Source organism: Dipodomys merriami, unplaced genomic scaffold (genome assembly GCF_024711535.1).
Source record: "Dipodomys merriami isolate MVZ:Mamm:240054 unplaced genomic scaffold, mDipMer1.0.p SCAF_1178, whole genome shotgun sequence".
NCBI lineage: Eukaryota > Metazoa > Chordata > Mammalia > Rodentia > Heteromyidae > Dipodomys > Dipodomys merriami.
Window position 1 is genome coordinate 18066 of NW_027202469.1, and position 72089 is coordinate 90154.

Consider the following 72089-nt stretch of genomic DNA (forward strand, 5'->3'; position numbering starts at 1 on the left):
TTATTTAAGTTATGGCTTCTTTGCTGCATATATTCTCTTTTTTAAAAATTGTCAAATATTACCTTTATAATAAACTTCATCTAATATTTCTTGGTTCAAAAGAGAAGTCCATACAGTTGATGTGACTTGACTTTCTTACTGTCTTAATTCAAAGACAACTCAGGAAGGAGAGTCTTTCAAACTCTTATCTGTAATTAAACACCAAAGAAGCCAGATATTGAGTTTTGGCTCAAGCAGTAGAGTACTACTTTTGGGGCAGGTGGGCATGAAAGACAACTGTTAAGGGACAGGGTCCAGCCTCTGAGTTCAAGCCCCAGAAGCAGAACAAACTAAACAAACAAGCAAACAAAAAAAACCCCACATATTTCTTGGGCCCATCCTTAAAGCACTGCTTTGAAAAGAGGCTCCTTTTGCTGATCATACTCACTGAATCCTGCTTTTTGGAATCCTTACTGATATGGCGAACTCAGGACCAGAATAAAGGAATGGATATGTGACTTTTGCATCAAGACAATCATCTCAGGAGTTAATATCCATGCATAAGACATTTTAAAACCTCCGTGTCTTTGTTTCTTTGTAGTAGTACATTGTAAAACAATGTTATTTCCTTTTTTTTCTATGCTTGCCTTCAAATGGCATATTGTTTCCTTTTGTAATACTCTCAACTAGAAGTTTACAGAAAAGTTTTATGACTAAAAGTTAGGGACAGAGTTTCCTTCAAACCTTGGACTATTTTCTTGTACAGTAAAAACGAGAGCACAAATTAACTTGAACTTTGTCATTTCTCTATGTTCAATTTCTCTCCTGGATTGTTTCTACTTCCTGTAAAGGTTCCTTCCACTTACTTCCAGTAAGAATCTACGGTATTGCTCCAGGCAAAATGAATGATTTTTGGCTTCATTGAAATAACACAAAGACATCTTTGGACACAAGGTAACACGTGTTTCAGAGACAACATAGTAATGAAAAAATATGGAATTTACATGGCTTATAAAACATTATCCACGGGCTGGGAAGGTGGCTCAGTGATAGAGCGCTTGCCTTGCATGCCTGAGGCCATGGGTTCGATTCCTCAGCACCACATAAGCAAAAAGAAAAAAGCTGGAAGTGGCGCTGTGGCTCAAGTGGTAGAGCACTAGCCTTGAGCTGAAGAGCTGAGGGACAGTGCTCAGGCGCAGAGTTCAGGCCCCACAACTGGACCAAAAATAAATAAATAAATAAATAAAACATTATCCACGTAAATATGGCCGTATAAGACAATGTGAACTGAAATGAACCTCCAAATACGGACACAACTTGTTTTTTCTTTCTTAGTATTGTTTCTAATGTATCTATCATGTATTATGTGATTTTTTTTTTGTTTCACTTCTATTTTCTTCCTCCATGGTATAACCCGTTTCCACTATATTTGAGGTCGGTGAGCTGCAACTTGCATATACATTTTTCTAATGTGGGGAGGGGAAGGGAAATAAAATGCTGAAAGAAGTATAGAGTATGACCCATTGTTACAATGAGATGAACAAGACACTATGTTGAAAATGAACTTAGAAGTTGGGGATGGGAGGGGAGAGTTGAGGCGGTGGGGAGAAAAGGGATGGCAGGGGAAACACAAAAGAGGTAACAATGTTCATTAGATAATGTACTCATTAACTTACTCATGTAACTCTAACACCTCTGTCCACCATTTTCACAATAACATAAAAAACATTATCCTGGAGTACATTAAGTTCAAATTTCCTAAGTGCTCTGTAAATTAAGACCAATTTTAAGTGGGAAGAAGGTTCTCAGAAACATTGTTTTGCCAGTGTTTGTGTTGTGCATTATTAACCAAGTGTACATAAGTTAACAGAAGGAGAAACAACAGGAATAGGAGAAAGAGAAGTTCTGTGTTTAAGTATAATGGTTCAATAAACTATAGAAGACTCTGCAAATAAGACAACTTTGAAACAATAAAGCCAAGGCCAGTATGTAGACCTATGGGAGTGATATAGAAAAGGCATTACTCCTAAGTAGAACATGAAGAATGAGGCCACTCTCTTTCTTCTACTAGCTCTAAATCATGGTAGCTAATCATGCAAATTTGTAAAAAGTAGAATGGAAGAATAATTCTGGTTCCAAGCCAGTCAGATATAAGACCATGGACTTAACTGATAAAAAAAAGGCCATGTTGAGAGAACAGGAATTATACTAGCAATGAACTGGTGGCTAAGATCACATTTCTTTTTCTTTTTCTTTTCTTTTTTTTTGATGGTAGTGGGGGCTGAACTCTGGGCTTGGGCACTGTCCCTCTACATTTCAGCTCAAAGCTTGTGCTCTACCTCTTGAGCCACAGCACCACTTCCAGTTTTCTGGTGGGTAATTAGAGATAAGTGCCTCAGAAACGGTCCTACTCATGCTGGATTTGAACTGCAATCCTCAGATCTCAGCTTCCTGATTAGCTAGGATTACAGGTGTGAGCCACTGGCACTCTGCTTAGGATCACATTTCAAAGAGTGTACACTCAGCATATGTAATGTGTATGTTCATCTATCTTTATATGAACTCGAGTCAAAAATCTGGGCCACAGCTACAAAAACGTTTGTTGTTCAAAAATAGATACTCCTGGAGAAATAAAACTTAAGAATGTAAAGGAGTCTGGGAAGTTCAGTTTGCATCCCGCCTGGGCTGAACAGTTTTGAGACACTATCTATAATTAACCAGCCAAAAGACGCACTGGAAGAATGACGCAAGTGATGGAATACTAGTAATTAGCAAGATTGCTGAATAAGAGCTTGAGGTTTTTGCATACATATATACATACAAACACGCACATACACACAGAGGCACTTATATGTATTCAAACACACATATGAAAAATTCTCAGCTTGTGTAGAGAAGTTAGAAAATAATAGAAAATATGTCCTATAAGACTACAATCAAGTGATAATTTTTAATATTAGAAAATACTCAAGTGAAATTTCTCCCAAAAAAGGTTGAGAATATTACATAGGTGAGAACAGAGATAGTAAGAAAGTCAAGGCATCATTAATAAAGGGATAGGATCCAGGGAGAAATAAATCAGAGACCCCTTCAGGTGCATCTGAAAATGTTCATATACTGTGTCAAATGTTAGAACATCTTTGAAAATAGTACATGAACAGTCTGAGCCATCAGTCTAGTGGAAAATATTAATGGAGAAGTACAGAATTGCTTGTCTGTATCTAGATTAAATAAAAAAAAACAAACTATTGTAGGACAATATGATACAAGCCAGGAATTCTAGCACTCAGACTAAGACAGGTGATTAGAGAGTGCAATTACATAGTGATTCATTCACTGGACTAGGTAGTATAATTTTGTCTCAATAAAACAAACCAAGAAAGGAATAATAAATAAACAAAAAAGGAATACACAGTTGGAAGTTTGGGCTAATTTTGTCATTATGTTGTTTTGTTTTCTTTTTTTTTTGTTCCGGTAGTGGGGCCTGAACTCTAGGCCTGGGCGCTATCCCTCAGCTCTTCAGCTCAAGGCTAGCGCTCTACCACGTGAGCCACAGCACCATTTCCAGTATTTTTCTTTTTGCTTATGTGGTGCTGAGGAATCGAACCCAGGGCCTCAGGCATGCAAGGCTAGCACTCTACTACTGAGCCACCTTCCCAGCCCTGTCATTATGTTTTGAGAAGTCAAGTTTCCTATTGAAATGCAACTCATATATAATCCTCAGTTGTGTTCTAAAAGTTCTCTTCAAAACAGAAGATTACTAGATGCAAAAGAGCTCATGATTCCCACCAAAAACTTGAAAAAGTATGGGTCATTCTGTTAGAGTCCAAGGAAATGATGAAGTATTAAAGCCTAGAGAAATAAGAAAGTTCATTTAATGTAGGAGTTTGTAGACCTGGCTAAATTAGAATTTAGATTTCAAATAAATATTTTTGTTTGTATTTTAATATTCTATAGGTTACTACAAAATTCTTTTTATGTAGAAGATTTAATTTACAAATTCACAAATGAATCTGGCATTCTATTTGCCTAAAATATTCTTTCAAGTGAGGTATTATTAGTTAATAGGTATAATAGTTAATAGTTAATTCCAACAGTTCATGATAATGTGAATAATCTAGACAAATTTCCCAACAAATTGATGCTATTAATTTATAAATTTAGATGAAGAGCAATTTTTGAGATTCTAGTGTAACATGGTATGAAGAGACTAAATGTGTGACATCTTTTTTCTTCTACCTATACATAACACAGGAAGAAATTTCCTTAATTATATAACTCTGTACACAATGAGAAAAATGCTAGGCTTAGGGTTTGTTTTTATTTTGTTTTTCTTGTTTGGTTTGTCCCAGGGCTTAACTTGTAGGCTTGGCCACTGTCCCTGAGCCTGTTTTTGCTCAAGGCTGTTACTTTACCACTTGAACCTCAGTGCCACTTGCGTCAGGCTTTTTGTGAGCAGTTTATTGGAGATAAGAATCTAAGGAACCTTCCTGCCTAGGTGGGCTTTGAACCATAATCTTCAGATCTTAATATTCAGACATTCAGATCTCCTGAATATCTATGATAGATAAAATATGTAACTATAAATATTATTTGCAAGTGTTCTGATCTCAAGAATAACACTGGGTGGAAAATGTTGCAGCAAAGTTTAGTGTAGTGTTCTTTCCAGAATACGAAGGGCATCACATTAGCAGAAGTGTAGTATTTTTTTTTTTACAAAAGTTATACACTTGTCATGATGTGAATTTAAGGAATTTTAAGGTGCATCTTACAAGTTGGAAATTGTTGGGCTAGGATGACTTTATGGCATAAAAATTTTTGATTGATGGTCATAGAAATAATCGCTTACATTGATGAACAAATATTTACTCTTGAGGAATTATTATAGATACTTCATAATTTTACCTTCTACCAGATTGTGGCTATCTTTTCTGTTGAATTTAAATATGTAACACCCCATTGAAAACTGCACTAATTGCAGAATTAAATAAAATGCAAACAGGTACTGTTTTGAATGTCTCTAGTATGGCATGTTCAGAATTTGAAAATGAGTAGTTAGTAGTCATAGGAATGTTGAAGAATACATATACTCTGTCCTCTTAACAATTATTCCGTTTTAAAAGTTAGGAGTTTCAACAGAATTGAACTATTTTTGTTTTAGTATGAGACAATACTAAAATATTTTTTTTTCAAAATAATGGCAAGTATATTCTGTAAATATTGTATAGTTTGATAATATTCAAGTTGATGACCCTCTGATAAAGAAAGGGGTAATTAATTCAAATTAGCAGCCAAAATGTTCATTTTTTAAAAAAGGTTATACACATAGTATAATATTTATTATACCAATAAAGTGAAATTATATTTTATGCAGCTCATTTTTATTTTAATTTTATTGTCAAGGTGATATGTAGAAGGTGTTGCAGTAATTTTAAGGTAGTAAATACATAACATGTTGAACTTTTTACCCGCTCCCTCATTTTTTCTCACATTTTTCCTTCACTCCAATACCCCTCACAAGTTGTAATGTAAATTTCCAATATGTTGTCTTGTGAGTATTGCTATTGCTTTGGTTTGCCCTTTGTTCTTTGTCTCGCCATTTCGTTGTTCCTCTTCCCTTCCAAATTAAGATAAATGTATATAAAATACCCAGGATACTGAAATCAAATATAACAGGGGATAAACAAAAGGGAAAACACAAAAGAAAAAAGAAATCACATAGTACATTAAAAACAACAACCACAAAATAAAACTCTGTTTCCATATACAGAAGTTAATTTTGCTCATAATCATCTAATATCATCATACATACATAGTTATTGAGCAATTCTGCTCAACTGCTAGTACTATCCTACACATTTCCTACTTATTACAAATGAGGAAACCACGGAATCTGTTTCTTTGGGTCTTGTTTATTTTACTTAGTTTGATTTTTCCAAGACTTTCCATTTCCATATGAATTGGAAGCATAAAATTCCACTGTGCATACATAAACCACATTTTGTCAATTCGTTCATCTACTGAGTGGCATGTTGATTTAAAACATGACTGCTTGTAATTATCACTTAGGGTCATTCAAAAATGAGAAATTCTATTTCCCCAGACATTCTAAAAGCATGATTTCTAAGTAAGATAAGATGTTATGGTGGTACGAATGTTGAGATATCTGGATAACTAATGTATATCTCGCACTGAATTAGGCAGGAAGATACCCAATATCATAGAGGATAAAAATGGTAGTGACATAAATATTTCCCTTGAGAAAGATATAGGAGGCTGCCAGAAGTATGAAGTAGTTCAGATAATTTTGAAGTATTTAGAAATGAAAGGTCAAGTATGCCTCTTTATATAATAATTATGTAAGTGGAAGGGCAAAAGAAGAGGAAGAGAAAATAATAACTGACAGCAAATCATTGTCCCGATAGAATATAAAAAGACATAATCTATAACTTTCAAGTTAAAGAGAGACCAATAGAATACATCCCACTTAATTTAGGTACATGCAAAATATTTACTTGGCTTTTACCTACTTTAATGCTCCGAAATAAATGAAGACTTATAAGAAAAGTCGTGTGATTGCTATTGCTTCAACCTGAACACTAACTGAAATGAGCCCTCTTTTTCTCACTTTTCTCTTGGAAAATAGTCCCTCAGTTGATGATGTTGTGGTTGATTGGAGTCAGCGTTAGGGGCTTCTACTTAGACAATTATCCCAGAATAGTTTAAAGCAGTTTTTCTCCCAAGATATCCAAGTACATCGTCTGAAGCTGTACTTTGAACACACCCTCACACCTGTGCGCATAATTTGAAATTATATTGCAGAATTTCTTGGCACATTCTACTTTGTGCCTTTGTCTTCTTTGCACATTCCTTTTGAGTTCATAGTTGCCTTACTTCAATTTCATCTGTAAAAACTGCTATGAAAATTGTTCAACTACCACTTATTCTTTGCGCAAGCCCAGTCTATGTATGAAGGTACATTGTCCATATTAAGCAATAGGGTAGTACTCACTCTCTGAGGAGAAAAGTTCCACTATATGACCCTATGCCCACATGAGAGTGTGTAGAATTTGAAGCATTTTGAAACAAACAGTGATATTAGAATTGAAAGGCTCCTTAGGGACATTTCCTTGGAGCTCGTTAGTTTTCCCAGGAGAAATATAAATATCCACAAAATTTGGAGCTAATTTGTAAGTATCTGATTTAACACTAGATCCTACATGTTGTGTTAATACAAGTCACCATTGTATTATTGTTACATCAGAATCCTTCACTATTTGACAACATGTATGAGAAAATGAAAGAAAGGTATTAAGGCACAATATATTATCTTTTTAGGCATTTAACCCTAGTGGTCAGGTTAATGTCTGAACTCTTCCATTTAATAAAAGCTTGAAGTTTATAAGAGCCCTTCCCACATATAAGAATTTATGGCAGGTTGATTGACAGGGTTATTTCAGCATGGAGATATCCCTAACTAGAACTAGACTTAAAAATAGTATATGGCAGTTAGGATGTGTCAATGACTATTGAGGAATTTTCTTTTTCTTTTTTTTAATTGTGAAAATACTGTGCAGAGGAGTTACAATTACATGGGCAAGGTAATGAATACATTTCTTATCAAGCATTGTAGCATCCTCCTTTGTTTCCCCTTCCCATCCTTCCCTCATCCCCCCACCCAATCCTCCCCGCCCCCCCCACCAAAGATGTAAAATTCGTTTTCGACATAACGACTTGAACTTCTCATTGTTGCAATGGGTCCACCTGTATCCCTATTTAAACGACTTGCTTTTCCCCTTCCCCTCCACAAATTATACCGACATCAAATACAGTGAAAGCACGGGTTATACTGTGGGGGAGGGACATACCAAGCCACAAGGAAATAATCTATGCATTTATAAGGCATTTTATATTCTAAAGAAGAATCAATTTGAGGAATCTTCAGTCCATCCATAAAGCTGTATGTTCAATCTAATACTTGGTGTTACTTGTCCTACATTTATAATGAGTAGGAGTTAAGGTATTCAAACATATCTAAAGGTATTTCAATAAAATCCAAAACTGATATAGATACATTGGTCACTCATTGGAACTGCAGGATAAATTAGGCTTGTCTGTGCTGTAATTCGATCTATAATCTCCTGGCTAAACAAATCTTCAAAAATATTCACAGAATACCTCTAAGTAAAGTTCATGATAGTTATATCTGTATAGTTCTTCTAAGGTTGGGATAAAAGCATTTGGTCCCAACATTTAAAATCAACAGGATCTGTTGAATTTATTGATCCAGAATTTTATGGCTTCATATTCATATCTCAAAATTTTATCAGTATGGCTTTCTCCAAAACACTGTTTTTATTGAACTTGTCTATGTCCTTTTAGTTTTTAAATCTAGATAATATATTTCCTACAATATTTTCCTGAAAATTTTTTCCTTCCTTTACTCCTGTTAATCTGTGTTTATTACATTTTTGTTTCCTTATTTCTCTCTTTCTTCCAATCTTGTCCACACTTTTGTTCACATTGCTCACATTTGTGTCAGAACTTTACTTTTCCTCTTCCCTTTAATAATGCCTCCAATTTTATTATTCTTTTTCACATTAATGGTCGTGGATATTTTGATGATGTCTAAACAGACCTATCTTTGCATGTGTTTAACATAAATTTTAGAACTATCAGAGAATTTTTACCTCTAAATCCATCTTTTCCACCTGTAATCCTTATCATAAGAATATCATTAACACAGTTTCCAGCCAGAGAGGTTGAAGTACTTCAGATTTCTTCTTAACCTTCTACTCCTGCCCATTAGATAAGATGAATGATCAAGATTTTCTCAGTTTCTGTCACGAATATGATTTCTATTTACCCCTTTTTTGCACTTGACACCAGCCTGTTTCAAATACTCACCACTGGTCACCTAGTCCTCAAACAACCATTTACAAAGTATGCTTTTTCCCCATAGTCTTTTCATATTGGTCCTCTCCATCACCAAATTATTCTCCTTGTAAGCACACAGAGTGAAGTGCTCAGACACAAATTATAGTATCATTATTTACTCACTCTATTGACTGTTGGCCTTACATTTCTCATCTGTAAATGGATGTAACTTACCAGAAATATTGAAGAATATATTTGTTGAATTCTAGAGCAGGAAAAAGGAGAATGAAGAGTCCTCATGTTTTTCAACTTAGCTTGCAAATAAGGAAAGAGTCAATTTCAGTTTGTTGATAATAAGTCACAAATTGTTTCATGCATAAATAAAAAAATATTACCTCTTGGCACTGAAGCCTGTGTCCCTTTAAGACAACTACACGTATGTAAGTGGTATTATGTAAATTTTGTCATGTGTTCACAGATGTGTTGAAGCACATAGTCTTCATATATCATTGGAAAACATTGGTTATTGAATAGTAGCTATATGAGAATGTTATTTGAACTAATCACCATAAGTTGAAAACTATATCTTAGTCCATCAAAATGTGGAAATAAATGATTTTATTTATTAAAAAACAATACCACTAAGCCAGGCGCTGCTGGCTCACACTGAAGTGTACAGTTTTCAGATGCTCCCTCTCAGACCACCAGGGTCCATGATCAATGCAAACAGCAAACAGTTGTCTATGCAAGCTTGAGCTTGGTCTTCTGTGCACTCAGTAACCGGTGATGTTAAGAGGCCCCGAGCTCAAAATTAGCACAGATTTTATAGTTTTAAACAAACAAGTGTAAGGGGTTTCCACACAAGCAAGTTCACAAGTTCAGGGGGTTTCCACACAAGCAAGTTCACAAGTTCAGGGGTTTTAAGTCCTCCCTGATCACACTTCTCTTTTTTTTTTTTCTGCTGGATCACCTGTGCAACTGTTCTCTTCCTTAAGCGTGGGCAGGGTTGGTGGCAACCAGTGGTTTCTCTGAGAACTATTTTTCTCTTTGGCATCACAGCTTTCTTTCGGGGTTACTCTGAGGGCAGCACAGTTCAGGGGGATTGATCTTAAAATGGAGTTAGCTCTTCACACACCTGTAATCCTAGCTATTCAGGAGGCTGAGATCTGAGTATCGTGGTTCAAAGCCAGGCTGGGCAGGAAAGACCATGTCAATCCTATCTACAATAAACCACCAGAAAACCGGAGGTGGCGCTGTAGCTCAAGTGGTCGAGAACTCCCCTTCAGCTGAAGGGTTGAGGGAGAGCACCTAGGCCCAGAGCTCAAGTCGCACAGCAGACTGAAAAAAAAAAAACCCAAAACAATAAAAAATACCACCAAGAAAAGTGAGTATACTTTAGAGGACTACAGGAATAACATTAGGGTTTTTACTGTCTCTACCTGTTTATGTGATTGTATTTCTTGATATTGAATCTCTCCTCTTGTTATTCTTATTGTATGTAATCCAACGCCATTTATTACTATGAATTCAATGTGGGAATCTAGCTTCAAAGATGTCTGAAGTTTTTTCCTTTCAATCACAACATTGTCATTATCATGCTACACTCTGGTCATCATCATCGTCATCAAAATTATTATTAGCATCATATGTGCTAATTATTGAAAGTCTGTTTTGTATCTATGATTTTGTTATTATTTGTCTTTTTATTAATAATTTTAATGTTACCACGGTGCATGCATCCATATTAAAATTAACTAAGCCATATCAGATAGCTTGAGTATGTGCTTATAACAAATTATGGAATGGATTTTTGAAGCATTGCAAATTCCTAACCAATATGAATTAACTTCCTCTCTCCCTTTCACTACACAGAAATATTTAAGAGTTTGAACAGAACTTTTTCAAGTGAATAAATGTAACAACAATATCATATGCATATCTAAAATTTCCTTGAAAGTAATAAACTCTACTTTATATTGAAATATTCATTATTTTATTCTAGGAAACTTTTAGAAAAATAGACTATATATTTTTGAAATGAAAAAGGTCAAAAATAGTAGCATAAAATTCTGTCCTCAATATATGTATATATATTCATATATATATATAATATATATATATATATAATGTATAGATAGATATATTTTAGGGGTTATTTGTCATCAGAAATATATACACATATCTTTCTAAATTTATGTGTAGAATGATATACATTATAGTGAAACAAACATCTTAGAACATAATTACAACTTTTTAAAATTCATCAAACCAAGTGTTAGTAACTCACACTTATAATTCGAGCTATTCTGGGTGCTGATATCTTAGAATTGTGTTCAAAACTAGCCCAGACAGAAAAGTATTGTTAGATTCTTATCTCCAATTAATCACTAAAATCAGGAATTAGCTCTGTGCCTCACGTTGTAGAGTGCTTTCCTTGAGCATAAAAAGGCCTAGGGACAACGCCCAGGCCTTGAAAACAATATCCACAACAACAAAATATATCACATTAATTTCACAAAAGCATCTTTTAACTGCTGTGAACATTTCTTAGAAACATGAATACATGCCCTTGGAAAATTTTAAGTAAAAAGTATAGAATATTTACATCTATGTTAAAGACATAGATAAAGATTAAGATATTTAGGTAATGATTAAGAATAATGATAGGTAGGTAACATATTGGGACTGGTCTTTTATTCTACTTTATGATAGTATTAAAATGATATTTGTAGTGATTATATAAAATTACTCTTGCTTGGTATTTGAATTATAATAAGAGATAAAAAATTTTAAATGATATCCAAAGCAAAGATGTATCAATTCTTTTGTAATTTCAAAACAATTAAGAAAATTATTGCAAGGCTGGTTCACTCTAAGACTATATTTGTTTTGTTGTTCTAGTTTTTATATGTTCGTAGAAATTCCAAAAATTCAATGGATGTTGGCATTCAGGAACAGCTTCATAGATACTAATATTGGAGCCCCTTAAGTGGAATTCTTTTATTTCATTTGTTATTTTCATTTGTTTCTGTTCACTGCTTTTGGCTCTTATCTTGAGAATACATTTTTTCCTAGCAAAGTAGAGGAAAGCAACTGGATTGAGAAAGTAAGGTATGGCTTTCATAAAATGCAGATGCATAGATTTGTGTGTTCTGTCATTTGCTAAATGTTTCTTCCAGAAAAGTTTATCAATTACTTATAAGTGATGCATAATTCCTAGGTATTCCAGTTATCACATAGACTTTTTGATTGAGTTATCTCTGTTTAAACTCAAAATAACAGACAAAAAACCTCAGAATAAACAGAAATCACATCTTTGTTTTAAACGCTGTAGTCTACAGAGTTTTAGCCATCACCAAAAACATCTCTTTAGGTATTCTGCATTTTGTGTGATGAATTTTTATTTTTCTGACATGTAATTCACTTGCAATATATAACCTCCTTTTATTGTATACACTTTAGTGCTTTGGAAGTGAATTGTACCTTCATAGGTTTTCAAAGCCTAATTTTCACAAACTTACATTTCTTCAAATAGAAATCTATAAATTTTAGAACAGACATTAAAATAGATATAAAATTCTGTTACAGGAATTTATCCAGCATACATCCTCTATAGTGTGTCTTTTCAAAATTTGATTTTGTGGATTTTTTCCAGGGTCTCATACATACTATTCAAGTGCACTGTCAATGAACTACAATTCGCTGTCCAAACACGTTTTTTTTTTTTTTGCTTCTCTTTAATACATTTATAGAAGTGTAATGAATGGATCCTATACAATTCTTTTTGAACTCTAAGACTTGAAAACTTGCTTGCTAAAATGATTGCAGTATTATACAAATCGATCATTATGAGGAATTTATCAATTTCTCCACAAATGCATTACTATATTTTGTGTCATCTTCTTATATTAGAGTCATACTAGTGAGTTTTCTTTTTCTTTTTTCTTAGATACTAAAGAGGAACTTATATCACATGCTCCTCCTATTAACTATTAATTTACAAATATTCTTTAAAGAAATATCCTATTCAGGAAAAAATTATATAGAATTAGAAGATATAAAAATACTTAACATTCAGAATCATTGTAACATTCATATTGTAGCATTAACAAATATATTCCGTCTATCTGTTTGATATGCTTTCACTTCGGCTATAGTGTCCTTTGAAATATGAAAGGCTATCAGTTGATATAATCCACTATATTCTTGCTTTCTTTTTAGCCACTAGTGCTTTCCATTTTAAAACCTTTACTGGTACAATGCCATGAATTTTTACGTTTATGTCTTATAGGTTTTTACATCTCACATTTAGTTTGATAATCATTTTTATTTTAAATTTTTGTACAAGGATTGAGGTAGGTCACACCTGTAATCCTAGCTACTCAGGAGTCTGAGATCTGAGGATAACGGCTTAAAGCCAACCCGGGCAGGAAATTCCATGAGACTCTTATCTCTAATAGACCACTAGAAAGCCAGTAGTGGTGCGGAGGCTCAAGTTGTAGGATGCTCCCATTGAGCTGAAGAGCACACTGACAGCGCCTAAGCCCAGAGTTCAAGCCCCATGAGTGACAAAAAAACAAACAAAAAAAAAAGGATTGAGGTAGTAGTCTAAGATCATTCTTTAAATCTCAACAGACAATAGTGCCAATACACCCATTTAAGATATTATTTTTATTTCATAAAGTCATAGGATAGTTTTCAAAATCTATTGACCATAAAACTGAGAATTTATTTCTGACAAATCTGTTACGTTCTTCTATGTGTCTGCTTTTGTAGTAGAACTATGTTGTCTTCACTACTAAACATGCTAATAAGATTCGAAGCTAGTATTAATGCTGGAGCTAAACCATTTTACAAGCTTGTTCTGACTGACCTGTATTCCTTGAATTTACATACGAGTTTATTGAGCAGGTGGACCAATATTCTACAGAGATATCTAGATTTTTGATAGTTAGTCATATTTTGTACCTTGTAAAAACACAAGACCCCAGATATTATATATAGAAAAATGTATTTAGAGAGTAGTGGAAACAACTAAAATTAATTCAGGAATAAGTTAAGATTTAGATAACACTGTAGCATAATGAAACTGAATGATAACAACTTGAGCTGTACAACAGAGGAGAGTGAGAGGGGAAAGAATGATGGACCACATAGGAGCTATATGTCATTGCTATTGTGTTTCAAAAAACAAAAAGAGTTCAGAGAAGAGAAGGAGAAAAATAAAGTGTCCTGAGACAAGTTTCTTTTTAATCCATCTAATAGTTTGGACTAAGAGTCAGTGAAAAATGGGAAAAAATAAAACAGAAAATAAAGCATTGTATATACCTGTTACAATGTAAAGAAATTGTAATAGGAATATGATAATTAATTTGCAAAGAAATAAGAGAAAGAATAGTGAAACTCTAAAGGCAAAAAGAATGAAGAAAGAAAAGAAGCAAACTAAAACCTTTATCAATAACAAGCAGAAGAGATTGGAAGTGGAAATGCATTGGAAATATTCTAAATAACAATAAAATTGGCTAGTGTGGATAGAAAATGGATCACATATTATCATATGTAAGTTTGAAAAAGCATAATAAGAATGTGAAGCAATGGTGTCATCTCCCAAGCATTACAAAGTACACACACAAAAAAAACACAGAAACACACACACACACACACACACACACACCACATACACACATTTGGAATATTGATATTATCATATTAAACGGAGGAAATTATCACAAATAGTAAAATATGTTAATATATGAAATCATAATATTGCTAATACTATTTAAAAGTATAGTAGAAATAATATAGTCACAATATACTTGGATTTTAATAGATTAAGTAAATTGAAACTTAATAGAAGACATGAGAACCTTTGCAAATAAGTTTTAAATAGTAAACATTTTGAAACATGTGTCATTGTATTTTGACAAAAGATTGATGTTACTGGTGTTTTAACTCAAGATTTAGAATATGATAGAGAGGTGCTGTATATAATGCTAGGGATGGCTATATCTATGATCATTTCACTCTGAATAGTTTTATAATAAGGTCTCATAATTTCCCTGCCATAGCTAGAAAATGGATGCAACAAATCACCATGCTGAGCTCAAACTTTATTTTAAATTCAAGTGCAAATATTTCCATAAAGTGATCTGGTAATGAACTCTTTCTTAATAAACTATGTGCTTCATGAAAAAACAGTAAGTATTTGTTACCTGGACAAATATGTTTATAACTATAAGAAAATAAACGTATTTAAATTCACTAACCATATAAAAATTAAGAAAACTATTTTTAAATAGCCACATGTTAAATATTTTAAAAGCAAAATATATGTTTCTGAATAATTTACATGTGTAAAATCATGCAAAATTAAATTAAATGATCTAACAACTCTGACAATAGAATTACCCTAAAGAAACAAAAGGAAACATTATATCTCAAAATTTGAAATTTATAAAATAAAATCAAGTAGGTGATGGGAAGGTAGCTCAGTGGTAAAGCACTTGCCTTGCACGCTTGAAGCCCTGGGTTCGATACCTCAGCACCACATAAGCACAAAGAAAAAAGACAGAAGTGGCGCTGTGGCTCAAGTCGTAGTGCGCTAGCCTTGAGCTAAAGAGCTCAGGGACAGGGCCCAGGCCCAGAGTTCAGGCCCCACAACCAGACTCCCTCCCCCCCAAAAAAAAGAAAAGAAAATGAAGTGTACTCTTTAGTTGACTTAATTAAGTGTAAACGCTCTGTATATAAATTTTATAATAAAAAATGCATGAACAAAATAAGCAAAAGTACCCATTGATCAATAGCAACAGCAAAAGCATCAGTAGTTCTTGTTTTGAGTGTAGACATATCCATGGAAGATATAACAATGTTCCTTCCCTAAGAAATGTACTCATTACCACATTTATGTAACTGTAACCCCTGTGTACATTACCATTACAATAAAATTAACTTGAAATTAAAAATAAACCAAATAATATATCAATTAAGAATTCATACAAGCCCCACAACCGACAAAAAAAGTTAAAAGAATTCTTAGAAGCCATTGGTTAAAAACTTTGTAAAAAACTGCCCTAAATACCCAAGGAATATACTTTGATGATACTATTTAAATAATTCAACTTCAGCAGAAAAGCAAAAAGTTTAAAAACTGTTACAAAGTGAAGTAATAAATCAGAATATATTACTATTAATAATAATCATAAGATAAATTTATAGTGGTAGTCAAATATGTAAGAAATGAGGCAATTTGCCATTCATTTGTACTTAATAAGTGAGAAAGAATTTTCTAGGTCTTTTTAAATTATCATGTTTAATGAAGAAATTATTCTGTCACATCATATGAGAATCAGATAAAGCTGATATTAGAAGAAAAAACAAATTGTATTAAGTTTTTGGATGTTAATGTATATACTTATTTTGGTTGTGGGAAAATGTGGGGATTTCAACTTGGGGTATATTGTTCTTGCAGGCCTGCATCATATCAGTGGTTAATTTTAGGATAGGGGTTCCCTTTCCACAAGAACATGCCCCTGATCTGTCCTTTTAGCCTACCCATCATCAGTGGCATCAGTTGCACACCAACTTGTCTAGCTTGCTACCTTGACTGGCCTGGATCTGCAGGGAATTTTTCCTCGAATTTGTAGACTAGTGCTGGTATTTTAGTCATAAAATAGAATTAGGTTAATTGATATAGTCGGAGATGGACCTCAGGCTAACACTTACCATGTGTGCAATGTTGTACTAGTAATTACAACTCTGAAGACTTCAATATCATAATCTGAGGATTAAAAACGTAAGTAGTTCCACTTTATACAATTATTGTGAGGATAAATTAGATGCCACAGGTAAAGTCTTGGAAAAAAATCAATTAGCATTTGGCAAATTCTACCTGTTATTTTATCATGTGATGAATTCTAACATTTTTACTCTGATTTTATATTGTGTCTCTTTATGATGTAGTATATGATGTATTGATATTCATTGCATTGATCATTTTTCTGTCACTATAAGGGAAATACTTGAAAAGAAAATTTCAGAGGAGGAAACTATTATATTGTTTCATGGTTTAAGAGAACACAGTTTAAGATCTCCATTGTTTTTAATTATATTTATATTATCTTAACTAGTTGTACAAGGGAATTTCCATTCAATAAATCATGTTTTTATGTATAATGGATCATTATATAACTTTTCCCTACCCTTTAAAACCTCACCACACGTTATTTTTTTCTAGTTTCATACTATCTGTATTGAATATTATGTCTTCACTTTCTTCCTCCATAACTCTTTATTCCTTCACTTTGACTTCCCCTAACTTCTTCCAAGTGATAGTTTCCCAGTATTCATTTTGTTGGATTAAAAGTTCAATTTCATATAGAAATGACATCATTTAAATACTCCTCTGCAAATAGCATGATTTGGTTAATATTGCTGTGTAAACTTGTATAAAGTTCTAGCTTCAATATGAGAAAGAACATGGGTCCTTTGTGTGTCTGGCTCTGATTTAGTTTACTTAACATATTTTTAGATCTATCCATTTCATTGCAAATAATGTAACAGTCTTCATAATGGATAGGTACAATTCTCTTATGTATATATGACACACTTTTGCCAACCATCGCTCCGCCAAAGGGCATCTGGGCTGTTTCTATAACTTGGCTACGGTGAATAGTGCAATAGTGAACATGGTTGTGAAAGTGATTTTACTGTAATCTTTTGGAAGAATTCATAAATATCTTTCTGGGAGCAATCCTCTTACCTGTTGTCCAGAATAAGCACATCCTTCCCTTCATCTCCATCACAACGTTTTGCAAGTCCTCAAAAACACACTACCCCATATAGGTCTCAATAAGCTAAAACCACAAAGTGTCCATATTCTTTCAATACATTTTTAATAATTGTACATATAATTTAGTGAGAACCTTCTATGTATTTTCCTATTGTGGGAATGAGAGACATAACAGAGTGAAATTAAGAAATATGCATTTTAATTAGCTATTAGCGTATTTAAAATCATTTTCAGCTCTAATTCATAGCCTCGCTTACTATTATTTTAATCTTTATCTGATTACTTCATTTACCGCCTAAATTATAACAAGTGAGTTAAATACAAAGGCAAAAAGTATGGTTTGATTTTGACACTCATGTGTGAGGATGCACAATATGGGCAAAGAGATGGATTGGAATTAATATCAGTTATTCCTTTTGCTAAAGTAGAGATGGTTTTCCCAAACTGATTCTCACAATTCATATTGCATTCAACAAAAAGAAACGTGTAACAATTCTCTTTCTTTTGGTCCTTATTAACTTTTGATTCCATTTTATTTTATAATGAAGGATGATTTCGTAAATCTACTGTAGATGCAGAAATATGTTGAAATATTTCTATCTATGCAATGATCTAAACATACACACATATATTACATAGGTTACAATGATAATTTATAACTTCTGTAACTATACAATTTACTAAATTATTAAAAACATCGACAGCTCATGCCTGGAATCCTGGTTACTCAGGAGGCTGAGATCTGACGATCGTGGTTTGAAGCCATCCTGGGCAGGAAAGTCCATGAGCCTCTTATCTCCAAGTAACCAACAGAAAATCAGAATTGGAACTGTGGGTCAAAGTATTAGAGTGGTATTCTTGAGAGAAAAAGCTCAGGGACATCACCCAGGCTCTTAGTTCAAGAACTACATTCTACCCCCAAAAATCTATTTAATTTACACCTGTGTAAGTAGAGTATTTCCATCACCCAAATGTACATCCATGCTCATTTGCAATGTAACTCTGTTTTGTCTGAAGTACCACTAAACATTATCACTAAAGTAGAAACATTGGAACGTAGGTTCATTCTATCTCTCTCATAGTTTTTTCTCCACTCAAATACTCAAGTGTTACAATCGTTCTAATTATTTAAAATCATAGTTTTTTTTCTTTATTACCCCTAATATTAGAGTTTGAATTGAGTGTTTTGTGCCACTTAAATGGGTGTTCTTACCACTTTGTCATGACCCAGCCCTAAGTTATCCTGATTATTTTTCAGCTAGAAACTGACTTCCTACTTGTGTATGATCTTGGCCTCCGTCTACTTGATGTTATTCTTCCTGGAATTAAGAATAACAGGTGCATGACATTGTGTACAGAACTTTCTGTTCAGTATGGGCTTTAGCCACTATCCTCACAACAGTGCACTCCCATGTAGTCAGGATTTTGTAAGCTTGTCATAGCTGATTTTTTTTTAATCTTTCATTTCCTGCAGGTTCTTGAGTACTGAATTAATTAGTGTTTTCTTGGGTTGTTTTGTTTCATTTGAATCTATTTGTTGAGTTGTTCTTCACTTTTCCTTTTGTTTCTTTCCCTCAAGTTCTTACCTAAAGTGCTGAGAAACCAATTCTTCTTTCTCAAGATAGTCAGGGTGAACATTATTTATTCCAAAGCAATTTCAGTAACATTTAAACACCTTCATATCAATGAATGGTAAACACATGCTAAGTGCTGAGAAGGGTGTTTTTATTTTCACGTCAGCCTTTGGCATACACAGACAGATCATGAAATATATGAATAAAATTAAACTACAGATGAATGCCAGGAGGAGAAAAAGCTATTATTAATTGTTTGAGAGAGGTTTCTCTTCTAGGGCAAGAAATATGTTCCTTGATGTAGGATTTCACAAAATCATATTGCTAGGAGTAACGTAAACTATCATCTAATACTACAGACTTAATAGTGATGAATTGACTTCCTGGATAACTTACTTTTGGGTCAAACAAAAACAGGCTTCCAAAAAGCGAGCAGATTTTAGAGAAACATGATGAGTTTTATGTAAATAGTTCCTTAGCTGTTTATGTTAATCTGTGAACTAATAGAGGGAAATAAAGTATAGCAAGGTAAAAAAAATAAAGAACTTCACATTGAAAAACTCATTTGTGTTTGTGTATGTGTGCATGCATGTGTGATTATGCACAAGCACATGTGCATGTACTCATGTATGCATTCATCATTCTTGAGGCTTGTTAGTCCCTGGGAACTATTCCTAAGCTTCTGTGCCCAAGGATAGTGGTCTACCACTTTCAGCAACTACTACACTTCTGTGTTTTTTTTGTTTGTTTGTTTGTTTTTTTTAGATAATGACTTGTATTTTCATGATGGGACTGGCTTTGAACAGTGGTCTTCAGATCTCAGACTCGCGAGTAGCTAGCTAAGCTTATTCAGCTTCTGAGTAGCTAGTTAAAGTCTGCTGTTCTCTATAGTTCACTGCTCTTTTATTCTTTTCCTGAGGTATTCACAAGCCTAAGTCATATTTATGTCTAGTTGCTTTAAAAAACATACTCTTTCTGCTTGACACTAGGGGATCCCATACATACTACTTAGGAGGCTTGAGAACAGAACCCAAGCCAAAAGTTTAGTGGACTTATTTCTCAATCTATAGCTGGGTGAATTAGATCATTTCCACCATCTAGCACTATCTAGAGACTAAAATATAACATTCTTGATTTCTAGGTCAAAATAGCAGAAATCATATTCTATCCCTTCACTCAACACTGCACTGCCTGGGGACCCTATCTCTGTTTAACACTGTCTTATTGAAAGAATGACCTTCCTAATTCCTGATGGCAACAGTCTGCAGGTCTTATATACCAATCATTTCCACATTGTAGCACACCTAAATTGTTTACTATTAGAAGTTTTTTGATTGCTTTTTATACCCAACATTTTGCGAGAAAGGTACTACTTTAAAATGCTATTAAAGCAAGACTGATATAAAAATCACCTTTGACCCCAGATAAATATTTTACCTTTCACATACCCAAAAATGCAGACTGTCCTATCATTAGTTAGGAATGAGAGGATAAAAAATCATAAACACCAAGACCTAAGCATGAATTAAAGCTTTTCCAACTTCTGAATAGAATTGGTTTAAAAAGACATAAAGGGTTGGAAGGTGGCTCAGTGGTAGAGCGCTTGCCGTGCATGCATGAGGCACTGGGTTTGATTCCTCAGCACCACATAAGCAATAAGAAAAAAGCTGGAAGTGACGCTGTGGCTTAAGTGGAAGAGAGCTAGCCTTGAGCTGAAAAGGTTTTTTTTTATAATATTATTTTATTTTATTTGAGAACATACTGTACAGAGGGGCTACAATTACATGGGCAGGATAATGCATACATTTCTTACCAAGCATTGCAGCCTCCTCCTTTGTTTACCCTTCACCTCCCTTCCCAGCCTCCCCCCTCCCCCCACCCAATTATACCCCCCTCTCCCCCCACCGACATTGCAAAGCTGGTTTTGACATGACATTTTGTACTTCTCATTGTTGCAACAGGTCCACCTGAATCCTTAAACGACTTATTTGCCCCCATCTCCTCCACATGTTATACTGACATCAAATATAGTGAGAGCGGGGGTTACACTTTGGGGGAGGGACATACAAAGCAACAAAGAAATAATCTTATAATTGCGTTAGAAACATATGCATGAAAGAAACGAAAACATTAAAATACATATTTAAGGGTTCATTTTCCTAACATCACATTATCTGACCTTTTCTGCTTGACTCATACCTATACTAGATATTGCAAATAAGGGAAACCATGGGACCTATGCTTCTTTGGGCCTGGCTTACTTCACTTAATATTATTTTTTCCAAGCCTTTCCATTTCCTAACAAATGGGGAAATGTCATTCTTTCTGATGGAGGCATAGAATTCCATTGTGTATATATACCACATTTTCTTGATCCATTCATCTACTGAGGGGCATCTGGGTTGGTTCCATATCTTAGCTATGGTAAATAATGCTGCAATAAACATAGTTGTGCTGGTAGCTTTAGTGTGGTCTTGTTTGTAAACATTTGGGTAAATGCCCAAAAGTGGGATTGCTGGATCATAGGGGAGATCTATGTGAAGTCTTTTGAGGAACCTCCATACTGTTTTCCAAAGTGGTTGAACAAGTTTTCATTCCCACCAACAATGAAGTAAGGTTCCTTTCTGTCCACATCCCCTCCAGCATCTGTTGTTGTTAGAGTTCTTGATTTTTGCTGTTCTAACTGGAGTGAGGTGATATCTCAATGTTGTTTTGATTTGCATTTCTTTTATGGCTAGGGATGTTGAACATTTCTTCATGTGTCTATTGGCCATCCTTCTTCTTCAGAGAAGCTTCTCTTTAAGTCTTTCACCCATTTATTTATTGGGCAGTTGTTTCTTTGAGGATTTGTTGTTGGGTGGTTTAATTTTTTGAGTTCCAAGTATATTTTAGATATGAGACCCTTGTCCGTTGTATGGCTAGTAAAAATCTTCTCCCAATCGGTGGGCTTTCTATTGATCTTGCTAGCTAGCGCCCAGGCCCAGAGTTCAGGCCCCACTACCAGACTCCACTCCCTAAAAAAGACATCAATACTACTACATTTTTTCAAAATTTCTTTTTTTTTAATATTTATATATTTATTTATTTATTGTATTTTCCCAGGAAAAGAAAGGTAAAGGAAGAGTCAGTATGTGGTAAAAAAAAAAAATGATTAGAAAGGGGGAAAGGAAGTACTCGGGTACAGCACAAATCAATCATGAAATAAAACACCCCAGTACTGGTATCATAAAAGCCCAAGGGAGATTTAGTCTTCAGGGATCAGAGAAAGGACAGACAGGTACACACTTTCCCATCCTCCCTCCCCATAAATTCAAGTTTTCTCACAAAGCTTTGGTTTCTAGCAGTAAACATGGCGTTACATTCGTCCGTCTTCCATTAAACAATCTTGTGGTCACTTTGACATAACTTTTCTTGCACCTGTTTACAAGTTCCTGAGTGACTTGAACACATATTCATATTCCCTTTCCTGGTCTCCTGACCCCACTTTCTACATGGAAAGCCACATTGATTTTCTCTAGTATTACAGAACAAACAGGTTTGGTCACAAATGTCATATTTGATGAGAATTACGTATAAAAAACATGGCTTCAGGTTGGGAACAAGGTGGGTGTGTGTGGGGGGGTGGAGAGTTTGGAGCCCTAGCGTCTTCAGAATCTTTGCATAAGTCACATAAAAGTTGAAGAGACATTCCAAGAGTCATCTGTGTACGGGCATGTAGGTTTTCTTTTGAGGGAGAAAAGGGTAGAGGATAGGGACTTATTATTATTTTTACCAATGAAGTTCTTGTCCAAAATGGGAAATAGGGGAAGTGAGGGAACAAAAGAATAACTGGTTCAAGATCCTCACTTTAGAAGGTCCGCCAACTTAGCTTCAGATCCTTTTGTCTAGTGCAGAACCTTCTGTCAAAGATGCTTTGGTTAATTTTCTCAATTCTAAAAGAAGTTTGTAAACAATAAAACCCCCAAAAGAACATGGAGAAAAGACCCACACATTATTATTTACACAAACTAGGCCACCTAGCCAATGACCAACTCAGAAACTCTGTAAAGTCCTACAGAGCCTAGACAAATACAATTAACTAGAGGGGGGCAGCATTTGTGGGGAGACAAGAAACTAGGATCAGACACACATCACCCAATGCATTCTATTGCATTTGTCCCGTTTCAACACATGAGGTAGGTTTGCGGTGACTCACAGCATGTAAACGAAACCTCCTTTTTCTCCTTTAGCTAACACAACACTATGAACAATTATGCAGCAGGGCAGGACACGGGCTCCAGAGAGAGGCCTTCACTTATGGGTTTCCCTGGAAGCCAAGACTGAGGATTTTGGTCCTTGCTTTTTATAGATCCATCCCTGCATGGCTAGTACAAGGTGGACACAAATCTGTGGTCTTAAAAGCCAAACATATCAATTCCCATTTCTTAGAGGAAAAAAAATTCATATACAGTTACTTGCACAGTAATCCCAGGCTAACCTAGTGAAGGATAGATGTGGTATATGGAAAGAAAACAAATCGCATAGCCATAGGATTAGACAATCATTACTAACCTTGGCTTCCTCTTTGGGCGTCTTCTACCTTGTCTGCACCACCGTTTCCTGTTTAGACTAATTTCCATTCTTCCAGCAGAAGGAGAACAAGTCATGGGGCAACCCAATTAAAAGCCTAGTCTCACATGAAACATTTCCAAGGGTTGAGGGGGTTTCAAGAGGACTCTATGGCAGAAAAGCCAGCTCTAACTGGCAAAAATGAAGTAGTTCAATAGGCTATGCACTCCAAATGGTTGCTCTCCATGGTGATAGAAACAACAAACTCTTCCTGCTATGCCGACCTGGAGCTTTTGCCCATTTATCCCTGAGATTGCTCATGTACCTGAGAACACAGTGCAGGAAGGAGGGCCTTAAGATTAAAATCTATAAAAATACAAAACCAGAATATTTATAATAAGAAAAAAAATTAAAATGCACAAGATATGTCATTCGCACAGATACTGCAGGCTTGGCATACTGGAGAAAGCCGGGACCCAAAGTGCAGTTATCCAAGGGAACAAGTAAATTACAATCACATTGGCCCAGAAATGGGGGCGGGAGCGGGGAGAAACTCAGAGCAGCAGGTTTGCAGCCATTCCCTAGTCACCCATGTTGCCTGTCATCACAATCCAATTCCTGGACCAGCTCTCCCAGCACTAAGGCTCAAGATAGGGTGATGAGGAAACAAGATGTGCAGGGGAGGAGATGGTGGACAGGCAAAAAACAAAACAAAACAAAACAACCCTGCCTTGCTCCTGATGGGTCCTCCTACCCGGGGTACTACACTTTGGGGATTTGGGCCCATGGATCTGCTGGTCTTGTGCTTAATTGTTTCACACCCTGGGAAGAGAAATAGGACACCTCCTTTTTTAAAGGAACAACTTGCCAATCTGGGTCACTTTTACAAGCTGGAGGCTGGGGGGCTGGGAGGGGAAGCATGTAGGGCAGGTGAATCTTATCATATAAAGTACGCAGGTTTCAAAAGTGGTTGCCCCAAAGCCCCTCACTTGAATTGGGATAGACCATGATGGGATTCCTATGCATCACCCCTTCCCCTCATCAAAAGAGAAGATGGGGTAATGCTGGGACATCCTGGCCTGAGACATATGGAAGTGCCAGCTACTCGCCAACCAACCCCATATCCCCACTTTCTCCACTTTGCCAATTGATGCCAGCTCCTTGAAACTTCCTGCTAGCAAGAGTAGCCGCCCTCGGCTCTGGTGGCTCACTTTTGGGCCTTGGGGAGCAGGGCAAGGCTATGGATCTTTTCTTCTTCTTCCCTAAAGTAGGCAGGTTTTCCCTGGGAACTGGGGATCTGCTGAGCCTTCAGTGGACAGGAGGCCACCATGTGGTTGATGCTTTGGCAGAAGTGGCACTTCTTGGGCTGTGGTGGCTGCTTGCATTCCTTGGCATGATGGTCTAGACCACCACAGTTGTAGCACCTGTCTCCTTTGGATGTGTGCTTCTGCATGTTCTTCCCCTTTGGCCACTTCTCATTCCCAATACAGAACACCCCACTGGGCCCAGTGACTCGGATGGATTCTAGGCCTTTGGCATACTTTTTAAAGTTAAACTCCACAGCCTCTCCCTCCCTCAGGCTCCAGAAGCCCTCCAAGTGCAGCTTACACTGGTGCACAAAGACGTCCACTAGGGGGTAGAGAGAGACCCTGGGGTGGGCTGTCATGGATAGGAAGCCAAACCCCATGCATGTTGAACCACTTACAGATGCAGCAGCCCAGTGCAGCAGCTGAGGCTCCTCGGCCGCCTGAGCGGCATCCGATGGTGCCTACTTGGGCGCCTTCTCCTCCCCCTTGGCACAGCCACCTGCCAACTGCTGGTTGGACACCAACCCCATGGTCGTTGGCTGAGCCCGAGGTCCCAGGCCTCTGGTCGGTGGCTGCTGGCCCCAGAGAAGTGCGGAGGCAAAGGGGAGGTTCGGAGTAGAGGCGGCTACACCTTCTCCGCACAATCCTTTTTTTCAAATTTTCTTATGATACTGAAGATTCAATTATAAACTATTAACACTTGAAAATAACTCATTTTGGGGGAGTAGGACACAAAACAAAAGATTAATCCTAATTATATTCAAAGACATTTATTTACACTACAAATTCACTCTTATAACTACAAAGATTCTAAAAATAACTGAAGCATAGTGTCAGAAAGCACATAATTTAACTTCATCATGTACATTCAAAGGACTGGGCTAATAGAAAACAAAATTATACTAATAATTAGCTCACCCAATTCACTTCCATTCTTTTATTCTATATCTTTTAGTTTCATAAAAACTGGCTTTTCATAAAATGATGCATAAAAAGCCTGTATACCCATTTACATTTTCAGATTTTAACAATGTTTATTTCAGAAATGTTTTTAGCTGTATAGTCAATGAATTGAAATAACACTAAAATATTCAAAGGGGTTTCAGAAATTGCAAGACTCGCTCTGGGATGTTATTTATATTGGAAAAGATATTCAAAAAGCCTTATTTGTTAATGTTGCGATAGTTACTCCCACAAAAGAACAATTAATGAAGAAACATTTGGATGTACAAAACAACTTCAAATGCATCCACAATCTGGAGGTGACACATGTTTTTGTTTGTTTTTGCAATGTATATTTAACAAACATATCCACAATACTGATTTTCAGTCAATATGATGGGATATTAAAACCTAAAAAATACGGGGTTTTTATCTTAGTGTGAATAGATATGATCTTACCAAGAATGTTTTTTTCAAAAGAAATCTGGAAAGTGTTTATCCACCTTGAGTTTCACAGGAATAACCAGAGAGTAATACCTGCTTGGTCGAGTTGGTCAAAATCACTTCATGAGTATATCTTAAAAGTATATCCAATTTAAGAGGTCAAATACATATTTTGTACTGACAGTCATCTTACAGCAATAACTCACTACCTAATTATATGTGTATCTTCTTGCCTAATATATACTAAGAACTGAAAGTGATCTATTTTATCTAACTTAATGGTGTAAATGCTTTGATTATGGTGATGTTATTATTTGACAAATGAAATGTACAGAAGGGTGGTTCCACTGAAATGACAGGATGGAGCACTGATAAATAACATTTCAACACAGCTCTTTTCAGCCTCACTCTGTCCACATTGGCAAGCAACATTGCAAACACACACACTCACGCACATAAACACACATGTGCGCACATGTACAAACACATATACATGTATGCCAAATTCAGGATTTATTGTATAAAAAAGTTCAAATAAAATATTAGTGATTAGGAAAAATGATAATTTGCCTTATTACAAAATAATACATAATCCAGTGTCCACATTTTACCTAATAATACATAATCCAGTGTCACATTTTACCTGCCTCTCCACATTTGACCACTTAATTTATTTTTAGTTAATTAATTCATTCATTCATTCATTTATTAGTTTGGTGCTAATACTAGAGCTTGAACTCAGGGCCTGACTGTGTTCCAGAATTTATTTTTTTTGTTTTAGTTTTCTCAAGGCTAGCATTTTAATGCTTATACTATGCTCCATTTCAAGCTTTTGTGGTTACTTTCAAATCAGAATCTAATGGACCTTTTTTTTCTTGGTCTGGTTTCAAAGCACAATCATCAGATTTCATCTTTCTGATTAGCTAAGATTAAAGACCTAAGCCACCGGTGTGGCTCCTACTTTTTCCTATACTTATCTAATGCACATACTTAGATAGTAATTTAAAACTGAGAGCATACAACGAAGATGTACAGTGATGATATTGTCCTGTCAGAAATTCAAGTTAGTAATGTAAATTTATTCTTAAGACCATACACAAAAAATACTTAAGAAATCTGATGATGATGATGATGATGATGATGATGATGTTTGTGTGTGTGTGTGTGTGTGTCTGTGTGCTGTTGCAATATATTCCACATATAAGCACTGTGCAGGGGTTTCCAGCCATGCACAGTTATTGCATGAATATCTGCCTTGAGCTACCAACTCATGGACAATATCCAGGTGTCCACTTTAGGCTTCCCAATAAAGAGGGGTTTACTCATCCTCATCCCTATTATTCATATGAGTGGCCTTTTTGGAAAGTAGTCTCCCCACTGTAGTAAGCTGCAAGGCAAGCACTCTACCACTGAGTGACCATCCCAGCCCAAGGTTTAAGATTCTTGTCTGTAATTTGGTCAAATCTCTGACTCTTTATGTAGGCTACTAAAAATGTTTTTACTAATTTCAAGTAAATACATATATTCTATTTCCATTTCTTTTAAAAACTAAAAAAATTGTTTGCTCTGTCAATTGATTAGAAGCATGGATTTTGTGGCTAGCTAGGTCATTGCACATCTGTGTCTCTTTTCTTCTCTCTCTTTCATGGTTCTCATAGACAATATGATTGCTCCATAATTATCCTAATTTATTTTGTTTTTATATTTATGGTTGCATCATTTCACTTTCTGCTCTGCCATTTCCCAAATCAGCACCACATAAACAGAACCATCCGGAAGTGGTTCTGTGGCTCAAGTGGTAGAGCGCTTGCCTTGATTTGAAGAGCTAAAGGACAGTGCCCTGGCCCAGAGTTCAGGCCCCACAACTAAGTTTAAAAAAAAGAATCTAAATACTTGATAATTCTACTAACAGATCTGACTGAAATCAGTTGAATCACACTTTTCCTGTACAATGAAGGAATAGGTCCAGGCTAGGAAAGCAGCTAGAGAAGGCAGGCTGATTGTATCTGTGACAAATCTTTGTGGATAATGGTATCGAGGATTACTTACTGGTAATTCATTTGCACTGGAAGCATGATTCTGAACGATTGTTGCTGATTGCTTTCTTTGATCATTATATCCTCCAAGAAGAAAAAGTGAAACTTAATTGATAGCAAAGGACTACTAATACATTTTGACTTCTCATTAAGCATCTTCAATCATCAAAATCACCTGAAGACAATAGACAGGAATATTTTTTTGGATGAAAACAAATGTCTTTAAAAAAAAAAGAAGAATTTAGGTAGTCATACAAAGGACTTCTATTTTACTATTGCATTATACATTTTATCGAATGTTGAATACCAACATTAGAAAGCTACTAGAAAGCTATTTAAGCCCATATGTTAAATAGTGAGTTCTCTTACACTATAACATGGTATATCCCAAATCATTTACATAGAAGGCATTGTTTCCTATTTTCTCATTCCTAGAATAAGCTGCACATGAAGACACCACTGGTCATCATTTTCAGTCTGTACCTTTGAATATTGAGGAAAATTTTTCCTCTGCTCTATAAATTCCCTACTCTCCAGTTAGAATAATTTAGAGTAGTAAAAATGGAAAAAGATAAAATAAATCATGGTGAATAAATATGTGCAGAAAATTCACCAGATTTTTCTGACCAGTTCAACCAATGTAATCTATTGGGGAAAAACATGGACATCTCATTCCCAGTGGCACTCAAAGTCTCTCGTTAGGCAATTCTGACGAAGACAGGAAGTAAGATGAAAAAGTGAGGAATGGTATTAATTGCAAGAAAAAATTGGAGTAGGATCCAATCAAATTTCTTTTGGATCCTGAAATTATTCAACTTACTACGGTGTGGAGACTACTTTCCAAAAGGCCACCCAGATGAATACTAGGAATGAGGATGAGTATAACCCTCTTCATCGAGAAGCCTAGAGTGGACACTTAGACATTGTCCATGAATTGGTAGCTCAAGGCAGATATTCATGCAATAAATCTGAATGGCTAGACACCCCTGCACAGTGCTTATATGTGGAATAATACCAGAGTGGCTTCTTTCTTACTTCATCATGATGCAAATACCAATCCCCAATCTAAAGGTCTCTTGACCACCTTGCATCTCGCTGCTGGGAATAGAAGTAACAACTATATGCTGTATCTCTTTCTGTTGAACCATTATATCAAACCAGGTCTGAAGAACAACTTGGAAGAAACTGCATTTGGTATTTACAAAAGGATAAGTAAGTATTACTACCTCTTTGAAGTTGTGGAAGACTGTACAGATTGTTCTCCTAAGTTGTAATGGTTTGGTTAATTTTCTTAAATTTCAAAAATGCCAGTCCATCCTTTGTGTCCCTACAATTTTTTTCACAAAACAAAGCAACAGCAATATCCTACTTTAAAAATTCATGGATTCCCAGGTGTTCTTCCAAGTGAATTGCCTGACTTTGATGTCAAAATGTATTCAAGAGTTGTTTGTATACATCTATAATAATTTCTGCAGAGTTTGTGATTTTTTTAAATCAGAAATAATTTTAACATCTTTTGAAATGAATAGTATAGAAACTAAAGATGTTCATGGTGCTTTTCTGAAAAAAGTATATCTATGTTTGTATAATGTCCATAATCTATTTAATTCGCTCCTAGATATAATACTTTGCATTCTACATTGTTATATAATGTATATGTTTATTAATAAATGTGTCCTTTCAAATTGCATTCCATATAGAAAAAGTTTAAGATTCCTTTTTTTCCTAGGTCCTTGTCTTATTTTATTTCTTTGGGATAAAATGGCAATGTTAACTAATTTCAAGTTTTGTAACGATTATGATATGTAAAGGCCTTTCTCAGGTGAAGATTTAATATACTGATGTCAAACTAACCTTCAATTCTATGAATTACTTGTATTGTTACACTTGTATTTTTGTAATCAACTTTTTAATAACTGTTTTTCATTTCTTGCATTTGAAGAATGAAAAATATGGGATATTTCACGAATTTATATATCATCCTTCTGCAAGTGCCATGTTAATCTCTGTATTGTTGTCATTTGGGTAGACCTGCTGCTGAAACATGTAGTATCCTCTAAATTTAAGTACTTAATGATGCAATCTTTATACAGGCATATATTCATGGTTGACTATTTATAACAAGGAACCCTTATTGTTCCTAAAAATGCTATTGGTCTTATTTCTCTAAAATTCTGTGTATAATGAAAAAAAAAACTATTGTTGGTAGATTGCTAAAATTTGCAATTTTTTGTCAATGACTATTTTGTCGTTTTCATTTTAAATTTGAACATACTTTGAAGCCTTTACGGCTAAGTCCAAAGGTGATTGCTTTTCAAGTATTTATTTATCAACTGAGTTAGCTTTGTGGAGCTAATGTATTCAAAGTAAGCCTTGCGTAAGAGCTACTTCTTAACTTGTGCAAATTAAAATTTCCCAAATGAGGTCTTGCTGGGACAAATGTCTAGCTGACCCTTTACCCTTCTTCCATGTAGGAACAGACCAATCAGAATATCTTACCCTGACAGCATAGATTGTCCACTGGAACAAAACTAACCTTACTGATATGAGATCATAGAGAGATGAACAGTTCAGACAGAATTGTTCAGAATGGAAGGTATTTTATCAAAATATAATTGTTTATTATACTTATCATTTCAAAAGTAGCTAAAGCCAAGAAGGTGAAAAAATTGTTCATATGCATGATTACCTACTGTCCTTGCCTGTCTATCATCCAACCAGGCAGGAACTTATACTACGGACTTTCTATCACCAAATATGTCCATAGGTTCTGGAGAAGTCTATACGTTTCTCCTCGATATTAGGCCTTAAATTGGTAATGTTTTAATCACAGTGTTTCCTCTTGCCTCTGGGCTCTAAATCAACAAATGGTAAAGCTTTAAGTCTAACTCTACCTAAAACAGGTAGAGATAATGGAATAATACTTTAAAACAGAGTTGCCTTTGATACCCTAACCACAACAGAACAATGCAAAACGATTTTTATATTATATATACTTATATATTTTATATTTATATGTACTTATTTTAAATTTCACACGATGAATCTTACTAGAATTGATAGTTTGACAAATATATTGACAATTATTCTCATAAATAAATTGGAATATAAATAATTAGGTTTAGAATATATATTAGAATATAAAAAGTATCAATGCAATGTCTTCGGTATAAACTTGTGATACCTTTTAAGTCTTTGTGGTCTTCTGAATTCACATGGTAAAATAACAGTATTGTTTTCCGCTAATGTATAAGGGATTTTATTATATTCTGATGCTCTGTTTATTGTTTTAACTCGCTGGTCCCAAAGTGTTTTTCTCCATATTTCTGAAGCATTCTTACTGATTATACCCAAATTGTGCTGATATAATGTCTAAAAGCTATTATTCTTCTGCAGGACACACGGGTCCAAGGATACCAGGTTCAAGTTATCTGCATCATCAGATAACAAGGGCAAGACTTCTCACCTAGGCCCATGCAACATGCCAATAGAAAGTAATTGAAGACTAATCTCAATTTCTCATGTCCTATAATATTTCAAGGCCCCAATTCCTTACAGGAATTAGCAGTAATCAACTGTGAAATGCAAGGCAACTTGAAATGAACGATGAGATCACAAAATATGAGAGAAAGTACTGTAGTTCACTTTCAATTTACAGATCACCAGCCAATATGAATGAACACAATCACAAATGAACAATATTATTTTAATACCCCTCTCCTAATGAGTAATGAAAGATTTCAGTGCAGCATAAGTTGGCCAAAAATTAGTTTCTGGAATTATAGATCCATAATTGGTCTACCAAGGCTAGTTAAACTTGATTTAGAGGTCAAATATAATTTAGAAAAACATTAAGAAGATCCTTAGTGTTTCAAAACACTGATACTTCAGAAAACTAGGTTCTGTAGTATAAAAATGTTGTCATTCTCAAACCAATGATAACCTACATTTAATCTCCTGAAAGTATATTAATTTTCAAATAAACTATTTAAAATCACATTTGCCAAAATAACACTTGACTAGTAGATGATACTGATATTACAAGGTTTTCAAGTGTAAGGAGCAAGTTACAATAGAGTTGATTTACTTACCCAACAATAATACCAACCAAATTCATTCATTAAAGTGTAGAAATAGTACCCCCACCATTTGTGTTGTTCAGTAGGTTCCTTCCAGAAATGTGTTATATAGATCAGCCTCCCATAATTCAAACCCAAATATTAGCCAATAAAGTAAATTTCATCACATTAGAACATACATTTTAAAAAGTCACTAAGAGTTGCCTTATCATGTGTTGTTTTATGTTTTCCCTATCTGTCTAACATAGTAAGAAATATGACTTTAGGTCTTGCATATGGGTACTGATCAGAGATGCGACAAACATAAAATCTGTCTTCTATTTCTATCATATTCCTCTACACTAGTAAATATTAGTTTTCTTCTTTTTCCAAAACTTATAGGTAGTAGAAAATATTATCCTATGTAAAATAAAATAATCACACACCATTGTACAAAGCCATTTATAAAAAACTAGTAGTTAGGAATACATTCTAAGTCATTTTTAAACTTTCTTGCTGACTAAAGATTAATCTTCCAAATGAATGAGAATAAAATCATGTCTAAGTGCTTCACATGTCCAGTCTTGCAAACTGTTATTGCACATGAATGAATTATGGAAATATAAGCTGACATCAGTTCAAGTATATGTGGGATTGAAACTCCATGGAATGTATATAAACCTTTCAAAGTACTAACAGGCAGTTTAACAGAAATTGAAACCAGAGAGGATCAATAGTATAGAAATAGAATGAATGACAAATAGAACAATGTGCAAGTACAGCTAGTATACTCAATGTACAAATGTAATAAAGGAAGTGGTAAATCTGCAATAAATCTTGGAGAAAGGGTTGGATCAGCTTCATAGAAAGAGTGACTCTGATCCAGGAGCGTTAGACAATTAGATGGACATGTTTAATTGTAACACACTTGCACAGCCTTTTGAAATTCAGTTAAAAAACACAACAACAAACAAAAACACACAAATATTACAACTAAACAGCAATCTCTAGAGAGTATGAATATGACCTCTCAAAATTTTAAATAGTTAATGAAGGTCAGTCTTTGGAAAAGCAAACAAAGCTGTTCAAAGAGGGCAGTTTGGGGTAGGGGAGAATTTTAAACAGATTTAAATAGATTGTCTAAGGTTATAAATCACCTATATCTACTGCAAATATTTTCTTCTACGATTGCTCTTTGTCTGAACTGGATACTCGAGTCCTGAGGCACACTTGATAGCTTGTGAAGACAGAATGGAAGAAACAAGATCAAGAACCTTTTACTCCACTGGAGAGAAAGCAGTCCTCTTTGTTTTCTCTCAATCTCTTCACTACTCTATTTTCATACTTTTAATAAAGTCAAGTGATTTTGAATTATATCTTTCCTTCTTCGTTCTCGCATAATAATTGTTCAAAATAATTCATTAAATATTATTTGCCATTATTTTCTATCATGCTGTTTACTTGTCCAAACGAGTCCATTAAACTTCCCCTTTTCATTTGGTTGCCACGAAAACCCAACAACTATGTTAATGAAGACCAACACTAATGCAAATCTTTGTCTCCAAAAAAACCAGTCCAAGAACCTGTAATCACAAATATTTAGCTATAATTTCTTTCTTTTTTCTTTTACCTTGAAATCTTCTAGTGTCTAATGTGCCCACAAAAATAAGTACTCCACGCCTTTTTGGTTCAATCACTTCTAACCTCAAAGATATATTTTGCTAACAGGATGCTTAGAGGAAACTGAAAAAGAATCCATTTTTATCTTCTCTCTTATGACTTTTATCTTCTCTCTTAAGACTTTCCTTAGATACCATATCAGGAACAGTGAAATTATTCTTTGCAAAATTATTTCAATAGATTATTTTTCTCTTAGTCTTGCTTTTGCTCAACAAGATGTATGGAGAAGAATAGAGTTAAATCACCCATTCCTTGGATTATATTGTCTGTTACAAAGGACAATACTTCTATGTCCTACTTCTATGTCCCCTCTTAGCTCTTGCCTGATTTCCAATTAATCACAGCTTCTTGACTTCAAGTCTAGTGAAGGTGAAGGACTATACTCCATCCGCCACTGCTACATCTTCATGGTTTCTCTTTTAAAATTCTTTTATTTGGAGGTTGAATTTATTTTCATGTCTTCATTCAATTTGTTTTGCATTATACTGAGCCAAATAGGATCTGTAAAATCACTTTAGCTAGCAAAAACATTATGACAATCTCTATCAAGAAGTTTTGGCCGCCTCCACTGATGAAGCCAGTATCCTTAGCTAGGGCTTCTAAGAACGCGTTTTCTTACCTTTTCCATTTGCTCGATTCTTTTCTGATCCCCAAACCTTTTGGCTTATGTAATAAGACAAGTCTTCACTATTTCATGTTAATGAGGATATTATATTTTTGAGCTACATAGAAATGTGAAATCATTGGTTTGAAGTACCCAATCAGAATTTTTCTGTGTTTCAGTGCTTCACTTGCAAAGACATTGTGGAACGTATTACAAACAGAAAAGTGGAAACTCAATACATTCTTTCATTTTGAAGGGCACTTTCTCCCTAAATATTTTGACCAAAATTATCTTTTTAAGAGAATCACTGTGTAGAAATTAAAAGTCAATTCACAAATTTTGATGTCTTATTTTAAAAAAACTTTGAGTTTAAATTCCACTACAACCTTGTTTCTCACAGTCAGAGTATATTTCCTGGGTAAGGACAATTCTCATGTTAACCTACAGGATTTACAGCACGGTTTGTGAGGCTTTGTTTAGTGTGAAAATGAGCCATCTTACCTCTGAGCTAAGTCTCCATGAATTTCTTTGCATGAAAGCCTTTTTTCCCAGGCAATCTTAAATTTTAATAGGCTAAGTTAAAAAGTTTGAACAATTAAAATTTACCTGTCATAGTTTTAAAACTTGAAATTCCTTTAACAGAATCGCGAATTTACCAATCCTAATTCCACCTTTATCATCAAAAACAGTTAACCTGTTGTTTTCATGATATATTATCCATGAAACTATTTTCCAGTGGCTTTGTTATGCATATATATGAACATATAAGCTGATGCTGAGCAAAATGAAATCCAAGATATGGAAAGAGATATTTATTTGCAGTTGTTGTTCTTAATGTATTATGTGATTTCTATTTTCCTTGGGTTTTTCCCCTATGGGTTATCTCCTACAGTGTTTGATTTTGGTACCCTGTGTATTGTGTATACATTTACCTTAATTAGGGAAGGGAAGAGGAACAACAAATTGGCGAGACAAAGGACAAAGGGCAAACCAATGCAATAGCAATACTCACAAGACAATAAGTTGGAAATGTACATTACAACTTGTGAAGGGTTTGGGGGTGAAGGAAAACTGTAAGAAAAACGAGAGAGGGGATAACAAGTTTGAACAGTTATGTATTCACTGCCTTACAATTGCTAACCCACTGCACATCACTTTCACATTAAAATTAAATTTAAAAAATAAGCTGCATGAAATAAAATTTCACTGTATAGGTATAGTAAATATTATTATTCATGTAGTAACTCTAAAAAAAATCAGTACTATTTGGCCTCTAATTTGAAGTAATTACCCCTTCTTTATCAGAGGGCCCTCAACTTGAATGTTATATAACTTGACAATTTTTTCACAATATAATTGCCAATATTTTCAAAAAAGAATAAATTAGTATTTTCTCATACTAAAACAAAACCGTTTAATTCTATAGAAACCCATAACTTTTAAAAGTAAATAAGTTGTTAAGAGGACAGAATATGTGTGTTCCTCAAAATAATAACTACTAATAACTACTCACTTTCAAATTCTGAACATTCAATACCTGAGAGATTCAAAATAGTACCTGTTTGCATGTTATGTAATTCTGCAATAGATGCATTTTCCAAAGGGGTGTTACAGATTGAGAAGTGAACAGAAAAATAGCCACATTCTGGTATAGGATAAAACTATGAAGCATGTTATAATTAATTCTTCAAGAGTAAGCAATTTTTTATCAGATTAAGCTATTATTTCTATGACCATCAATCCCAACATTTATGCCATAAAACCTTCCTAGCCCAACAGTTTCCAACTTGTAGGGTGCACCACAAAATTCCCTTAATTCATATCACAAATAGCTTTTTTCTATTGGAAAAAATACTACACCTATGCTAATGTGATGCCCTCCGTGTTCTGGAAAGAACACCACAATAAACTGGGTTGCATCAGTTTTCCTCCACTGGTATTCTTGCAAATACTATTTATATTTACACTTTTTAACTATCATAGATTACAGTTCAAAGCCCATCCAGGCGGGAAGGTTCCCTAGATTCTTATCTCCAATAAACTTCTCAGCAAAAGCCAGACACAAGTGGTACTGAGCTTGAAGTAGTACCGCACAAGCCTTGAGCTTAACAGGCTCAAAGACAGTGTCTAGGTCCAGAGTTCCAGCCCTATGACAAAGCAATAAAACAAAAAGAAAAATAAAAACAAACTCCAAACCTAGTGTTTTTCTCATTGTATACAGAGGCATGTAATTAAGGAGATTGCTTCCTGTGTTACATACAGGTAGAAGAAAGAAGAAGTCACACAATTATTCTCTTCATAAAATGTCATACCAAAACCTCAAAAACTTGCTCTTTTTCTAATTTTATAAATTAATATCCATTTCTTGGCAACTCGGTCTACATTATTTACATTATCATTTTATACAGGAACTATTGGAATTATCTATTAACTGAGTTCTAATTATAACACTTTTGAAACAATATGCTAGGCAAATAGAATGCAAGAAACATTTGTAAATTTGTCAATTAAACACGCTACTTAAAAAGAATTTTGTAGTATCCTATAGAATATGAAATTACAAACAAAACCAAAATATTTATTTGAAGTCTAAACTCTAATTTAGAAAGATCTATAAAGTCCTACATTGGATGAACTTTGCTCTTCCTCCAGGCTTAAGCTTTTGTAATACTTCATCCTTTCCTTGGAATCTAACAGAATGATAATTACTTACTTTTTCAAATTTTGGATGGGAATCACGAGCCATTTTTCATCTAGGAATGTTCTGTAATGAAGAGACCATTTAAAAGCACAACTGAGGATTATATATGAGTTGCATTTCAATAGGAAACGACATCTCAAAACATAATGACAAAATTAGCCCAAATTTCCAATTGTGTATTCCCTTCTTGTTTGGTTTCTTTTATTAAGACAAAATTATACTACCTGCTCCAGGGAAGGTATCACTATGTAATTCCAGTCTCTAATCTCCTCTCAGTCTGAGTGCTAGAATTGAAGGCTTGTATCATATTGCCCCACCATAGTTTCTTGGTTTGTTTGTTTGTTTATTTATTTATTTATTTATTTATTTATTTATTTATTTATTTTTGGTTCCGGTCATGGGGCCTGAACTCTGTGCCTGGGTGCTGTCCCTCAACTCTTCAGCTCACGGCTAACTCTCTACCACTTGAACCACAGAGTCACTTCCGCCTTTTTTCTTTTTGCTTATGTAGTGCTGAAGAATGGAACCCAGAGCTTCATGTATGCAATGCAAGCACTCTACCACTGAGCCACCTTCCCAGGCCCTTCTTGCTTTATTTAATCTAGATATAGATTAGCAATTCTGAACTTCTCCAGTTATATTATCCACTAAATTTCTCAGACTTTTCATGTACTATTTTTGAAGATGTTCTAACATTTGACACAGGATATGAACATTTTCAAATGCACCTGCGGGGTCTCTGATTAATTTCTCCATGGATCTAATCCTTTTAATATTGATTACTTGACTCTCTTACTATCTCTAATTCCTATCTATGTAAATTTCTCAAATTTTTGTAGAAAGTTTGCTTGAGGATTTTCTAATTTTAAAAATTATCACTTGATTCTAGTCTTACTCAGGACATATTTTCTATTGTTTTCTAACTTTTCTACATATTCTGAGAGTTGCTTCATATGTGTATTTGTGTGTGCATATATAAGTGTCTCTGTATATATGTGTATGATTGTATGTATGTATGCAAAAGCGTCAAGATCTTATTCAGCAATCTTGCTCATGACTGGTATTCCAATACTTGAGCCATGCTTCCAATCAAGCTTTTGGCTGGTTAATTATAGTTTCTCAACGACTGTTCTGCCCAGGCTGGATGCAAACTGAAATGTCCTGTCTCCTTTACATTCTTAGGTTTTATTTATCCAGTAGAATCACCTTTTAAACTACAAACATTTTTGTGAGTGTAAAGTCTAAGCTGTAGCCCAGATTTTTAACTCAAGAATTCATATAAAGATAGATAAACATACACATTACATATGCTGAGTTTACACTGTTAGAAATGTGATCCTAACCTGGGTGGTGTTGAGATCTGAGGATTGGGGTTCAAAGCCAGCCCAGATAGGAAAGTCCAGAGAAACTTTTCTCCAATTTACTGTAGGAAAACTGGAAGCAGCACTGTGGCTCAAGTGCTAGAGCACTAGCCTTGAGCTGAATAGCAGAAGGATAGTGCCCAGGCCCCGAGTTCAAGTTCAAAGACCACCACCAACAAACAATATATAAGTAAAGGAAAGAAAAAATGTGATCTTATCTACCAGTTCATAGCTAGCATAATCCCTGCTCTCTCAAGATGGACTTATTCTTCCAATTAAGTCCATGCTCTTATATCTGACTTGCATTGAAAACAGAATTATTCTTCCATTCTACTTTCTACAAAGTTGTGTCATTAGCAAGCGTGATTTAGAAAGGGAGTGGCCTCATACTTCCTGTTCCACCTAAGAGTAATGCTTTCTCTTTATCACTTTCATAAATCTACATACTGGACTTGGCTTTATTGTTTCAACGTGGTCTTATTCGTAGAGTCTTCTATAGTGTATTGAACCCTTATACTTAAACACAGAATTTCTCTTTCTCTTATTATTGCTCTACTTAACATGAGTTAACAAATTCATGTACATTTGAGAAATAATGCGCAGCACATACACTCACAAAAAAAAAAATATCGGAGAAACTTCTTCCCCTTTAAAATTCGCCTTAATTTACAGAGAATTTACAAAGTTTGAATTGAATATACTCATGGATAATGTATTTATAAGCAATATAAATTTCATATTTTCTCTTTACTAAGTTGTCTCTGAAACTCGTGTTACTTCAGGTACAAAGGTGTCCTTGTGTTATTTCGGTGAAGCCAGAAATCATTCACTATACCTCAAGCAGCACCATAGATTGTTCCTGGAAGTAACTGTTACTGGATGTGGAAACTGATCCCAGGAGAGAAATGGAACATTGTGGATTGACAAATTTCAAGTTAACTTGTGCTTTACTTTTTACTGTAAAAGAAGAGAATCCGAAGGCTTGAAGAAAACTCTGTCCTTGACTTTTTCTAGTGTGTTTTTACTCATATATAATTTTTCTGTAAACTTCTAGTTGAGAGAATTACAAAAAGAAATAATGCGCCATTTGATGGCCAGCATAGAACAAAAGGAAATTACGTTGTTTTAAATATGTTCTACTGCTGGGTCTGGGAAGGTGGCTCAGTGCTAGAGAACTTACCTTGCATGCCTGAGGCCCTAGGTTCGATTCCTCAGCACCACATAAGCAAAAATAAGCCAGAAGTGGTGCTGTGACTCAAGTGGTAGAGTGCTAGCCTTGAGTTGTGAGGTAAAGTGCCGAGGCCCAGAGTTCAGGCCCACGATTGGACCCCCCCCCCAAAAAAAACAATTCTACTGCAAAGAAACAAAGACCTGGATGTTTTAAAGTGTTTTCTTGATGGATATTTCACTCCTGACATAATTCTCTCATTGCAGGAGTTAGTCATCAATTCCTTTAATTTGGTCCTGAGTTCTCCAGAGCAATAAGGATTCCAAAAGAACATCCAGTACGGATGATCAGCAAAAGGAGCCACTTCTCAGACCAGTACTCCTTTAAGGAGGTTCCCAATAAAATATCAGTATTTTTGTTTGCTTTTTTGTTTTTTTTTATGTTGGTTCTGGGGCTTGAACAAAGAGGCTGGACCCTGTCCCTGATCAGTTTTTGTTCCTGCCCACCAGCCCCCAAAGCTAGTATTCTACTGCTTGAACCAAAACTCCACTTCTCGATTTTTTGCTGTGTAATTACAGATAGGAGTTTGACAGACTCTCCTGCCTGGGTTGGCTTTGAACTAAGATAGTAAAAAAGCCAAGTGACATCAACTGTACAGTCTTCTCTTTTCAAAGGAGAAATATTAGGTGAAGTTTATTGTAAAGCTTATATTTGACAATGTTTTCTTTCCTTTTTTTGAGCATACCGTACAGAGGAGTTACAATTACATGGGCGAGATAATGAGTACATTTCCTATCAATCATTGTTGCCTCCTCTTTCTTTCCCCTTCCTACCCCTTCCCGTATACCCTCCACCCCCATCTGATCCTCCCCCCCCACCAAAGTTGTAAAGTTCGTTTTTCAACATAACGACTTGTACATCTCATTGTTGCAATGGGTCCACCTGTATCCCTACTTAAACGATTTGGTTTTAGAGAATATGTCCAGCAAAGAATCCATAAGATAACTCAGCAAAAGTAGGTGCACTGAATCATTTTGGAATTATTTTTTTGGGTTGGGAATATTATTTATCATGTACTTCCTTTTGGGGAAACTTAAAGTCATATTTCACCACTGTTGTTTTGTGGGGCTTGAACTCTGATCCTGGGTGAGTAGCTACAGCACCATCTCCTGGTTTCTGGTGGTTAATTGAAGGTTAGGGTCTCAGGGACTTTCCTGACAAGGGTGGCTTTGAACCACAATCCTCTGGTCACAACCTCCTTAGTAGCTATTATTACAGGTGTAGACCACTAGCACCTGGCTTATATTTGCATTTATGTGCACTTAATGATACTGTGTAGACAAAGAATCAAAATTTTAACCAAATAATTACATTGCAGCATTTCAGAAAAATTGAAGTAGCAATAAATATGTCCTCCTTTTCCATTTTGTTACATTAATGACTGATGAGCTTTGGGACCCTTACATTAGCATCCTCTGCCATCTGTATAAGTGTATTTAGTATCAGGAAATGTTCATAGAGAAATATAGAAAGAATGATTTTTTAGAAAACAAAGGAGATAAGGTATGAAAGAATAGCATAGAAGGAGATACATTTATCACACAGAGACTAAGAGCTAGCCTAAGAGATTTAGAATGCTAAAAGCAATGAGGAAAAGCCTAGTTGACAACAAGTTCTACAATAACCAAAAATGGTTCTCTAGAACAGTTTCTGTTATACCTTAATTACTATCATTTATTCCTTCTATCTGGAGTTATTCCTTATTTTCTTTCACAACTATTAATTAGCCTCTGCCTTTTTGGTTCCATAACTCACCAAAAAGATTTCAAAATCACACTTAGCCTACCCTCCTCTTTGTGATTAGCAGTGACAACACAAATCTTGGAATCATTGAATTTCCAGAATTAAACTTTACCTGACATCTAAGCACATTCCTGGCATTAATCGCTGTGACTTAATGAACAAAACTTTTTTCAACACTGTACCCTAACATAAGTAAAGTACATTAAATTAGGAACTGTTGTCAGGTGTCAGTATGGAAGAAGCAATTATATATTCCAAGTATGGTTTCTTTATTTTGCATTTACTAAATAAATGTTTTCTTTTGTTGTTTTGTTTTTGTTCTTTTTGCCAGGCGAAGGGCTTAAACTCAGGGGTAGGGAATTTTCCTGAGCTTTTTTTTGTACCTCAAGGCTAGCACTCTACCACTTGAGGCACAGCACCAATTCCATGGTTTTTTTTTAATGTGTTCCTAAGGAATGAACCAGGGTTTCATGGCTGCTAGGCAATTACTGTACCATGAAACCAAATTCCCAGAGCCCTAAATAACTTTCTTAAGATGGCATTATATTTTCATTCCATAACTATATATCATTATGTTGGCCAGGTGCTATAAAATGATGTAGAAAGCAATACAATACAATAAGTCTAGTAAGGCTGATGGACAATGAATAACTGTCACTGTTTACCCAGGGATGAGAAGGGCTTATCTCATGAATCTGTTTCAACAAGCTAGCGAGACAGTTACTGACACACAGCCCACTTCCAGAATGAGAGGGCCACCTTGGGTTCCATCCACGGGGATGCTGGGCCCCCTCTTCCAGCACCCATTCAACCAGGTCCTGGGAAAGAGAGAGAAAAAAGTCATAATTACAATTAAGTCTCATGCCAGTAACTCAGAATTCTAATCCAAACTACACAGGAGGCTGAGATATGAGGATCATGGTTCATAACCAACCCAGGTAGAAGCATCTGTGAGACTCTTATCTCCAAAGAACCACCAGAAAATCAGAAGTAGTGCTGTGGGCTCAAATGGTAGAGCACTAGCCGTTTGCTGAGGCTCTCGGGAACAGCGCCCAGGCCTAGAGTTCCAGCCCCACGACTGACAAGAAGTGAACTTCCTAACACAAGAAGTGGACTGAATAGCACCCATTGTCCTAGGGAGCATGGTAGCGAAGTCTAGCAGAGCTTTCTGTGAAGTTGAAGTCATAAGTAGGTCACCTTGCTTCTCTGTGCCTTGGTTTTGCCAGCTGCAAAACTCAACACAGTGAAGGATCCTCTTCCTCATGGGGATAGGGTAATATTGAAAGAGAGCCATGTTTTGTTTGATAATCCCACATCTGTTGCACGATTAATAACAGATACCCTTTCCGGGTATCTTCCTGTCATTTGCTCACAGAATTGCCGAGAACCTTTTCTTTAGGCCACTCTCTCTGTGCCTAGTCATTCTCCAGAGATCCCTCTGTATAAATCCCTTTTTCCACGCAATTGTCCTGTGAGGAGAATGAGGTTCGATGGTTGCGACCCTACCCAGAGCTTCACCTGTGGTCAAGAATCGTCTGCTGTGATTTTTCTGCTTGCTCAAACTGACTTAAGAAACCATTGAAGCCACAGGAAAATCAACAACCACAAGCAGACCAGAGACTCCAACAAGAGACAGGTTAAGGACACAGGGAGAGACAGGATCTTCCCACCCCCCCCAAAAAAAATCAAAGAACTCTTTTTTTGTACCTTTTATAAAAAATTTTTTCTAAAAGTTTCTTTTAATTTTTAATTTTTCACTTTTAATTTTTTTGTTTTCTATTAACTTTTTTTTCTTCCTGTTATAATTTTTTATTTTAGGGGTATACGTGTGTGAACTTTTTTTAAAAAAATTTGTTTAGCTCTACTGACCATTTGGTCCTTTTTACTTTCCTCATTCTTTTCACTTTTTCTTCTTTTTCATTCTTCTTTGCGTGACATAATTGCTGTTCTGCTTATCTTCAGATATGCCAATAGTTGATTATTAGACCTTAGCCCCATTGTGTACACGCTTAATCCAGAAATTTATTACTCAATTTAAAACCTCTTAGATTCAAATACATTAATAGCAGTACTACCTCTTTATACCTACATAATATTTTAAGCATTTTTATTTTTAAGTTTATCAGATCTCCTTTTTATCCCTTCCCTTCTCTTTTTCTATCTACGTTCTTCTCTGAATATTACATTGTCAATTTGCATAATTTTTAAGTGTTGCACTTCTTAATTTTTAATTTTTGTTTTTCTATTTTTTCTTGTCTTTTTTCTTTCTCTTCCTTCTTATTTTCTGTCTCTCTACTATCATTTTGTCCAACCTAATTCCCGCTTTGAGATTAGGATTGAGTTAAGTTAACTCTCCTACAGCCTTTCCACATCCCTCTATGCCTATTTTTACCCATATCACTCCTTAACTTAATAATTTCTGTTTGCCAAATTCTTCTTTGTGGTTCGTAGCCCATTAATACATAGTTGTTTGATGTTCAATATGTGTATCTGTTAAACTAGATTTTTGCAGATTTTTAACTTTGCAACTACAGATTTTGCTTGATGCTGGCCTTAAAATAGTGTGCTAGCACAAAACTGGCATTACTTTCATCTCAAATGGGCAGAGCAACTGGGAAAAACACAAGAAAAACAGCAAGTCCGGGTATCTCAACTCCCACTCATGATAATCAGGGGACAGAAAAGATAATGAGTAATCCAGAAGTGAGTTCCCAAAAAGCTCTGCAAACACTACTGGTAAACATGGTAAATGAAAATATTGAAAACCTGCAAAGGACTCTGAATGAGCATGATAGGGAGAGAGAGGAGGCAAAACAAAGGTTAATACAAGAATATCATGTGCATGAGGAAACAACTCAACGATTGATACAGGAATTGCATGAGCAGCTTGAGAACACTCAAAGAGAAATAGAGGAATGTCGTGAGAAGACTGAGATCAATCAATGAGAACTACAGGAACTGCATGAACATGAAGAAGCTAACCAAAGAGTAATACAGGAATTGAGAGAGATGGATTAGAATGCAGAAAGATCACTAAAGGCATTCATGGAATCCATAAACAGAGAACTGAAAGAAGTCAGGGAGACCACAAAGGGAATGCTGAATGGAACCAAACAGAAGGAATGGGAATAACCAATCAACTAAGTGATTTGAGAATAAACACTGAAACCTAAATTAAGGAATTAAAGAAGTTCATATAAGATATAAAACAATGCTCCAACAAAGAATTTGAAGCCATCAAGCCGACCAACCAGAAGAAAGAGAAATTTAAAAAAAAGTATAAAGTCTTGATAGTAGGTTACACAATGCAGAAGATCGAATTTCAGGGTTTGAAGACAGCCTAGATTTTATACAGAAAGAAAATACAACCATCCAAGACAAATCCAAGAAATATGATGGATCTATTCAATACTTGGAAGACATCATCAGAAGGCCTAATGTGAGGATAATGGCTGTAGAGGACAACATAGAGACAGAAGTTAATGGTCTATGAAATTTGTTTAACAGGATCCTAGCAGAGAACTTCCCAAGCATGCAAAAAGATAGGCCTATTCAAATACAAGAAGCTATTTGAACTCCAAATAGACCAAACCAGAATAGAACATCCCACTGTCACATTTTAATCCACACAAGATCAATTCAGACCAAGGAAAAGATCCTTAAAGCTGTCAAGGAGAAAAGATCAATCACCTATGAAGTGAAAACAATTAGAATCACCTCAGATTTCTCAGCGGAGACGATCATAGCAAAAAGAGCCTAGAATGATGTATGACATGCCCTAAAGACAAACAACTATCAACCAAGAATTCTGTACCCAGGTAAACTCTCCATAACTGAATGTCAAATAAAAACCTTCCATAGCAAAGAAAAATTGAAATAATATATCTCCACCAAACCAGCCCTACAAAACATTCTTAAAGACGTCCTACACATAGAAAACCAACAAGACCATAGTAAAGGCCAAGAAATTGCACCCAAACTGAGAATCCAATAACCTCAGGAAGAACCCAGTTGCCTCAGCCCCAAGAAGGTGGATAAAATGGCAGGAACTCCCAAATACCTCTCAGTCCTATCTCTCAACATTAACGGACTTAACTCTGCAATTAAGCGACATAGACTATCTAGTTGGATTAAAAAGCAAGATCTTTCTATCTGTTGCCTTCAGGAGTCACATTTTACCTATAGAAAACAAACACATTTTCAATGTGAAAGGCTAGAAAAAAATCTACGGAGCAAACTGCCCCTATAAACAGGCAGGAGTTGCAATCCTAATATCAGATAAAATAGACTTCAAATTAAAATTCGTGAGAAGAGAGAAAGAAGGTCGGTCCATACTAATTAAGGGATCTCTCCTTCAGGAGGATACTACAATTCTAAATATTGGCCAAATAACGGAGGACCAAAATTAATCCAAGAAACCTACTTTACCTCAAATCCCACAGAGATCCAAAGACATCAATTGTTGGGGAATTTAACACACCATTTTCCCCACTATATAGAGCAACTAGACAAAAAATCAACAGAGAAAGCACATATCTAACAACTCCATAGATCAACTAGATTTCACAGGCATCTAATGAATATTTCAGCGATTAGCATCAGAATACATGTTCTTGGCAGCAGCACATGGAATGTTTTCTGAAATAGAGCACGTTATAGGTCACGTTGCAAACCTGCCCAAATTCAGAAACATTGAAGTTATACCTTGCATTCTCTCAGACCACAAGGGAATAAAATTAGATCTCAATACCAAAAGCCACCAAAGAAAGTCCTGTAACTCATGGAGGAAATTCAAATGTTCATGATATTCAACAAAAATGAACACAGAAATTACCCGCTCCTCTGGGACACAGAAAAGCCAGTACTCAAGGGCAAGTTTATAGCTCTGAGCTCCTACATCAACAAATTGGAGAGATCTGAAACCAACCATTTGATAAGAATCTGAGCCTTCTTGAAAAAGAGCAGCAAAATAATCCCCAATCTAGTAGACAGACAGAAATAATTAAAATTAAATCAGAATTAAATGAATTAGAATCCAAAAAAAATATAGAAAGAATCAAGAAAACAAAGAGTTGCTACTTTGAAAAAATTACCAAAATTGACAGATCCTTAGCAAATCTCATCAGAAAAAGAAGAGAACACACCCAAATAAATAAACTGAGCGATGAGAATGGAAACATCACCACGGAAACAACCAAGATTCAGAACATTATAAGGGAATACTTCTCAAAACTTTATGCTAATAAGTTTGAGAACTTGGCAGAAATGGACCTTTTCCTAGCAAATATTGACATGCCGAAACTAAACCAGGATGAGTTAAACCATCTTAACAGGCCCATATCAAGCATTGAAATAGAAACAGCAATAACACACCTCCCATCTAAGAAATGCGCAGGACCAGATGGATTTACAGCAGGATTCTATAAGCCCTTCAAACACAGTTCACACCTATACTACTTCAACTCTTCAATGAAATTAAAAGAGAAAGTTCACTACTGAATTCTTTCTATGAACCCAAAATAACCCTCATCCCCATACCAGACAGGGACTCATCACAGAAAGAGAACTATAGACCCATTTCTTTGATGAACATTGATGCAAAACATCTCAACAAAATTTTGGCCAGTCGACATCAACAATTCATTCAAACAATTCATCATCTAACAGGATTAATTTCAGGGATGCAAAGCTGGTTCAATATACACAAATCAATTAATATAATTAATCACATCAACAGGAGCAATAAGAACCACATGGTTATCTCAATAGATGCCGAAAAGGCAAGTGACATGATCCAACGCCCCTTTATGATGAAGGTTCTGGAAAAATTAGGAATCCATGGAACTTTCTTCAATACAATAAAGGCTGTAAATGATAAACTTACAGCCAGCACTATACTCAATGGTGAAAAACTAAAGTCATTTCCTCTTAACTTAGGAATTAGACATGAATATCCAAGCTCTTTACTTGTCTTCAATCTAGTATTAGAATGCCTAGCTACAGGAATAAGACAAGATGTAAACCCAAACAGGATCCAAATAGGGAAAGAAGAAGTAAAACACTCCCTCTTTGCCGATGTCATGATCTTGTAGTTATAGAATCCACTCCCAAATTACTCAAGGTGATTCAAAACTTTGGCAAAGTAGCAGGGCATAAAATTAACACTCAAAAATCAATGGCTTTTCTGTATACCAACAATGAGAAAAGTGAGGCTGAAATTAGGAAAGCAACTCCATTCATAATAACCCTACAAAAAATAAAATACATCGGAATTAACTTAACCAAAGAACTGAAGGACCTCTATGATGAAAACTTTAAAAACGTGAAAAATGAAATCAAAACAGATCTTAGAAAATGGCAAAAACTCCCATGTTCCTGGAATGGAAAAATCAACATCGTGAAAATGGCAATACTTCCCAAGTCTATCTATAATTTCAATGCGATACTTATCAATATTCCAACCTCATTCTTCAAGGAAATAGAAGAGGCTATCCAATAATTCATAGGGAACAATAAATACCCCAAATATCAAAAACAATCCTCAACAGAAGGAACAGTGCTGGAGGTATATCAATACCAAATTTCAAACTCTACTACAAAGCAATAGTAATCAAAATGGCTTGGTACTGGCACAAGAACAGACCTCAGGACTAATGGAACAGAATTAAAACCCAGAAAAGAACCTACAGACCTATAGCCTTCTAATATTTGATAAGGGAGCTAACAAAATACAATGGAAGAAAAAGAGCTTCTTCAGTAAATGGTGCTAGCAAAATTGGTTAACTACTTGTAGAAAACTAAAGCTAGATCCTTATATATCACACTGAACCTGAATCAACTCCGAATGGATCAAAGACCTCAATGACAAAGCAGACAATCTGAAAACATTACAGGATGGAATAGGAGAGAAATCCTAGGTCTCTTTGGCACAGGCTGAAATTTTCTTAATAGAGACACAGAAACACAACAAATCAAAGAAAGTTTGGACAAATGTCAGTGCATGAAATTGCAGAGCTTCTGTATGGCAAAGGACATAGCTAGCCAGATCAATAGAAAGCCCACGGATTGGGAGTAAATCTTAATTAGCCATACAACAGACAAAGGTCTCATATCTACAATATAACTGGAACTCAAAAAAATTAAATCCCCCAACAAATCTTCAAAGAAACAACTGCCCAATAAATAAGTGGGCTAAAAGCTTAAAGAGAAACTTCTCTAAAGAGGAAAGAAGGATGGCCTATAGACACATGAAAAAATGATCAACCTCTCTAGCCATAAATGAAATGCAAATCAAAACATTGCCATACCACCTCACCCAGTTAGAATGGCAAAAATTAAGAACTCTAATAACAGCAGATTCTGGAGGGGATGTGGACAGAAGGAAACCTTACTGCATTGTTAGTGGGAGTGTAAACTTGTTCAAAAACTTTGGAAAGTAGTATGGAGGTTTCTCAAAAGACTCCACATAGAACTCCCCTATGACCTAGCAATCCCACTTTTGGACATTTACTCTTATGTTCACAAACAAGACCACACTAAAGCTACCAGCACAACTATGTTTATTGTAGCCATATTTACCATAGCTAAGGTATGGAACCAACCCAGATGCCCCTCAGTAGATGAATGGATCAAGAAAATGTGGTATATATATACAATGGAATTCTATTCCTCCATCAGAAAGAATGACATTGCTCCATTTCTTAGGAAATGGAAAAACTTGGAAAAAATTATATTAAGTGAAGTAAGCCAGGCCCAAAGAAACATAGGTCCCATGGTTTACCTTATTTGCAATAACTAGTGTATGTCTGACTCAAGCAGAAAAGGTCAGATAAGTTGGTGTTAGGGAAATAAACCCTAAGATATGTATTCAAAAATTTTTACTTTCATTCCATTTTTTCTAGTACATTTATAAGTTTATTTCTTTGTTGCTTTTTATGTCCCTTCCCCATGATATAATCCCTGCTTTCACTGTATTTTATGTTGTTATAATTTATGGAGGGGAAGGGAAAGAAAATCATTTAAATAGGGATTACAGGTGGACCCATTGCAACAATGAGATGTACAAGTCGAAAATGAACTTTAAAACTTTGTCAGGGGAAGGTGGAGGGTCGGATAGGGGGATGGGGAGAGGATGGGATGGGAAGGGGAATCAAAGGAGGAGGCTACAATGCTTGCTAAAATATGTTCTCATTATCTTGCCCATGTAATTTTAACCCCTCTGTACAGTATTTTCACTATAAAAATATGAGGAAAAAAAGAATCAGCTGCTGTGGACTATATAGTTTGCGATAATCCTTCTAAATCGATGACTGCACATGTTGTTACATGTCTACCATCCCAACTCCAGAGGACCAGGTCTGGTGAAGCATATCTGTCACAGATAGGAAGACCTTGAATAGCCCAGGCAGAGCATATATTGAGGCTCTGTTTCAGAAATGCCCAAGACAGAAACGTGGCTCCTCAGAGCCAGGGAGAGGACACAAGTAGGGAGTCATGGTGCCCCCAGAGGGGTGTCTGACCCGGGGTAGGGGTAGTTTGGGGGCAGTCACTCACCTGAGCTGCTGGGAGAACTTGCTTGAGGCTGCTCCAGGTGGGGCGAGCAGGGATGGCAGTGGCATTGCAGACACATGGTCTCAGAGCAAAGAACCAGGGCCAGGGAGCAGGTTGGAGCTTTATGCCGCCTGGCAGGGTGCCATTGCCTGATGTTTGAAATTCTGCACCTTGAGAAGAAGGGAAGGAAGCCGGGGTGTGGGCAGGCATCTCAATTTCCTTCTATATTCCAAAGTTGCCTGGAGTCTCTTCCTCACCACTCAGCCATCTCTACCTTCCTCAATTGCTGGTAGTGGTGTAAACTAACAGAGGGAATCCTGGTGCTACCAGGCAGCACGGAATGTGGGCGTGGCCACTATTCTTGTATCTCTTTGGTCAGAAAGAACTATGAAACAATGGGGGTGTGGCCAGTATCCTGTGATGCAGGCAGCATGGGCAGAGTCAAGAAGATAGCAGCTCCCCCAGCCCTTTTCCTAGGGAACAATCATTTAGCTGGATGGTTTCACAGATTGTTGTGTATGTCTGTTTGTTCACAGTCCCAGACCTTGTACTCACGATATGAGCACAGTCTGTGAGCTGCTTTTGATCAAGGCTGGCCTTCCACACTAGAGCCACAGGGATTCTGGCTTTGTTGGCACTGAAGTTGGACTTTCTTGCCTAGGGTGACTTCGACTATGATCCTCCCATCACAGCCTTGTAAGTATCAAGGAGGACTGCTGAGAGCCACTGGTGCCTGCCTAATCATTGGTCTTGTTGATGTTCTTGGACAGAATGGTGAGTTCCCTATCCTCGGGTTTAAGTGGTGGGAACTGTAGCCCACAGTTGGAATCTTGGTCCTGCCACCTCCAAATGGAAGGAGATCCTAGAGAAACTTATTCCTGTCCATATGATTACCAATGGAATATGATGTATGTCATGATTGAAAGAGCAGTTCTTGAATGATTCTAGGATAAAATTATACACAATGATGTTATAGGACACTGATCGATGTTAATATTTTATGAGGCATTTAAACAATCACATTAATAAAATGGAGGTATAATGAAATACCTAAGAATTACTATGCTATTACATACTATAAAGGTGCCATTTTTCTGCCAAGACTGGGACTGGAACTGGTCTTGGTAACTCTGTTGCACAGTGTGGGAAGGGGAAACTGGCCTCCTAGAAGTCAAGAAATTCATTTTTTGTTTTATTCATGTATTGACCATTTATTTTGACTATTATGGCACATAAAACATTGATTACATAAGATAGAGGTCTAGATATGTATTCCACTTCATACCTGACATCCAGGACTTTCACAGAAAAGGAAAACATGTGTCACCATCAACTTCTTACTCCACTATTCATTTTTGCGGAGTGATGGTGTCTGAACTCATGGCTTACATGCCTACAAGGCCCAATTCATGAATGGGTGAGTGTCAGCACACCATTCTGGGGCAAATTGAGCTGATAGGCTGTTCCCAGGACCTGAGCTCAAGCCCCAGGCGTTAACAAAATAAGAACAGATTGACATGCAGATGGAAGTATGCTAATAAATATGTTTTTACAGAGTATCAGATATGTCTATACATTATTTAGTTATATGGACTACATTCTTACCAATTCCTGGGTATTAATCTTGCGTCCATGTAATTAATGTTATTGTTTTCATCCTTATACTATGAATGAAATCAATCAGTCCTGAAATTATTGTGTTCCTGTAGGTAATACTATTATTTTTATGCTTCATAAATATTAAATAAAATCAATTAGCTTCCTGAAAGGTTGCTGTCTAATTTTATAGGAGCATCATTCATGATCAACTCATTGAACCTTGACATTGATAATATTCCATTGTTCTTCCTATGGATGGGAACCATTTTCTTAGTAACTCCTGCCATTGGTTGGTGTTAGGAGGGGGATTCGAAATCAGGGCCTATGTCGCCATGTGGGCCTATGGCTTCCCAGATAGTCTGCCAGCCTTCAGCATTAGAAGGTGAAGTACCCTTTGCAACAGTGTCATTCAGACCCATGAGGGTCACCATGCAAAGGGAGAAAACATAAAAAGGACACATTTTTTCTGTGAATTGCTTTCCCTGAAAGACCTGGGGGTCTAGGATCCCAGAAGCAGCTGTAGATCTAGTGGCTGCACCCCGGCCTAGGGTGATCGAAGCTGAGGCAGAGTTGCCACAACCTGACTTCAAGCCCTGAGCTGAGACAAATAAAATAAAAAATTTAGCTCCCTGGCTTGCAATTCACACAGTTTATTTTTACAGGCTTTGGATTTAAACTCATGATCTGGGTGAATCTAGAGCAATGTGGATGAAGGGGAAGATCACTGTACTTGAAGATAAGAAAGTCAGGCCTGTTCACTAGTTCTGAATTCAAGCCCCAGCCCTGGAAACATACTATTTATATATATTGTAAAGATAGGATTTATACTTACCTATACATGTTCAGTCCATACATGTTTGGTATGGTTGTTCCTTGAAATTTTTCTTTTATTCATTTATTTACCATTGATTGTACTATGATGAAACTCATTCCGTTTATTACATTGATGATATCCTATCACAGAACATCTAGATTTGTAGAAATGTTCTCCACCATGCCAGGATTCTCAGGATAACCCAGGATATACAGAGAAAAGGAAAACAAATTTCACACTTGGCTTCTTACTCTACTTCCCACTTGTTGGTAGTGCTGGTATCTGAACTCAAGGCCTACTAGGACCTATTGTCCAATAAGTCAAGGTGAACATGCCAAACTGTGAACTAAGGAGCTAGGCCATTCCCAGGAACTGACATTGATCCGCAAGGTGGTCCACTATAGTCATAAATTCATAATTTATACACACAATCTATATTGACATTCATGTGTCAACAGCATCTTGTGTTTTGTGAACTTCTCCTTATTTTGTCTCTATTTCATGCAGGTATTGTGTATTTTGCTAAATATGGTGACAGGTATAACTTTGCTGACATGGATGACAACCTTTTCCTGTGGTTATAGGGTTGCCTATGAATTCCCCTTCTTGGTTGAGACTCAGGACTTTCACAGGAGAGGAAAACGTGTGCAACAGCTGGCTTCTGACATCAGGATGAATTTTTTGTCAGTCCTGGGATTTGAACTCAGGTCTGGGTATCTCTGTTGCACTGGGAGGGAAGGGGAAGCTCACCATCCTTGAAGTCTAGAAATTCAGGCCTGGTCTAGGGCCTGATTTGAAGCCCCAGCACTAGACAAAACCGCAAGCCCACCTTTTTTAAACCTAGGATCTCTCTTTACCTACAGGAGTGGTATGCATCTTGCATTCAGTGTAGTTATTCTTTTATTTTGTGTCTTATTCATTGATGTATTGTGCATGTTATTGAATATGGTGACAGATATAACTGTGCTGACATGGATGACAACCTATTCCCATGGCTATAGATTTGTTTATATAGCATTCTCCATCCTTGATGAGACCCAGGATATTCACAGAAGAGGAAAACATATGCAACCTTGGTTTTTCTCACATCAGAATGAATCTTTTGGCAGTGCTGGAATTTGAACTCAAGGCCTATCAGGCCCAATTGGTGAATGGGTCATGTTACGAACAGCAACCTGTGAGCCTCTCAGGAGCTAGGCCATTCCTGGGACCTGACATTGAGCCCTGGTGGGAGGGCAATATAGTCATAAATTCATAATTAAACAAAGGATCTATATTTCCAAACATGGGTCGGCTGCATCTTGCGTTTGGTGTAGTCATCCTGGCTGAGACCAAGAATTTGCATAGCAAAGGAAGACAGGTGCCACAACTGGCTTCTCACATCAGGGTGAATTTTTGGCAGTGCTGGTATTGAAACTCGGGGCCTAGGAGGCCCAACTGCCCAATCGGTCCACATGACCACACCAGACTGTGAACCACTAAGGAGATGGGCTCTTCCCAGGAACAGAGATAAAGCCACAGGGAGGCCAAAATAGTCCTCAATGCATCATTGAAACATGGGGTGTATATTCACATCCGTGTGTGGACTGCATCGTGCATTGAGTGTACTTATTGTGTTTATTGTGTATGCTATTCATGGATGTATTGTGTATTTTCTTATGTATATGATGACAGCTATAATTGGACTGACATGGATAACAACTTATTCCCATGACCACAGGGTGGCCCATGCATTCTGCATCCTAGCTGAGACCCAAGACTTGCATAGGAAAGGAAAATAGATGCATCAATTGACTTCTGACACAAAGATGAATCTTTTGGCAGGGCTGGGATTTGAACTCAGGACCTAGCAGGCACAATTGGTGAATGGGTCCACATGAGCACACCAGCCTGTGAGCGACAAAGGAGCTAGGCATTCCCAGTAGCTGAGTTTGAGACCCCCTTGGGGGAGAGTGGTGAGTACAATAGTCATCCATTCATAAGCTGAAGGTAGAATGCAAATAAGTACATATTTGTATAGAGTAGGATTGTGGTGACCTGTGATGGAATCCAATCTGTGAGTACCTATATTTGGATCTTTTCTGATGCATCCATTTCATGTATATGATGATTATTGTCATGCTTCATCAACTCTTCTTTACAAATAATCTATACCCCATGAGTCTTATGTATCATTTCCTACTCACATCATGCATGAACTACTCATTCAAGGATGAGATCTTTCACATGCATTGGCCCTTCCTAGGTCCAGAAACGAGTATCTCAGGATCTCCCACCATTCCTTCCTCCTAGGGGGACTGAATTAAAGCCTTAGTCCTGAAAAAGATACTTCTTATATACATTTTAATGATAGGATTTATACTTACGTTCAGATGTTCAGTCCATATTGTGTTTGGTGCTTTTCTAAGTTTTATTTCTCATTTTATTCATTTATTTACGATTTATTTTATTGACTCTGATGACACCTCTACCATTTATTACATTGTTTACATCCTATCACATAGAATCTAGATTTTAGATGTGTTCTTCATCATGCCTGGCAATGTGAGGATCTGAACTCAGTGCCTAGCAGGCCCAATTCATGAATGGGTGAGTTTGAGCATGGGATCCTCTAGCCAATGAAGCTGTCAAGTGGTTCCCAGGCACTGAAATCGACCCCCCATGTTTGGCCAAAACAGCGATACATGGATAGACAGACAATGGTATACAAATAAATATATATTGTTAAAGAGTGCCAGAGCCGTCTATCTATGATTGAATGACACCTACTACATTCCTACCAACTCTTAGGTATTTATAATACCACCATTGAATGAATATTATTCTTTTCATGCTTAATAAACTACACGTTAATCAGCATTCTAGGACTATTGCATCCAATTTTTAGACTAGACAGATGCATGAACTGCTCATTTAATTGGTATTCCCTTGCATAGGAATGAGTCTCTTGTGATCTGCTGCCATTGATGTCAGGACTGGGATTTGAACCCAGGGCTTATGTTGACAGGTTGGCCTATAGCTTCACTGATAGCTCACCAGAATCAGCAATGGTAGGTCAGGTCCACTTTGTAGCCATGTCATTCAGACCCAGGATGGTCACCATGCCCCCCCAAATCATAAAATGCCAGCCCTCTGCAGCTCACCACTTTTTGTGCTTTCCAGCTTTTTTTTTCTTCCTGCAAGCCCTCTGGCCTAGGATCTTAGGATCGGCTATGGGTCTGGAGACTGCATACCAGCCTAGGGAGGTTCCAGCTGAGGAAGTGTTTCCACGACCTGAGTTCAAGTCCCATGGATGGCTAAAAAAAAAATAAATAAATAAAAATATTAATTATTTAGCTAAATAAAAAAATTAAGCTCCCTGGTTTGGAATTTCTGCCAGTTTTCTTTCCTAGCCTGGAATTTGAACTCAAGGTGTTGGTAAATTTGTAGCAATGTGATGGAAGAGTTTCCACTACTTGAGTTCAAACCCCGTGCCAACCACAAAAGAAAAACTAAGTCACTGAAGTCGGCAGGGTGAAGTAGTTGTGGAGATGGGAGGGAAGAGATGGTAGGGAGAAAACAAAGAAGGAGTCAACAATGCTCAATAGGAAATGTACTCATTACCTTGCTCCTGTATCTGTAACCCCTCTGTAAAACACTTTTGCAATAAAAAAGTACAAAAAAAGAGAAACAATGTCATTCTCAGAGAAGCACTTTTGAGGTAAGGAAATGATGTCTGAATAGCTGTACAAATTCCACACTGCTTTTTTTTTAATGTTCATTATGGCACTGAGTAAACATAACTGCTTCCATTAAAAAAAAGAAGTCACTGTCTTGTACCTGGGGCCCGTATTTCTGCCACTGCTAGGATTTGAGATCACTGTCCAGGTAACTCTTTTATACCATGGGTGAAGGCGAAGCTCACTGTCCTTGAGGAAAAGAAATTGAGGCTAGAGTTCCCAGGGCCTGAATGAAGGCTATGCAATGGAAAAAATGTTTCTATACATGTTTAATATATGATATACACTTACATATGCATGTTAATTTCATATTATGATTTTTATTATTGATTTTGTATTTTGTTTTTCTTTTATTCATTTATTGATTGATTTTTGTATTTAGTATTATTATACACATAATATTTATTACAATTTGCACATCTATAATAAAATTCTATACAATAATTTAGGATATCGACTCATTTTTATTAATATTTTATTAAGTGTTGAAACATAATACATAATTAAATGGAAGCATTTGTCACAGTCTTCACATGTTTAGAGTCTCTCCCAAGTATGAGCTTTATACAATCTTTGGACATCTTCCTATTGGGATTTTTTAAAATGATTTATAGTCATAAACCTTTTCCTGAGGATAGGCAAGTGAGGGATAAAATTGTAAGAGTGGGGCTAGAAATGTGGCTTAGTGGTAAAGAGCTCGCTTTGCATGCATGAATGCCAGGGTTTAATCCTCAGTGCCACATACTCAGAAAAAGCCAGAAGCTGTGGTGTGGCCCAAGTGGCTAATCTTGAGAAAAAGGAGCTCAGAGACAGTACCCAGGCACTAAAATCAATCCCAAGGACTGCCAAAAACAATAGACGAAATGTCAGTGGCTCACACATGGAACTCTAGCTTCTCTGGAGGCTGAGACTTGAAAACCACAGTTCAAAGACAGCCTAATAAAGGAAAGCCTGTTAGATGCTTATCTCCAGTGAACCTCGAAAAGACCCCATGTGGCACTGTGGCTAAAGTGGTTGAGTGTTCCCTTTGACCTGAGGGTCTAAAGCACAGTGCCCAGCCTTGAGTTCAAGACAAACAATTGGGAAAAAAAAGTGAGGGTTAATCAAGGTACTTTTCCTATTTGCTAATTATGAGAACATCCTTTGGAAAATGAACACTGATGTATACCAGAATTGGAGTCAGAGCTTAAGGTCCAAGTGTGACACATCCATATGCCCAGCCTCTCAGACTCTATCATTGTAATCTTATGTCCTACAGGGTTCTTAAATGTCCAATGTTGAAAGGATTAATATGCTCCCCAAGCCCTTTGTGATAAGCAGTTGACTTGTATTGTCAAGGTCATCATAGTTCTGAACAGTAGTTCAGGCCCGTCATCCTAGCTCAGGAGGCTGAGGTCTGAGGATCACAGGGGGAAGCCAACCAGGGCAGAAAAGTCTATGACACTCTGACTTCCACTTCTGAAAGGTCAGATGTTCAAGAGCTTCCTGTGTTTGCCTTGGGGTTGAGAAGTACTTGCACTCTAAATGTTCTTAGAGTTCTTGAGCTATAGAAGCAAGAAAGAAACATTATTGACCCATACTTCAGGTTTGTTCAGCCCTATACTACATGATTGTTAGTTTCTTTCTTTTTTATATTATTGTAGGAGATGATGTCTGGGCCTAGGAGATGTTCTTGAGCTCTTCAGCTCAAGTCTTGTGCTCTACCAATTGAGCCAAAAGCCACTTCAGCTTTTCTGGTTTTCCATTGGAGCTAAGTGTCTCAAGGACTTTCCTGTCCAGGCTGGCTTTGAACTATGATCCTCAGATCTCATCCTCCTGAGTAGCTAGGATGACAGGCATGAGTGACAAGCACCTAGCTTCCACTTCAGGTTTCTTAGTAGTGAATTGGATATAATAGGCTAATGGGAACTTTTGTGTCTGGGATAATTTGGAACCCAGATCCTCAGATCTCAGCTTCCTGAGAAGGCAAGATGAGAGACCTCAGCTATAGACCCCTAGGTTGTGGCCTTTGCTGCAAGGGGTCCATGGCTCCACAGAGTAGAGTGGTAGTCATGAGCCCAAGAGGTAAGGGTGAGAGCTAAGGCCCCTAGTTCAAGGTTCATGACTGATAAAAAAAACAAAACAAACAATTGTCTGTAGTAGACAACTCACTAGTTTTCAGTAATACATAATTTTGTCCCTCCCATGGAGACATATCTGAGCCTCAATATTCTTGTCTGCATAATCATCTCAGTGGGGAGATCTTACAAGGACCAATGAAAGAATGCACCTGGTGAAGGACACAGCACATGGCACTCTTTGCATGATTCAGCACACAGCATCCTGTGAAAGACTCAGAACACAGCACCAATGCAGAATTCAGCACACTGCACCTTGTGAAGGACTCGGCACATAGCACCATGTGTAGGACTCAGCAGAGAGTACCCTATGGAGGACTCATGACATAGCTCTGTTCCACAAGATGTTATTAGACTTAGGGTGCTCTAATCAATATCACCATTCTTTGAGGAACATTTCACAAACCACAAAAGTTCACACCTAAGTGTTTAGTGGGATGTTTTATTTGGGGGGGGGCGTTAGTCATGGAGCTTGAGCTTAAAGCTTGGGGATATTATTGTTCTAATAACATTTGCCCAAGGCTAGAACTCTACCACTTTGAGCCATATTTCAAAGAGTCTAGCAGACTTCCCTCCAGGTTTGAAAACCCCAGACCGGCCAGGATATCGGGGGTATGCCAGGGTAAGCCAGGATGATGGGGGTACCCATGGAGCTGGGTTGCAGCAGTTTATATCTGGCTAAGTCAAGTTAGGTAGCAGCTGTCAGCACCAGACTCCTAGCTTGCTCTGTCATGTGCTATTTGAAGTACTGTCCTTATATAGTTGCAGTTAGAACATAGTACCTCTTTTTGCCGGCAGTCCAGGGGCTTGAGTAAGGGCTTTCACACTGTCCCTAAGCATTTGTGCTCAAGGGTAGAATTCAATTGATTGAAAAACAGCAGAACTTCTGGGTTTTCTGTTTATGTGGCACTGAAGAATCGAACCCATTGCTTCATGCTCACAAGGTGAGCAATTAACCACCGAGCCCCAGGAGTGAAGGAGGTATAAATAGATAGAGATTGGTATATATAAGCATTATATACAGAGAAAGATGTCTGTATATTATTATTTTATAGAAATTGCTACAATTATAAATTATTAAATTATGTCTCCATTTAATGATATGTCCCAGTTAACAATTAGTAAAGCATGAATTAAATTACTCAATATCCTATTATGGTTTATCACATATGTACATACATCCATACACATAATTTCATATTTTATAGAATGACACAGATGTCTATACATTATTAAATTATGCATCATGTGTTACTACCAATTATTAGGTATTTATGTTTCCATGCAATTTTTATTCTGGTAATATTTAATAAAATATTAAATTTAATCCACATCCTATAGTTTTTGTGTCTAATTTTATCCTAGAATGATTCACTACTACTTCAATCTGTTTTTCATTTATTGTACTGACAACTCTTCCACCCATGACATTTTTTACATTTATGACATCCTATTACATAACACATAGAGTTGCATCTCAATTATACATCCTACCTATCACCGAGCACTTTCAAAGAAAGTACATTTTTTGGCAGTGGTGGGATCTAACTCAGGGCCTCGAAGGCTCAATTCATGACTGTCAGCACAGCAGCCTCTAGACAATTCAGCTGCCAGGCACTTCCCAGGACCTGAAATCGAACTCCGAATGTTGTCCCCATATTGTGCTTAGTGTACTTATTCATTTTATTTTTTGTTTTATTCATTTATTTACCATTTATTTTATTGACTGTTATTACACATGAAATATTTATTACATTTATTACATAGGATATAGGTTTGCCTATGTATGAAACTTCACACCTGATTCCCAGGACTTTCACAGAAAAGGAAAACGTGTTGCCATGGGCTTCTTACTGCACGGTTCAATTTTTGTGAGTGCTGGCATCTGAACTCACAGCCTACAAGGCCCAATTCATGAATGGATGAGTGTCAGCATGCCAGCCTGAGGCATATTGTGCTGACAAGCATTTCCAGAACTTGAGATCCAGCTCTAGGAGTTGACAAAATTAGAACAGATTGACATGCAGATGGTAGTACAAAAATAATTATTGATTTTTATAGAGTGCAAGAGATTTCTATACATTATTCAGTTATATAGGCTACATTCCTATCAATTCTTGGATATTTAGTATACCTCCATGTAATTAATAGTATTGTTTTCATCCTTAATTATTGATTAAATCACCCACTGTCCTGAAACTATTTTGTCCATGTAATTAATAGTATTCTTTGAATGTGTCAAAAATATTCATTAAAATCCATTAGCCTCCTAAAATCACTCTATTTATATAGTAGTATACAGAAACAACTACTTCAACCTTGCCATTCATAATCTTCCATTGGTATTCCTATGAATAGGAACGAGACACTTAGGATCTCCCTCCATTGGTAGGGGTCAGGACCCGGCTTCAAACACAGGGCCTATATTGCCATGTTGGCCTATGGCTTCCCTGGTAGTCCGCCAGCCTTCAGTAATGCCAACTTACCAACATTCTTCAACCGGGTCATTCAGACGCAGGATGGTCACTTAGCAAAGAAAACAAATGTAAAACTGGTAGCCATCTGCAAGTTGCCAGTTTTTTTTTCCTGTGTCGCATTAATTATTTTTTTTTTCTTGTCAGCCTTTGGGTCCCAGGAACCCAGGTTTGGCTGTGGTTCCAGTGGCTGCACCCCAGCCTAGAGTGATCAAAGCTGAGGCAGAATTGCCATGAGCTGAGTTCAAGCCCTGTGCTTGACAAAAGAAAAATACCTACCTACCTACCTACCTACCTACCTACATTAAAAATATTTTAAAAATTATGAGGCTCCTTGGCTTGGAATTCGTGCTGTTTTTTCTGCCAGGCCTGGGATTTGAACTCAGGGTTTGGGTAAATCTGCAGCACTATTGGGGATGGGGAAGATCACCATTCTGGAAGACAAGAAAATCAGGCGTGTTTCTAGGGCCTGAATTCAAGTCCTAGCACTCGAAAAAATAATATTCGTATATATTTTAAGTACATGAATTTTATTGACCTACACATTTTTATGGCATATTGCAGTTAGTGTATTCATTTTATTTTGTGTTTTGTTTCTTATATATTTTAGTGAATATGATTACACATATAATATTTTTTGCATCCTATTACATAAGACACAGATTTGCCTATGCATTCTACATCATTCCTGAGTCCCAGGAATTTCACCATTAAAGAAACCAAGTGGGACAATTGGCTTTCTACCAGAATTAAGTTTTTGGAAGTTCCGTGAATTGAACTCAGGGCCTAGCAGGCCCACTTCATGAGTGGGTAAATGTTAGCACACCAGTTTGATGCAAGAGAAGTTGGCGGGCAAATTTGACGACCTGAGATCAAGCCCTAGGAATGGCCAATATATAAACAGATAGAGGATTAGACTGCAGTGTGTGTGTGTGTGTGTGTGTGTGTGTGTGTGTGTGTGTGTTGTGAGCTGCTTTTAATCAGGGCTATCCCTCTACCACTGGAGCTACACAGCTCTAATTCTGGCTTTGTTGGCACAGAAGTTGGATAGGGATCTCAAGGACTTTCCTGCCTAGTGTGAATTTGACTATGATCCTCGTATCACAGCCTCCTATCACATCAATAAGGACTGCTGAGAGCCACTGGTGCCTGCCTAATCATTGGTCTTGCAATTCTTGGACAGACCAGTGAGTTCCCTATCCTCGAGTTAAAATGGTGGGAGCTGGAGCCCACAGTTCGAATCCTGGTCCTGCCACCTCCAAATGGAAAGATATCCTTAGAAACTCATTCCTATCTATATGAAAACCAATGGACATGATGTATGTTATGATTGAATGGGCAGCACTTAAATAATTCTACAATAAAATTATACACAATTATATTATAGGACACTGATCGATTTTAATCAATACTTTATGAAGCATTTAAACAATCACGTTCATTAAATGGAGGCATAATGAAATACCTAAGAATTAGGCATCACATAGTATAAAGGTGTCATTATTTTCTGCTAGGACTGGGATTTGAACTCATGGTCTTGGTAACTCTGTTGCACTGTTTTGAAAGGGGAAGCTAGCCTTCTTGAAGCCAAGAAATTTATGTCTGTTCCTTACGTCTGAAATTGATCCCCGGTACTATAATACATCCTATTTGTGTACATTTTAAATATATGATTTATATTTACATACATAGGTTGACTCCATATTGCATTCAGTGTAGTTATTAATTTTATTTTTCTTTTATTCATGTGTTTGTGGGGCACATGGGCAGCAATGATGGTGCTGAGAGGATGTTGAGTGGGCACAGTCCAATTGTTTACCTTAAAACCTGATTGGATATAGCTTAGGTGCATGATAGGGTGTGACCTTTACAGTGATTGGTTGGTTCCTTTCCCTCCCCTTCCATGCCTCACAATTTTTCCCTTTAAATGGTGCTTGCTGTGTAAACGAGTTCTTCCTTGACTTGACTCCCCACTGTGTCTGAATGTCTCCCGGGCTAGTGAGTAGCACAGTTACTTTTCCTTGGGCCCCATCAATCTTTTGAGGGCAAAAAAAGACCCAACATGTATTGACTGTTATTTTATTGACTAATATGGCACATAGAAGATTGGTTACATTGATTAAATAGGATATAGATGTGCATATATATTCCACTTATACCTGACACCCTGGAATTTCCCAGAAAAGGAAATCATGTGTCACCATCAGTTTCTTACTCCATGATTCATTGTTTGGGCATGATGGCATCTGAACTCAAGGCCTACAGGGCCAAATTCATGAATGTGTGTGTGTCAGCATGCCATCCTGGAACAAATTGAGCTGATAGGCAGTTCCCAGGATCTGAGATCGAGCACTAGTAGTTGACAAAATAAGAACAGATTGACACACAGGTTGTAGTACACTAATAAATACATAAATCTTTACAGAGTGTCAGAGATATATATCCATTGTTCACTTATATATACTACATTCTTACCAATTCTTGGGTACTTATTATGCCTCCATGTAATTAATATTATTTTTTTATTTGTTTTATTTTTTATTGTGAAAATAATGTACAGAGGGTTACAATTACATGGGCAATATTTTGAGTATATTTTTATCAACCATTGTAGCCTCCTCCTTTGTTTCCACTTCCCATCCCTTCCCATCCTCCCCTGTGCCCCCCCACCCAATCCTCCCTGCTCCCTCACCCACCCCCCCTCACCAAAGTTGTAAAGTTCGTTTTCAACATGACGACTTGTACATCTCTTTGTTGCAATGGGTCCACCTGTATTCCTATTTAAACGATTTGTTTTCTCATTCCCCTCCACAAATTATACTGACATCAAGTACAGTGAAAGCAGGTGTTATACTGTGGGGGAGGGACATACAAAGCAACAAAGAAAAAATCTTATCAATGTGTTAGAAACAATCGCATGAAAGAAAAAAAAACATTTGAGTACATATCTTAGGGTTCATTTCCCTAATATCACCTTATCTGACCTTTTCTGCTTTACTCAGACATATATTAGTTATTGCAAATAAGGGAAACCATGGGATAGGGCACTAGCCTTGAGCTGAAGAGCACCCGGCCCAGAGTTAAGGCCCCAGGATCCACAAAAATAAATAAATGTTATTATTTTTATCTTTAATAACGTAATAAGTAAATCAGTGTCCTGAAATTATTGTGTCCCTGTGAGAAATAATATTCTTTTAATGTTTCATAAGATATTAAATAAAATCAATCAGCCGACTGAAATCATGAAGTCTAATTGTGTACAAGTATCATTCATGAGCATGTCATTCAACTGTGACAGTGATAATATTCCATCATTATTCCTGTGGATGGGAATGAATTTCTTAGGATCTCGCACCATCTGGAAGTGGCATGACTGTATTTGAACTGTAGGCCTATGTTGCTGTGCCAGACTATGGCTTCTCCAATAGCCCTCAATTAAAAAAATATTTAGCTCCCTGGTTTGCATTTCATGACATTATTTTCTGCCAGGCCTGGGATTTGAACTCAAAGTCTGGCTAAATATGCAGCACCGTGACGGAAGGGAATCTGAACATGCTTGAAGACAAAAATCAGGCCTGTTCCCTAAGTCTGAATTCAAGCCTCAGGGCTGGAAAACATACTCCTTATATCCATTTTAAAGATAGGATTTATACTTCCATACAGCTAGTCAGACCATATTGTTTTGGGTGTGGTTATTCATATTATTTCTTGTTTTATTCATTTATTTACCATTTATTTCATTGACTCTGATGACCCTTCTACCATTTATTACATTGTTTACATCCTATCACAGCATCCAGATTTGTAAATATGTTCTCCATCATGCCTGACACCCAAGGCTCTCACAGAAAAGAAAAACATTTGTCACACTTGGCTTCTTACTCCAACATCAAATTTTGGCAGTGCTGGGACGTGAACTCAGGGTTTAGCAAGCCCAATTCATGAATGGATGAGTGTGAGCATGGCAGCCTCTAGCCAATGAAGCTGTCAGGTGGTTCCCAGGTGCTGAGATCCAGCTCCAAGTTTGGCCAAAACAGTGATACATGGATAGGCAGAGGGTGGTATACAAATAAACATATATTAGTCAAGAGTGCCAGAGCCATCTATCTATGATTGAATGACAGCTAAGACATTCCTACCAACTCTTAGGCATTTAATATACCACCATCGAAGGAATATTATTCTTTTCATGCATAATAACTTATTAATTAAGATCAATCAGCCTCCTAGGATTATTGCATCCAATTTTAGACTAGACTGAAACATGAACTACTCTTTCAATTGGTATTCCTATGCATAGGAATGAGTCTCTTGTGATCTTCTGCCATCATAGGTGTCAGTACTGGGATTTGAACTCAGGGCCTATGTTCACAGGTTGGCCTATGGATTCACTGATAGCATGCCAGCCTTCAGATATGGCAGGTTAGGTCCACTTTGCAGCCATGTTATTCAGACCCTGGATGGCCACTGTGCAAAGAAAAAAGTGGAAAACCCTCAGCCCTCTGCAGCTTGCCACTTTTTGTGCTATGCTACGTTTTTTTTTTTCTTCCTGAAACCCCTCTGGGCTGAGGATCCCTAGATTGGCTATGGGTCCGAGGATGCCCCACTCTAGGGTAATTGAAGCTGAGGCAGAGTTGCCATGACCTGAGTTCAAACCCCATGTTGGCAAATTACAGAATAAATAAAAATATTAATTAATTATTTAACTAAATTAAAAAGAAATAAAGCTCCCTTTTTTTGAATTTCTACCAGTTTTCTTTCCTAGCCTGGGATTTGAACTCAGGGTCTTGGTAAATATGTACCAATGTGAGGGAAAGTGCATATTTGCCACTACTTGAGTTCAAACCCCATGCAAATCCAAAAATAAAAATTAAGTCACTGAGCTCGGCTGGGGGAGTATTTGTGGAGATGGGAGGGAAGGAATGGTAGGGGGAAAAGAAAGGAGGAGGCAACAATGCTCAATAGGAAATGTACTCATTACCATGCTCATTTAACTGTAACCCCTCTGTACATTTTTACAATAAAAAAATGAAAAAAAAGTAGTGCTCACACAAGCATTTTGGGGTTAAGAGAAAGGTGTCTGATAGATGTGCAAAATTCTACAATGCTTTTTTTTAAGGTTCAATACGTAACTGAATAAACAAAACTACTTCCATTAAAAAAATTAAGTCACTGTCTTGGAACTGGGGCCAGTATTTCCATCATTGCTGGGATTTGATCTCACCATCAAGGTAACTCTTTTGCATTATGGGTGAAGGCAAAGCTTGAGGATAAGAAATTCAGGCTAGACTTGCCAACTTCTGAATGAAGGCCCTGCAATGGAAAAATATTTCTATATATGTGTAATATATGATATATTTACATATGTATGTTTATTACATATTATAATTTTTATTATTGATTTGTATTTATTTTATTTTTTACTTTTCATTTACTTATTACTTATTGTATTTAGTATTATTATACACGTAGTATTTAGTACATGTTGTACATCTATTATAAATTTATACACAATTATTTAGGACATTGACTCGTTTTTCATTAATATTTTATTAAGTGTTGAAACATGATACATAATTAAATGGAAGCATTTGTCACAGTCTTCACATGTTTAGGGTTTTCTCCTAAGTATGAACTTTGTCTTCTTTATCCTTAGAACCTTCCTATAGGAATTTCTTTAGATGATTTTTACTCAGAAGCCTTTTCTTGGGGATAGGCAAGTTGAGGGATAAAATTGTAAGGGTGGGGCTAGAAATGTGGCTTAGTGGTAGAGAGCTGGCTCAGCATGCATGAATGGTAAGGTTTGAATGCTCAGTGCCACATACTAAGAAAAAGCCAGAAGCTGTGGAGTGGCTCAAGTGGTACAGCGCTAAGCTTGAGAAAAAGGAGCTCAGAGACTGTACCCAGGCCCTTAGTTCAAGACGCAGGTCTGGCAACAACAGCAGGCCAGTTGCCTGTGGCTCACAATAGGAACCTTAGCTTTTCAGGGGGCTGAGATCTGAAGATCACAGTTCAAAGAGAGCCTAGGCAAGGAAAACCTGTTAGACTCTTATCTCCAATGAACCACAAAAAGACCACATGTGGTGCTGTGGGTCAAGTGGTAGAGTGTTCGCCTTGAGCTGAAGGGCTCAGCGACAGTGCCCAGGCTTGAGTTTGAGACACAAAACTGGAAAAACGTGAGAGGTAGGCAAAGTACTTTTCCTATTTGTTAATTAGGAGAACATTCTCTGGAAAAATGAACGTTCATGTACACCAGAATTGGAGTTAGAGCTCAAGATTCAAGTGTAACCCATCCATATGCATAGCCTCTCAGACGCTAGCATTATAAACTTGTGTCTGAAAGGTCCAATGTTGAAAGGCCTAATATGCTGCCCAAGCCCTTTGTGATAAGCAGTTGACTTGTAATGCAAATGTTATTAGAGTTCTGAACCTAGCAGGGAACCAGTAGCTCATGCCCATCACCCTAGCTCAGGAGGCTGAAGTCTGAGGATCACAGGATGAAGCCAGCCAGGGCTTGAACATATATGACACTCTGACTTCTATTGCTGACAGGTCTGATGTTCAAGAGCTTCCTGTGTTTCCCTTGGTAATGAGAAGTTACTTTCACTCTAAATGTTCTTAGAGTTCTTTTTTTGTTGTTGTTTTGAGTTGGTTATTTATTTTATTTTTGTGAACATACTGTACAGAGGGGTTACAATTACATGGGCAGGTTAATGCGTACATTTCTTCTCAAGCATTGCAGCCTCCTTTGTTTACCCTTCACATCCCTTCTGAGTCTCCCCCCCAACCCTCCCAACAATCCTCCCCGCCTCCCCCCCCCCACACCAACATTGTAAAGCTCATTTTCGACATGACAACTTGTACTTCTGATTGTTTCAACAGGTCCACCTGTATCCTTAAAAGACTTGTTTTTCCCCATCTCCTCCACAAGTTATACTGACATCAAATATAGTGAAAGCAGGGGTTATACTGTGGGGAAGGGACATACAAAGCTACAAAGAGATAATCCTATAAATGCATTAGAAACAAATGCATGAAAGAAAAAAAAACCTTTAAAATACATATCTAAGGGTTTATTTTCCTAACATCACATTATCTGACCTTTTCCGCTTGACTCATACATATACTAGATATTGCAAATAAGAGAAACCATGGGACCTATGTTTCTTTGGGCCTGGCTTACTTCACTTCATATAATTTTTTCCAAGTTTTTCCATTTCCTAACAAATGGGGCAATGCCATTCTTTCTGATGGAGGCATAGAATTCGCTTGTGTATATATACCACATTTTCTTGATACATTCATCTACTGAGGGGCATCTCGGCTGGTTCCACATCTTAGCTATGGTAAATATTGCTGCAATAAACATAGTTGTGCTGGTAGCTTTAGTGTGGTCTTGTTTGTAAACATTTGTGTAAATGCCCAAAAGTGGGATTGCTGGGTCATAGGGGAGCTCTATGTGAAGTCTTTTGAGGAACCTCCATACTGCTTTCCAAAGTGGTTGTACACGTTTACATTCCAACCAACAATGAAGTAAAGTTCCCTTGTTTCCACATCCCCTCCAGCATCGGTTGTTGTAAGAGTTCGTTATTTTTGCCATTCTAACTGGAGTGAAGTACAGACCCTTAGCAAATCATATTAGAAAAAGAAGAGAAAACACCCAAATAAATAAAGTCAGAGATGGGAATGGAAACATCTCCACCTAAACAACCAAGATTCAGAACATTATAAAGGAATACTTCGCAAAAGTTTATGTTAATAAGTTTGAGAACTTGACAGAAATGGACCTTTTCCTAGCAGATATTGACATGCAAAAACTAAACCAAGATGAGTTAAACCATCTTAACAGGCCCATATCAAGCATTGAAATAGAAACAACAATAAGAGACCTTGCAGCTAAGAAAAGTCCAGGACCAGATGGTTTTACAGCGGAATTTTCCAATGCCTTCCAACAGAGCTCACACCAATACTCCTTCAACTCTTCAATGAAATTGAAAGAGAAAGTACAATACCGAACACATTCTATGAAGCCATCATGACCCTCATCCCAAAACCAGGCAGAGACTCATCAAAGAAATAGAACTATAGACCCATTTCTTTGATGAACATTGATGCAAACCTTCTCAACAAAATTTTGGCCAACCGACTTCAACAGTTCATCCAAAAAATCATACACCATGATCAAACAGGATTCATTTCAGGGATGCAAACCTGCTTCAATAGACGCTAATCAATTAATATTGTTCATCACATCAACAGGAACAAGTATAAGAACCACAAGGTTATCTCAATAGATGCAGGAAAAGCATTCGACAAAGTCCAATACCATTTTATGATGAAGGTTTTGGAAAAATTAGGAATCCATGGAACATTCCTCAATACAATAAAGGCAATGACAAACCTACTGCCAGCATTATACTTAATGGTGAAAAACTAAAGCCATTTCCTCTTAACTCAGGATCAAGACAAGGATGTCCACTCTCTCCACTTCTCTTCAATATAGTATTATAATGCCTAACTACAGCAATAAGACAAGATGCAAACATAAAGGGGATCCAAATAGGGAAAGAAGAAATAAAACTCTCCCTCTTTGCAGATGACATGATCTTGTATTTAAAGAATCCCATAGACTCCACTCCCAAATTACTCAAGCTGATTCAAAATTTGGGAAAGTAGCAGGGTATAAAATTAACCCCCCCAAATCAATGGCTTTTCTGTATGCCAACAATGAGAAAAGTGTGGCTGAAATTACGAAAGCAACTCCATTTGTAATAGCCCCACAAAAAAATAAAATACCTAGGAATTAACTTAATCAAAGAAGTGAAGGACCTCTATGAAGAAAACTTTAAAATCTTGAAAAAAGAAATCAAAACAGAACTTAGAAAACAGCAAAACCTCCCATGCTCCTGGATTGGAAAGATTTACATCGTGAAAATGGTAATACTTCCCAAGGCTATCTTCAAATTCAACACGATACCAATCAAAATTCCAACCTCATTCTTCAAGGAAATAGAAGAGGCAATCCAAAAATTCATATGGAACAATAAAAGACCCTGAATAGCATAAACACTCCTCAACGGAAAGATCATTGCTGGAGAAATATCAATACCAAATCTCAAACTCTACTATAAATCCATAGTAATCAAAACAGCTTGGTACTGGTATAAGAACAAACCTCAAGACCAATGGAATAGAATTGAAAACCCAGAAATGAACCTACAGACATATACCCATCTAATCTTCGAGAAGGGAGTTAAAAAAATGGAAGAAAGACAGCCTCTTCAGTAAATTTTGCTGGCAAAATGGGTTAACTACTTGTAGAAAACTAAAGCTAGATCCTTATATATCATCCTGCACCAGAATCAATTCTAAATGGATCAAAGACTTTGGAGTCAAAGCAGACACTATGAAAACCTTACAGGATGGAATAGGAGAAACCCTAGGTCTCCTTGGCAAAGGCCAAAATTTTCTTAATAGAGAACCGGAAACATAACAAAACAAAGAAAGTTTGGACAAATGGGATTACATGAAATTGTAGGGCTTGTGCATGGCAAAGGACATAACTAGCAAGATCAATAGAAAGCCCAAGGATTTGGAGAAGATCTTCACTAGCCACACAACATATCTAAAATATACTTGGAACTCAAAAAATTAAATCCCCCAACAACAAATTCTCAAAGAAACAACTGCCCATTAAACAAGTAGGCTAAAGACTTAAAGAGAAACTTCTCTGAAGAGAAAAGATGGATGGACAATAGACACATGAAGAAATGCTCAACCTCCTTAGCCATAAAAAAATGCAAATCAAAACAATATTGAGATCCCACCTCACTCCAGTTAGAATGGCAAAAATCAAGAACTCTAACAACAACAGGTACTGGAAGAGATGTGGACAGCTGTGAACCTTACTGCATTGTTAGTGGGTGTGTAAACTTGTTCAACCTCTTTGGAAAGCTGTATGGAGTTTCCTGAAAAGACTTCACATAGAGCTCCCCTATGATCCAGCAATCCCACTTTTGGGTATTTACCCAATTGTTTACAAACAAGACCACACTAAATCTACCAGCACAACTATGTTTATTGCAGCATTATTTACCATAGCTAAGATCTAGAACCAACCCAGATGCCTCTCAGCAGAGAAATTGATCAAGAAAATGTGGTTTAAATACACAATGGAATTCTATGCCTCCATCAGAAAGAATGACATTGCCCCATTTGTTAGGAAATGGAAAGACTTGGAAAAAATTAAATTCAGTGAATAATCCAGGCCCTAAGAAACATTGGTCCCATGGTTTCCCTTATTAGCAATATCTAGTATATGTATGAGTCAAGTAAAAAAGGTCAGATAGTGTGATGTTAGGAAAATGAACCCTTAGATATGTATTTTAATGTTTTTTTTTCTTCCATGCATTTGTTTCTAACCCATTTATAAGATTGTTTCTTTGTTGCTTTTTATGTGTCTTCCCCACAGTATAACCCCTGCTTTCACTATATTTGATGTCAGTATAAATTGTAGAGGAGATGGGGGAAAAACAAGTCGTTTACAGATACAGGTGGACCTATTGCAACAATGAGAAGTACAAGTTGTTAGGTCGGAAACAAACTTTTCAATTTTGGTGCGAGGTGGGGGGTTGGGGGGTGTATTGCGTGGGGGTCTGGGAGGGAGGCTGGGAAGGGATGTGAAGGGTAAACAAAGAGGAGGCTGCAATGCTTGATAAGAAATGTACTCATTACCTTGCCCTTGTAATTGTAACCCCTCTGTACAGTATGTTCACAAAAAATAAAAATTAAAATTAAAATATAAAAAAAAAAGAAAATTGGAAAAACAAAAACTAAATTTAAGAAATGAAACCCTTAAAAATTATGTACGTTTAAAGAAATGATACCCAAAGAAGAAAAGGATAGGGTGAGAGGAGGGGAGGGATAGAAAGAAGCATGAAAGCAAA

The 72089-nt window shown here is 36.6% G+C and overlaps 2 pseudogenes; both read right to left on the minus strand.

Annotated features, from left to right (window-relative positions):
* Positions 1-24973: 24973 nt before the first annotated feature.
* On the minus strand, positions 24974-25603 carry LOC138822921 (protein lin-28 homolog A pseudogene; annotated as a pseudogene).
* Positions 25604-30441: 4838 nt separating this feature from the next.
* On the minus strand, positions 30442-30541 carry LOC138822924 (U6 spliceosomal RNA; annotated as a pseudogene).
* Between the last annotated feature and the right edge of the window lie 41548 nt (positions 30542-72089).